This window comes from Mauremys reevesii, linkage group 6 (genome assembly GCF_016161935.1).
Source record: "Mauremys reevesii isolate NIE-2019 linkage group 6, ASM1616193v1, whole genome shotgun sequence".
NCBI classification, from domain to species: Eukaryota; Metazoa; Chordata; order Testudines; family Geoemydidae; genus Mauremys; species Mauremys reevesii.
Genome location: NC_052628.1, coordinates 60,319,106 through 60,391,194, shown reverse-complemented (window position 1 = coordinate 60,391,194; position 72,089 = coordinate 60,319,106). Strand labels below are relative to the sequence as shown.

The 72,089-nt window shown below is 41.3% G+C and overlaps 1 long non-coding RNA gene across 1 annotated transcript; it reads right to left on the bottom strand.

Moving 5' to 3' along the window:
• Nucleotides 1-14,293: 14,293 nt before the first annotated feature.
• Nucleotides 14,294-60,662, bottom strand: LOC120407251. The gene is made up of 3 exons (XR_005599861.1): nucleotides 60,538-60,662; nucleotides 60,197-60,274; nucleotides 14,294-14,424 (listed from the first exon to the last, which is right to left on the bottom strand). It is a non-coding gene; the product is annotated as an uncharacterized LOC120407251 (long non-coding RNA).
• Nucleotides 60,663-72,089: the final 11,427 nt, after the last annotated feature.

Below are 72,089 nucleotides of genomic sequence, written 5' to 3'. Positions count from 1 at the left end.
ATCACCACATCATATACACATAACAACATAAATGTATACATGTTATATACAGAATAATATCCCAAATATATCACTAATACACATTACCATTAAAATTCTCTAATATAGGTAATAGAGTCTATAGATTTTTCACAATTTCATTCAAAGCAGGAAGATGATGAGAATTTAAGTAGATTAGGCAGTCAGCTAGTAAAAGAAAGTAGGGCTGTGTGCTAAATACCTCTTCTCACCTCCCTGCCCATTACTATATATTATTACAGTATATTCAGACATTTTTTTTTTTTTTTTTTTAATTTTCATGTTTTTTTTTTTTTTTTTTTTTTTGTTTTTTTTTTTTTGTAAAATGTAACCATCCATCATCCATCCTTCATTCATCATTCAGAAGATCCCATTGCTCTGCTAAGTCCTTTGTAGAGTAAATGTTTCATTGTATGCCACTGCTTCTGGAATTGTCCCTTCAATGCAGCTAAAAGGAAGCAAATTAACATCGAAGGCAGGACAGAAGAGGTCTTTAAAAAACAGCTCTTATCAGCTCCAGATATTTCCCTATAGTGTTATGATCTCTTTTCACAAAGAGACAGAGACTGTTTTCTCAATGTACATAGTATGCCAAAACCTGCAATTCAACTAAAGGATCTCTGAAGACATAATATGGAAGGGCTAAGCCTTCCTAATATGAACTCTACTTCTGGGCAACTCAAGTGGAATATATAACAGGATGGACAAAATGAGACTTAAAACATCATTGGACATAAGTTGAACCGCCTCCAGCTGGCACAGTTAACCTAGCTATCCTACTACATGACAGAACAAACATCCACCTCCCGCCACCAAGGAGCAGATACTATAAACCTATCATGAAAGGTAACATCCAATTGTTGACTAAAAAAAAAATTTGAATGGTAAAATATCCTGAACAATATCTTGGACAACTGTCATTCTGCATGTACAGGCCAATTTCAATTAATGGGCTGAGAAGATAATCTTTTATTGTAATGACCTCCTAAAAGATGACTAAACTGTTGTCCTATGAAAAACTTAACAGAATTAAGACTGTCCTATGAAAACAAATATTTTATTATCTTCAGGTCCAGGATTATGTATTGCAAATTCAGCCTACACATAAAATCCTGACCACATGCAAATCTTGTTGATTCACTAGAAGTTGCAGATAAGTAGCATCTCCCAGAATTTGATTGTATGTAAATAATAAGATAAGCTTCTGGAACGTCCTTAGAATCACTACCAGCTTGGCTTGTCTCTCATAAGAGTTATATAGCTAGGCACCAAAATACATTGAAGGACTACTCATTACTGAAATTTTAGCATTGACAAGTCTACCATAAGGAGAGATGAGAAAAAAGAACAAGCAGCACCTGGACTATACACACATTCATAGCTAAAAAGAACTTATGACAACACATCATTATGGAATAAAGATCCATCTTACTTCATCTTTACAACTCAGTACATAAAATCATGCCTTAATGCATGTCACAAATGTTCCCAGATGTCTTCCTCCTTATTTCAGTATCTTAGCCTTAGCAAGACTGTGCTTCTCAGTTCAGAAGTTAACATGCAGCACAGTAAGCAATAGATTTAATATTGTTAGTATCCAGCCATACAGAGATATGGGTCAACATTTTCAAAACTGCCTCTGTATCTAGGTTTTCTGTTAGTCATCCAGGATTAAGTGTGGTTCCTTGCTTAGAGATTTTTAAATACGTTTTTAAGCACAACTCTAAGAAAATCTGATCCACATATACAGAAAAGATTTGAGCATCTGGCTACCTAGAGGTATTATGCAGAACCAGGATTTTTCAAAGAGCTTGTGGGTTGTATACAGCTACCTATAACTTCCCTTATGTGCAAATACTAGAGCCAAGCTTTGACTTTGCAATAAAAGAAGGTGGAGCTTGCACAGATGTTGGACACAGCTTAGTTTAACTTAACTTGTATTTTGTAGCTGAAATATTGCAAAGTTGGAATGATGTGCTTAGGGACGATTTTGCTGGCATGGCATTTGGTGCCAAAAATATCATTTTTCTTCCCAAATTACTATAGTTGAAAAATAAAATGATACTTTCCTGAAAAAAACAAAAACACAACATTTTTATTTAGAAGTGGTTGAAATGGACTGCTTAATTTTTATAAAGAAATATTATCTCACCCCCACAAAAAAAACCCTGTTTCTGATAATTAACAAAGAATGAATAAGTAAAGCATTTTTCTTTGTGAAAGTTTTGTTTTTTAAAAAAGCCATTTCTAATGTTAATATTTTTAGTTTGAAATGCTTCAACTGGCTCTACAAAATACATTCACCTTTCTGTGCAGGGCCAGCAAAAGACGTTAAGTGCCATTTAAGTCCCACAAAATCCTTCAAAATACAGAAGGGTAAGGTTCACTCAGGGGCAAAAAGACTGAGATGGTGCCCAGTTACTGTGTAGGGGTTTTATGGGTGAGGTTTTCATAGGTGTTCCTTTGTTCGTCTCTATTCCTTGTACATTTTCATGACAGCTGAGTAGAATGCCCCTTAATGTTTAGCCCGAACTTTCACTCTTTATGTAGCTTTATTTATATCAGTTTATATAATAACTAGAGTATGTTATACCCTAACTAAATATCACATTTATTGTTCAGTATCAGAAACAGGCCATGTGATAGTGTCCATAATTGAACTTAAATAAATTGCTTTTAATATGAGCTTCCATTAAGTAGGTTTAATTGACTTTATTAGTGAAGTCAATTTTCAGCATTAGCAATAAGTGATTTAACCTTAAAATATTCACCATGAAAACTTAATGTGCTAATTGAATATTTAAATTCAACTACAATAAATGCACTGTAAATGTATAATTATCTGCTCAGACTATGCAGATCTACTGAATTAAGGTAATAGGTTAAGTTAAATACATTTTCTTTGAATAATATGTCACTAAGTGGCACAGTAAGGGGGACATGCATTTTAAATATCTTCTTAATTAATTAGAAACAAGGGGAAATGACTGAAGGGCAAATCAAGAGGATGTGACAAGAGGAGAACCTGCAACTCCTTGAAAAATCACTAGAAATAATTAATATTCTGAGATGTGTCATTTCATGACATTTTTAAGATGTGCTGGCTCAAATTACAAGTCAGAAGAAAACATGCATTCAATATTTTCTAGATACAATTATATGAACTCTGCAGTATATACATATAGTACCTGGGAGAGGTGAGAGGAGCTTAATTAATGGGATGAAAATAAAATATGCATGAACATTCTGAACCATCTGTATTTCCTGTGAGATTACCAGGGCCCAGGATGGTGTGTGTGTGAGAGAGATACAGATTTGAATACAAAGGGCAAGTTTAATTAGAATGTTGAAAAATGAATGTGAGAGATCCTTTGGCTATGTTACAATCTTACAAAATGTTTAATACGTAATGAAGAATAAATCTAAATTGGAGGTAAAATTTTAGTCCCATTAAAATCAATGGGAGTTTTGCCATTGACTTCAGAGAGGCCAGGATTTCACTTAGGAAAAACAGAATATGAAAAAAAATGCAGAGATAATGTGAAAAGTCTAATTCTAATTTTAATAAAAATGGATGCAATTCACCCATATGTAGATAATAGAGCTGATTTTTTCATCTTAATAGCCATTACAAATAGAAACAAAAAATATTTTGGGTCAAATTATACATTTCATTCAACCCAGAATGAAAATTTAAATTGTTTGAGCTTTTTTAACTTTTTAATAAAATACAAATAAAACTGAAGTACATTGTGAAATGAAAAAAGTCATTTTGAATAAAAAATGTGAACACTTTGGAAAATGTCAAAACAAAACAGATCTTTTTTGGATTCTTTTAACATTGAAACAATTTGATGAAATTGATATAAATTTATGAAGAATTCATGACATATTTAAGATGACTTGAGCCTGCATTTTTCAGTGACAATTTTCCACCCAGCTCTAGCAGAGAGTCTGTACAACACCTATGCACCACTTAAATCCACAGGTTATGCACCATAGTTGTGCATGGGTCTTGTGCTTGGCCTCTGTGCATGTGTTAATTTTATTCAGGCAGAGGAACTAGACTGAGTTAGAGGAACTCCACTGAGGAAGGTTGAACCATTCCATGGCTTCTACTGTAGCCAGAGACCTGGGGTATATTCCTCAGCTTCTGTTCTACAGAGGAGGATAAGAAAGTGGCTGGTGGCTTTATCTACTCATAGGTTTTCTGGCCCTGCCCAGCCTTTCTCACTTCATGCTGGCCATGGCACTCAGACACTCTGCTCAGCATCCTCATTTTCCACAAACTCTGGTATAGAACTGCACAGCTTCTGCTGTGGTCAGGACCTTTTGCAGATGCAGTAAAGGGGCAGAAATTTATGCCATTACAGTAGTGTATAAATCCAAATTTTATGTTTGTTCAAATATGATTACTTATAGGGTAATGAAATTGAAAAATTCATGATGATTTTATCACCTTATTATCTTCAAGGTGTTTGCAAATTGATTGCTTGATTATTTACTCCATTATCTTTCTGGGTACTGGAGTTAAGATGACTGGTCTCTAATTTCCCAGGTTGCCCTTATTTCCCTTTTTATAGATTGGCACTATTTTTTGCCCTCTTCCAGTCCTATGGAATCTCTCCCATCTTCCATGAGTTTACGAAGATGATCTCTAATGGCTCAGATATCTCCTCATTCAGCGACTTGAGTATTCTAGGATGCATTTCATCAGGTTCTGGTGACTTGAAGACATCTAATTTGTCTAAGTAATTTTTAACTTATTCTTTCTCTATTTTAGCCTCAGATCCTATCTCATTTTCACTCGTGTTCATGTTAGACATTTGATCACTCCTAATCTTTTTGATTAAACTGATTTTTTTTAAGGTACAGAAACTTCTTGGCCAAGATACTCTATTTTATAAGTTATCCCAGTGTAAGTTATCAATAAAGAAGAAGCTGGCTAAAAACTGATCATCATACCATTAAGCTTAGAATAAAAAACATTGTAAGTCATCTAAAGGAGAAAGACAGGAAGCCCTGGAAGCACTGAAAAACTAGAGGGCTAAATAGTAATTGGTGTTTGAAATTGAGCTTTAGTGCTCACAAAATCAGCCTCATTGTTTTAAAACCTTTACTAGATTTTTTCCCTCCAACAAGAAGCAGTTTCTGTCATCAACATGATTAATAATTTTTCCATGGGCAGAGATGCTGATTTCCAGCCTCATACAATTGCTACCTATCAATATATAAGTTCTTTCCCCTTGGTAACGTCAAACAGTATTTCAGATTTTGTGTCTCAAAGCAAATATAGTCACCCTCCCCAAAATATTCCCAACATTGTATCTATGAATGCATAGTATATCTGGGAACAATAGGAAAAAATGAACGTGAAAAGAAAGGGGAAGAGGATTTGGAAACAGGCAGGTAGTCTAATGACAGGTTTAAATATTCACTCTTTCATCAATCAATTAAGAGTAAGCTAAAGAAGACATGGCTCAGGATGGGAATGCCGTACTGAGATAAATATCCTAATAGCAACATTTTAAGCAATCTGAATGTGATATAAGGCCTTATCAGAAAACGCAACTAGTAACAACTTAGAATAATCAAATTGTAAAAGCATGTACCATCATACATACATCATGGCCCATAATCAGTTCCATAAACAAGCAAAACTTGTAGATAATTAAATGCAAGCAGAATGACTTCATTAACACTATAAAAGTGAGCACATTAACACCATGAAATACCTTGGGAGGAACAATCTGATTTCAGAAATAAGTGTAAGGTTTTTAGTAAGCTATGAGAGACTATCCTGCACATTGTGATTTTGTTAGCAAAATGTCTTTAGTAAGAAGTAAGAAGTTCTGTGTAGCTTGAAAGCTTGTCTCCTTCACCACCAGAAGTTGGCCCAGTAATGAATATTACCTCGCCCACCTTGTCTTGCTCATATCCTGGGACCAACATAGCTGCAACGCAGCAAACAACAATGCAAGATATCAAATTTTGCCATTTGAAATGTAAACTCCACAACATATAGAATGAAGCCAAACTTAGCAGGGACATTTACTTCCTGACCAAATGCAAAAAACAAAACATTATCCCCAGTAGACTCACCATCTATAACCCTCTGATTACTATATACGACTCTAAATATGCTGAACAGCTCTGCAAAAGGACTTCAAGAAAAACTGAGGAACCAGCTCCTGTACCTCACATACTCCAGAAGGGATCACCTCAAACAAGAAATCATCACATGCTACCATATACTGGAAGGAAAAAATTAGGACTCCTACCTGAAGATAACGCAAGAAATCCTGAACAAACACTGATGACATCCATCCAACACAAAAACAAAAAGTGGAACCAACTACAACAACTCCACAGACACCACCTTCCAGGAGAAACCATGACCAACCACATGGACAGTATAGGACATCCTCAACATCACTGTCTAGACTCTCCAAGGGACTGTACCTGGGACCCACCACAGAACCTTATACCATAGTAACATGTGGAGAACTAGACAGATTCTTTCACTGAATCAGCCTCAAAATTCTTTCACAACAAAGGTGACACTACCCTCAACTACCATGTCCCCATCACCAGTCATATGAAACAGAAATAATCTGACTTGACACCTCTCCCCTCAGTGGATGAAATGACACTTGATACTACATTGATTGCTTCAGGACAAAAATTGATTGTGAAATCCCTAATAAATATCACTTCCACCACAATCTCTCCACTGCCTAGAGCAGTGCTTCTGAAAGTCGGGCTGCCGCTTGTTCAGGGAAAGCTCCTGGTGGTCTGAGCTGGTTTGTTTACCTGCCGCATCCACAGGTTTGGCCGATCGCAGCTCCCACTGGCTGCAGTTCGCCACTCCAGGCCAATGGGGGCTGCGGCAAGCGGTGCGGGCTGAGGGATGTGCTGGCTACCTTTCCCGCAGCGCCCATTAGCCTGGAGCGGTGGACTGCAGCCAGTGGGAGCCACAATCAGCTGAACCTGCAGACGTGGCAGGTAAACAAATTGGCCCGGACCACCAGGGGCTTTCCCGGAACAAGCGGTGGACCATCTTTGAGAAGCACTGGCCTAGAGGACAGCCATACAGTCCCTGAAGTCCAACCACCAGATAGTGACCAAACCAACAAACAAAGGGGGTGCCATCATAGTCCTCAACTGTGATTACTATGTCAACAGGGCAAACCAACAACTCTTCAACACCATCTACTATAAAACAGCTCAGAGAAGACCCCACACTACATAGGAATTTAAGGATATCATCAAATCCTTCCCCAAACAACTCCAAGAAAAACTCTACAATATTTTCACCTCATGAACCCACCCCAGAGACCTTCTACATGTAGGACGTATTTCCACGGCTATAATGATCTATATTCCTCTAAATTTTCAAAATCCATGGGTCCTCACCAACAGAAGTTGGTCCAATAAAAGATATTGCCTCACTCACCTTGTGTCTCTCAAGAAGTTCAGTCACATCAGTATTTCTATTTTGGCTACATAGGGTATGGTTATAAAGCAAAGAAAAGCCTGCAGCTAGCCCACGCCAGCTGATTCTGACTGCAGGATTGTTTCATTGCTGGGTCAACTTCCAGGCTCAGGCTGGATCCAAAACTCTGGTATCCTCCCACCCTTCGGCATCCTAGTTCCCAGGCTCCAGCCCATACCAGGAAGTCCCCATAGCAGTGAAATAGCCCTGACACCCAACCACTGAAATTGCCTTGGCTGTCTTAAATAAACTATAATTTGTCTGGGTATGGTTAACATAAAAGTGGTCATTCCCTGTAAAGAGCCTAAAAAAATAAAAAGATTCTTAAGGAACCTTAAAATTAACTGAGCCCTGATCTACACTAGAAAATTAGGTCAGCATAACTATGTCACTCAAGGTCAATGGAAGAATTTTTCCATCAACATAGCTACTGCCTCTTGGGGAGGTGGATTACCTACACTTATGGGAGAACTCTTCCCATCGGAATAGGTAGTATCTACACTAAAAAGCTACAGTGGCACAGTTGTGCTGCTGTAGCATTTTAAGTGTGGACATATCCTAAAATTCTCTGGTAAACATTTACTGAAAACACTGGACCCAAAGTTCTATAAGCCAATATAATGAGGATGTATCAGGAAGTCTGCAGATTTCCAAAGTGGGTTAATTGAAAATTGTTAAATATTCATAAAATTCTAAGTGTGAATATTCATATTGGTGAGAATTCACAATTGGTCTCATTTGTGCAAAACTTGCCTGACATGGAACTTTCATGCTTACATGGGAGCATTTTTATCATGGTTGGTTTTCTGGTCAAAGCAATATAGATAACATCATTGTGTCGGGGGGAGTAACAAACAAACAAACAAACAAACAAAAAAAGCCAGTCCCTAAAGGGCACACACTAATACTTGCTGTAAGCTACATTCCAGATGCCACTTGTGTTCTAGTTCTGAATCATCCTTCCTGTGCTTTCCATCATCACTCAAGACAAATGAAGAATTCCCCCTCTTTTCTCATCAGAACATATTAAAACAAAGCTGGTCAAATTATTCATTTTGAAGAAAATTATCTGACATATGTAGTCCTTTTTTCTGTTTATGAATCATTTGTCATTGTAGTCATTATTCTCACATATCACAATTTATGAATGCAAAATATTTCTTTTTCCTCTCCCCATCTATTCAATTTGGCTATTGGTCGCCTAAGTCACATGGTCCTGATTCTGCTCCCTGATTGGTTTATTGAAATTTTAAGTGTGAGAGTAACACACAAATAATACTGAATAGCAAATAGTACAACAAATAACAGTGAATACTCGTTTGCATATTTTTGTGTGCAGATATGGGTATTTATATTAAAACAGGTTTCAGAGTAGCAGCCGTGTTAGTCTGTATCCGAAAAACAATAAATTTATTTGAGCTTATGCTCAAACAAATTTGTTAGTCTCTAAGGTGCCACAAGTACTCCTGTTTTTTTATATTAAAACAGTCATTCCCCAAATGTTCATTTGAAAAACACTTTTTGGCATAAATGCTCTTAAATAGCAAATAATAAGGGAAATGTACACGGTCAGATTGAATGAATATTTCATGAACATTGTTTCTACAGTATCCAAGCTGCAGTATCTATTATTATGCTGTATTATTTTTGGAGCAAGACTGGAATGGATATATTTGTACTGTGAACTGGATCAAGAAAGGAAAATGGAATGGATATCAAATATATATAAAAGTTTCATGTCAGGAAAGTTTGCAAACGTGGGACCAATTTTCAAGTCTGAACAAAATGAGCATTCACAGTTAGAAACCCATTGTCCAATAAAGTTTTAGCAGCTTTTCAGGTGTTCAGAATTATTGCGACTTTATACAATTCTTAGCTATTTATACTTGACACACCAAACAATTGCTCCCATATCTTCAGTTAATTTCACTGTGTTGGCTTGTTCAGCCCAAAATCTTTGGATCAGCTCATCTCTGCCTAAACCATATTGTAGTAGATGTACAGGATTTAACGATTACCTTGCCATTTTTTCATAGTCAAAGGCATATGAGTCAGGATATTTAAGGTGACAGCAAGAATACGGGGTGATGATGTACCTTTTTTAATGTGGTGCTGAAGCTTTCCAGGAACCTTCTATTGTTGACCTAGACTGTCCCTTGATGTGTTTCAGCAGTTCCTCATCCATTCCATACTAGCAAAATAGGTTTCCAGTGAAAGTATATTCTTTAACATTTAGCTCATAGTATAAATGAACAACTCTAATGATCAGAAATAACAACACTTGTACAAGACTAATACACAGTGCTTGTGATCACATGGTTCAAATATTTAACATGTAAATTATGTTGCTGTTATGTAAATCAGATTTTGGAAAACAAATTGGGTTATTGCTTTTTTGACCCCAAAATGCCCATAAGCAATGCAAGGTGTATTTTCATCCATAACTCACTGATTGGTCACATTACCTTTGCTATGTTGCATCTCCAGCATGCCATGATTGGTCACATTACCTTTGCTATGTTGCATCTCCAGCATGCCATTGTGAAGCAGCAAATACTGACTTGTCCAGTGGTTCAGTAACTGGAATTTAGGACAACAGCATTCAATTCTTTGCTCTGCCACAGATTTCTTCTTTGATTTTGGGCCCAGTCACTTAAGCCCAGATTTTTAAAGGCATTTAGGTGGTGAGGCGCTCTGTGTTGCAATGCTTAACTGTTTTAGGAGCCTAAATCTCATTTTCAAAAGGGATTTAGGCATTTAGGAGCCTAAATCCCACTGATAGACAATGGGATCTTGGCTCCTAAGTGCCTAAATCCATTTTGAAAGTGAGGTTAGGCACCTAAATCAGGTAGGCATTGCAAAACTGAGTGCCGAAACAGTTAAATACCTTTAAAATTCCGGATATCAATCTCTCTGTGCTTCAGTTCCTCACCTGTAAAGTGAAATATTTCCCTATATTAAAGGTGTGTTGTGAAGCTAACTACTTGAAAAGACTGTGAGGTGCTCAGATGATATACCAATGGCTATATAAAAGCTGGTAAAAAAAAAAAAGCAGCATGATTTTTGCAAAATTGTCTCAATTTTTTCCCCCTCATTTTTCAGTCAGCTGTAGTTAAGAGTTGTGCCAATTGTCTTTGGAACATGGTCAGAGACTATTTTCACAGAAATCAAATATAGAGTTTTCTTTCCCTTATTGTAGGTGAACTATCAGATGAGAGGCTTCCATATGTCCTGTACTAATGCAGACCAAATTAACCAGTTGTCTTCGCCTATGAAAGTCAGAAATACAGTCTCAGACATGACTTTTGAGCACTTTTTGCCCTGTAGTAAACTCCAGAAACTGGAGGATGCCAACTCGTGATGTTATTGTGGCTAAGACATCCCTATATAGTTTGGCTTCTCTAGCAACACACCAATTTTGTAGCTAGAATGAGCCAAAAAACAGAGGATCATGAGCTGTCAGCCTCCACCCCAAACCCTGCTTTGCCTCCAACATTTATAATGGTGTTAAATATATAAAAAAGTGTTTTTAATTTACAAGGTGGGGGTGTCGCAGAGGCTTGCTATGTGAAAGAGGTCACCAGTACAAAAGTTTGAGAACCACTGGGATAAATCATGGATTGTTTTAATTCATTGTCAGTGGTTTTCCCACCCTGGTTTTGGAGAACTTCCTAAACCACAAAGCAGCTTTAAATCTCTTTTTGTAATACTGTAAAAGTCATTCAGCTTTTCCTCTCTCTCTGTTTCCTTGTACTCCTCCTCCCACATGCTTATTGCCATTTCACACTTCAAAATTTCTGCCTTCATCTTCTTTGCCTACTTTGTACATTTGCTAACTCCCTTAAGACTTCCTGCCTTGGTTCGGAACGGTATTTTCATTCCATGTACTGTATTTAAAGTTATAACAGTACTATTTCTGTGTAATCAAACATGACAGCATCAAAGTACTGTTATAACTTTAAAGGAAAAACTCCCACTCACGAAATTCCAGTAACTTTATACAGAGAAACTTTCTTGATAAGGGCTTCATTACTTTAAATGCTCATTTTGAAGCTTCAAAATTATTAAAATAAAAATAAAAATAATTGTTGGGTTCATCACATCTTTTAGCACTTAGAAATGATTGACTAGAGGCCTTATTCAAAGCCCATTAGCGTGAGTGGGAGTTTTTCCTTCATCTCAGTGGGCTTTAGATCAGGTCCTAAAGACATTACATGTGCAATTGTGTTTGTATGAATGTATGTATAATTGCACACCTAATTACTGTGATTAGTCCAGGGACCAAGTTCTATTCCTGATAGATCTTGGTCAAGTCATTTCATGTGTCCATTTCCCTTTCTATTCTGTCTTATCAATTTAGATGTAAAACTCTTGGATGGAAGGACCCTCTATTACTATGTGTTTTATACAGTGCCTATTACAATGTTACCCCAATGTTGGTTGGAGTCTTTACATGCCACTGGAATACAAATAATAAATAGGAGTGACACTAAATCTGGTCATTTTGCTGTGACTGGTCCCTTTGAATGTGTTAACTATTTATGCTCCACAATTTGTTCCACCTGGCATTTAGCTGTGATGCTTCCCAAACCTGAAGAAGAGTTTTGTGGCTCAAAAGTTTGTCTCTTTCACCAACAGAAGTTGGTCCAGTAAAATATATGATCTCACCTTTCTTGTTTCTCTACATCTAGGAACAAGACAAGCTTTCCATGCAAATCTACCAATGTACTACAGTACATCTTGTAACTATTATTATTCCAGTTCTCAGCTGAAAGGCTACACACTTACTCACCATGTACTCTCTTTAAATATGTAGCCAGAAGGCAAATGGAGGGACTAAGAAAGTTTCTAGTCAGAAATTCTACAGTGAGACAGAGAAGCTTTTATCTTGTTCTAATTTTCTTGTTCAGTGTTAGAAGAAAGCAACTCTGTCACTTAGATACCACCTACTAACAGAACCTCCCTGAAATCACAGATGTACAGTCTCTCTCTGAAATGGCTTTGTGAAGTAGAAGTTCGGCTCTCAATTCTGATACTCAATGTAACAAAGGGTAACACTTTTTCACGTTAAGTCCATAAACTATTCAACATGAGGAAAGGTTGCAGATACAGGTTCTAAGGCAGTATCAAATAAATGGGGGAACCAGGCCCCAAACTGTGTTTTTTTGGCTTTTGCCACAGCTTATTCATTTGGTCTGAACTAAGCAGACCCTTCAAGTCGCTGGTTACCACACCATCAGAACCCAGCCTAGTACTAAAGAACTACCAAGGTTTGGGCACCCACATCCTCACCAATGCAATCCTAGCTTTCAACATGTAAATCAATCGCTAGCTCCACAATGAAAAAGGTTAGAAACTGCTAAAACTGAAAACTAAGATTAGCACTGACTCATAAAATGTTTTAAAGATCAACTGGTCACTGATAATGGCTTTCAGAAACCACACCTCTACAATATCACCAGCCCATGGTTCATTGTATTGCAATGTACATGTAATTTGCAGATTGGCTTCAACAGAGATTAGATGATGATATCAGGATTTTACAAAAAACTGGTGTGGGATACCTGAATCACTAAGTAAAACTATTATATCCTTGGTAAAATAAAGTTTTTGTTGTTTAGTGTAACTGGAGAAATCCTCAGGACAAGGCAAATCTGAAATGAGGTTTAGACAATTTTTGCAGTTTCAAAGAAATGAAAAAAAATCGGAGGTTATCCAGAGAACTATATGAGTCACATATTTGTCAGAGTACTAGGTTATTTATATTTCCAGACATTTCATACATCTCCAGAGAAATCACAGTGAATGTGATACAATAACATTATAACAGTCTGCCGAGATGAGATTCAGACCTCAAGTCTCAGATTCAAGTTAGAATAGGAGAACATATAAAATGATATGCAATATCCTGTGCACTAGAAACAAAACAAAAACAAAAACAGAACAAGATAAAAAAAACACCTCTCCTCCAAACAGATTTTGTGGATAATTAACAGTTTTATTTAAAAGAGATGATGGCATGATAAGCATTTAAGAGCACCAAAGATTTCACCGAGAGGTAAAAGGAAGCCATAGGCAAACGTAATTTGTATTTGCAGATTTTGCAATGGGTGGAATAGGATGCTATTCAAATGATCATCCTGCACCGTTCAAGTCAATGGGAGCTTTGCCAGAAACGCTAATGAGAATAGAATCAATGCCTAAGGCACCAAAATTATGAAAAATAAATTTCACAGTAATATTTAAAATATCCTATCTATAGAGGTATTAAAAATATTTTTTTCCTCCTGTACTTTTCTAAAATTTTAGTGTAGAAAATCCATTAACCGATTAATTCATGGTATTTATGATTACAGTAATTAGGTGATGTATATGTTTTATTGGTAATGAAATCAGTCCTCTTCCATTCCATTCTTCTATATAAAACACATTGTTGATTAGGATCTTGTATCAATTAGATTCATTCCTACTTTCAAAACAAAAAGTTTCAATAAATGAAGTCACAACACCGGGGAGGTGGGGGGTGGGTGAGTGAAGCTACAACAGCATCAAAGATAAAAAACAGAAGCCACATGGATTCAGGAGTTGGGCTGTATTAGTGAGCATAAAGAAGGATTTTCTCCCTTGGCCAAACAGGGACTTTAATTAATAATAAAGAGAAAGCCCGTTTTGTCAAGGGAGAAGCTTTAACAGGATTTCACAAAAGTCCTAGCTTACCAACAGGACTGATGATTTGTTCATTTGCAAATCAGAATCCAGCACAGGTAAATTACCTTTCAGCCACTGACAAATTAATTTTGACGTTTGGTTTTGTAATTTAGTTGTTTTTTCCAGCTTTCCTCTTCTTTTTATTCCAGTCTGATATGGCTTGCACAAACACCGCTAGGAAAATGTCTTCTCTACAGGGATCCCTAAAAAATGTAAATCAAGAAGAGCTGTGTGATGAGGACAATCATAGGGAAAGGTGCTTCTGGGACAAAATAAGAAACTGATTTAAAAATAAGACCGTATAAATAGAAATTTGCATCTAAAACAAAAAACAGGACAGATTCGAAGACAAGGATAATGGAAGTAGCTCCAGCTGTTCTGGCCAGACAGCAATATAGCAAGTCCTGGTATGAATCTGTTATTTTGGAGATTTTCACAATTGTCAGAGGAAGGTAAATTTCTAGAATGGGGGGAAAAAACCTCGAACATTTAAAAGTTATGCAGAGTGTACATTACAAATGAGCTACCACACACATTCAATGCATGTACTGAGAAAGTAGATTATAAATGTAGGAAAACCCCAAATATGGGACAGAAGCAGAAACAAATTCTGAAAATGACAAACCTAAAATAAGTAATACAAGAAGTCGAAAAGTATATGGGATTTCTTCCTTCTACAAGCTTTTCTCTCACCTCTGTTCCACTATTTAGAATTGTTGACATTAAAATCAACAATAACACTGATATAAATCCAAGTTTCTGACTGGAAGTGTTTGCTGGAGATGCCTTTGAAATGGAGTATTCAGAGGACTAAGTTAAAGTACTTTAGAAATAACTATGTTTGAATTTTAAGGCCACTCAAATGTTTTGAGTTTAGAAGTTCCTTGATAGAACCAAACCTTATTGCATTCAAATTCTATCCATTGCTGTGGGCTAATTAGGGCAATTTGAAATTAAAAACACAATACTATTTTAATTAAAATATTACTTTGCTTACTGAGAAAATAATACACAGAGAAAATTTCTCCTCTCCTTACCACCACAAATTCAGAAAACAGTCTGATTGTCCAGAGCATGTATAGATGATCCCCAAGAATCCTCAACCTAGTCATGAGGCTAGAGAATAGAGAGTGGAGGAGGAAAGGTCTAGCAACAAAATTAGAATGGCTGAGGTCCTATTGTGATAATTAGTGTAAATTTGTAGGCCCAATTATGAGCTCAACTATAAAAAGAGTAAGTTCATAAGATGTCACAATAACCTGTAACAAATGTTGATGGAAAAAGGTGCCAAAATGAGACAGAAAGACTGAGTTAGTCTACACAAAAAGCTTATGAATGTGACTCAAACACTGTATTAAGATCATGCTTGGTAAACAAGAAAAGTGTGGAATCAGAAATCATTAAACTAAAATTAGTGTGTCAGAATTGTATTGTGAACAAAATGATGAGAGGATGAGGTCTGTAAAGAAAGAGACTTTGGGAGAAAAATTGGCTTAACCATCATGGCTGCCACTCCCACTCTCTCCTGGGACCCCAAAACTGCATATTTTGCAACCCTGCTGTAAACCTGTGACCAGCAAGAGGCAGCTAAATTTGATACCCTACCCGGCCCAATGCTAGTTCAAATTGGCCAGGTCTTGGAGTGGCTGATAAGACCATGTGCTGGTGCCTGTGTTCCTCCATCAGCAAGGTTGTAAATGAGAATCAACACTAGAGACAGAAGCTGCATTTTCTAGCTTTGCTGTTCTTTTCTCTTCTCCTTTTGAGTGTGTTTGTCTTGTTTTGTCTTCTAGGAAACAGGAGCAGATTTTAAACAGTTGCAATGACCGCTCCAGGCCATCTTAACTATCATCTTCTTTCTTTCCCCCAAAAGGAGGGTTGCTTTTTCCCTCTAAAGACTCTTTCCAGCTAAAAGGAAAGAGCACGTTCTCAAGGGGAGTTCCACGGGGATCTGTTCTGGGTCCAGTATTTTTTTTAATATCTTTATTAATGTAGGTAGAGAGAGCATACTGATCAAATTTGCAGATGACACAAAGCTAGTAGAGGGGGTGTTACCAATACTTCAGAAGATCAAGCTAAAATTCAGAATGATCTTGATAAATTGGAGAACTGGGCTATAAGCAGGTTGAGATTCAACAAACACAAATGCTACACTTAGGAAAGAAAAAACAAAACATGCACAAATACAGAACAGTGGAAAACTGTCTTGGCAGCATCACTACTGAGAAGGAACTGGAAGTTGTGGTGGATCACAGACTCAACATGAGTCAGCAATGCAATGCTGTTGCAAAAAAAAAAAAGCAAATGCAATTTAAGGTTGCGTTAACAGAGGTGATAGTACTGCCCCACCTGGTGCTGGTTAGGCATAATCAGGAATACTGTGTCCAATTTTCGTCACTGCTGTATAGAAAGAATGTAGAGAAACTGGAAAGGATACAGAGGTGAGCAACAAACATGGTCAAAGGGATGGAATAGAAGCCATACGAGTAAAGGCTGAAAGAACTGGATATGTTTAGTTTGGAAAAGAGGAGATTAAGGGGAAGATGGGATTGCAATCTTCGGATACTTGAAAGGCTGCCACAAAATAGATGGAGAAAAGTTGTTCTTTTTTGCCACAGAGGGCAGGACAAGAGGCAATTGATTCAAACTACAGCATAGCAGATTTAATCTCAGGAAAAACTTCCTAATTGTAAGAACAGTAGGATAATGGAACAGACTGCCTAGCGGGGACTGTTGAAACTTCTTCACTGGAGTTTTCAAAAGGAGACTGGATAGCCATCTGTCTTGGATGGTTTAGACCAGTGTTCCCTCTAAGCTGTGCGGCCGTGCAAGAGTTAATCAAGTGTCATAGGCTTGTTAGTAGAGCCGGGCACATCTGGCAACTTATATTCAGTTGCCCCTCCCCCCGCTGCTCTGCCTCTCTAAGTTGCTCCTGCCCCCTGCCTTGTAGCCCCTGGCCAGCTGCTTCTGGGATCCTCCTTCTTGCTGTTCAGTGTGTGTGGGGGGGTGGGGGGTAGGGGTAGGGGGCTGATGTCAGGGTTTCTGCCTCCCCCCGCCTCTCCCCTGCCCACGTACCCCATCAGCAGGGGAGTGGGGGACAGGCCTTGGGAGTTAGATGCAGCTGCTGCAGTCTCAATGAGCCTTCAGACTGGTGAGTGCCTCTCTGTTTAAAGCAGCCAGCACACACACATTCTGTCTCTGTCCCACACACTATCATCAAGGGAAATTAAGCCCAATGAAATGCTGTGTTCTGGACTCAGGCATAGTATCTCTATCACCTGGGTCATAGGTAATTAATACCAACTCAATGTTAAGGTACAAACCAAAAAAGGGTTTATTGGGCAAACAAGGCAAACAAATTTAAGAGACAAGGCAAATTTAACAGTATGACAGGAAAATAGTAAAACAGCTCGTAGGTTTGTTCTCACAGGCAGTGAAGACAAGGCTCCATTATAAACCCTTAAACTGTGGGCTACTAACAGAACTTTACTTGTAGGTAGATGATTTCTGGTGCACAGATGGAGATGAACAGACAGTTGGACGGGTCTCAGATCTGTCATGGCCACCAGTTGAATCCGGACCTTCAGCTGTGCTCTGGTGGGACACAGGAGGAAGATGGATCTGGATACAGGAGATGGTCTTCCAGGTAAGTAACAGCGATGGATCTCGAGTCACGACATGCACACAAATAAACAGGATATGGGCTGCCTCTGTGACAGACAGCACCCTGTGCTGGGTGCACTTGCTATTTATGCAGATTAGTCACGTGCCCCTTTCCCATCCTTTCTTCCCACTGTTTGAGGAAAAAGGCACCAACGTTCTAACAAGGACATTCAAAATGGAGTCAAAACAACAACTTGTATGAATCCAAGATGGCAATTCAACAAAATGGTGAATATAAACAAATAATCCTTACATAAATATAAATCCTGCATAGACAATAAACCTTGCAAAACACACACAGTCTCACACATGCACACACAGTCTCTCTCTCGCGCACACAGTCTCTTTCACACTGACCTACCAACACATACTTGTGTTATTGTTGTTACTTCTTGGTACTTCCTGCAATGCACATATATTCTCTGTAATTTTATTTTTTACAAAGTATTGATATTTCAATTTTTTCACTGGTCTGTGCATTTCATAATTTTATTTCTCTCTTATGCTTAAATTTAATTATTTGAATAGTGAGTTCTAAAATGCCTGAAGTAATTATCGCTATAGCAACTTTTTAATTATATATATAATATATCTAGGTTTTTTGTTTCTACTGGTGGTGCACATCCACACATTACCTCGATATTGGTGCACACAAAATTCTTTCCACACATAAAGGCAACAATCATTTAGACAACAAATCCTGCATCTTGGCAGGGGTTTAGATTAGATGACCCTTGTGGTTCCTCCTAATCCTATGAAAACAAGGGATGCTGTTAAAATAAAAGCCTTATTTAATACTTCACATTTCAAATGCCTTACCCATTTTTACTTCTTTTCTGTACTTTTAATAAAATATTTAAAAGGATATTGAATGGAGTGTTTGCTACGGTACTAAGCAGGCTGATGGCTCTGTTTACCAAACTGTTTAATGTTGGACAGTGACTGGGTCATCTTACCTCCTTTGGCTCTTTGGGACCCCATATTCCATTTAAATTAACACAACAATCCACCGGTAGTACATTGTAGTGATGATGGAAAAAATGTCTGGATTAGAAGTGAGACTGAAAGACAAGGAGAAAGCTGGCACTGGGGAAGAGGGGTAGGGAAATTAGCTAACACAAGACAGAGAAAGGAATAGAGCTAGAAATAAAGGATGTGTAGAAGATCTATCAGCTATCTTGCACACGTCCACACCAGGAAGCCATTTAATTCGACATAGAGGGCTCTTTAGTTCGAATTCTGTACTCCTCCCCGACGAGGGGAGTAGCGCTAAATTCGACATGGCTATGTCGAATTAGGCTAGGTGTGGATGCAAATCGAACTTAGTAGCTCTGGGAGCTATCCCACAGTGCACCACTCTGTTGACGCTCTGGACAGCAGTCCGAGCTTCGATGTTCTGACCAGCCACACAGGAAACGACCCGGGAAAATTTGAATTCCTTTTCCTGTCTGGACAGTTTGAATCTCATTTTGTGGTTGGACATCGGGGCGAGCTCAGCAGCACCGGCAGCAATGCAGAGCTCTCCAGCAGAGGAGTTCATGTAATCTCTGAATAGAAAGAGGGACCCAGCATAGACTGACCGGGAAGTCTTGGATCTGATCGGTGTGTGGGGCGAGGAGTATGTGCTTTCGGAGCTGCGCTCCAAAAAACGGAATGCAAAGACCTACGAGAAGGTCTCCAAAGCCATGAGAGACAGAGGATACAGGCGGGATGCAACGCAGCGCCGCGTGAAAATCAAGGACCCCAGACAAGGCTACCAAAAAATCAAAGCGGCAAACGGACGCTATGGAGCCTGCCACCACTGCCCCACCAGTGACCATGGACTCTGACGATAGGACAGTGTCGACGGCCAGTTCCTCGGCGATGTTCGCGGATGGGGAAGATGAGGAAGGGTTTGTGGAGGACGAGGCAGGCGACAGCGCTTACAACGCTGGTTTCCCTGACAGCTAGGATCTCTTCATCACCCTCACGGAGAGCACCTACCAGCCCTCCTCGGCTGTTAACCCGGACCCTGAATCAGGGTAAGGATCACTCGGTAAGTGCTTTAAACATGTAAACTTTTATTCTTAATATAACAGGAATCTGAAGTATGTGAAAAGGAGGTCTCTATATATATGGGGATAAATCAGAAATCCTCCTGGGAGATCTCCACGAAGCTCTCCTGGAGGTAATTGAAAAGCCTCTGCAGGAGGTTCCTGGGGAGAGCTGCCTTATTGGGTGCTCCGTGGTAGCACACTTTTCCGCGCCAGGCTTTCATGAGGTACTCAGGGAGCATTGCCTCCCCGAGCACGGCTGCATAGGCCCCTGGTTTGTGCTGGCTTTCACGCAACATGCGCTCTCTATCTCCTTCAGTGACCCTCCTCAGGGCGATCTCACTTGGCGACTCCTGCATCTAATTAGGAAAATTACCATAATGTTACGCCTGGTCCAAAGTATTTTAAAAAAATCTCCGGACAGACGGCATAGCAGAGAGTCAGCACACTGCTGCGTGACAAGCATAACGGGAAGCCAAAGAATCAAATGGACGCTCATGGAGGGAAGGAGGGGGGGGGCTGAGGACGCAAGCTATCCCACAGTTCCCGCTGCGTCCGAAAATCATTTGCATTCTTGGCTGAGCTCCAAATGCTTCTAGGGTCAAACATAGGGTCCGCGGTGGTTCAGGGCATAGCTCGTCAATGTACAGCCACTCCCCACCCCCAGAAGGAAAAGGGAAAGAAATCGTCTCTTGACTCTTGTAAATGTCACCCTATGTGTACTGAATGCTGCTGGTAGACGCGATGCTGCGGCACGCTACGGTAGCATCCTCGCCCCCTCTCTCCCACCTCATGGGTGACTGATAGTGCAAAACGACTGGTACCCGTCCTCATCATCAGCCTTGCGGTAGATGATGTAGTGCAATAGGACTGCTACCTGTCCTCATCATCAGCCCATAAGTAGACGGCCTGCTAACCATCTTCATCATAGCAAGAGGGGGCTGAGCTCCATCAGCCCCCGCCCTTCATGTGTAAAGAAAAGATTCTGTAATGCCTGGACTATCATAGCAGCTGGAGGCTCCCTTACCCTCATTTCATTTCCCTAACAAGTCACTGTTTCTTATTCCTGCATTCCTTATTACTTCAGCATACAAATTGGGGGACACTACAACGGTAGCCCAGGAAGGCTGGAGGAGGAGGGAAGCAACAGGTAGGGTTGTTGCAGGGGCACCCCCTGTGAATGGCACGCAGCTCGTCATTCCTGTGGGATCTGACACAGAGCAGCTGTGCTCTGTAGTTCTCTGATACACTAAAACCCTAGTACAGTTGCCCCATATTCTAGGCAGGACTGTTTCTATTTTTAGATACCATAAAGGAGGGATTGACTCGGGGAGTCATTCCCAGTTTTGTCTTTTGCGCCCCCGGCCGATCTCGGCCAGAGGCAAATATGACAGCAGCAGAAGGTGTAGTGCAATAGGACAGCTACCCGTCATCACCTTGCCAATTTACATTGGCGTGGTTGATGGTGCAATATGGCTGATAACCATATCTGCTGTCATGCAAAAGCAAATGAATGCTGCTGTGTAGTGCTGCTGAATCGCCTCTGTCCGCGGCATCTAGTACACATACAGCGACAGTGACAAAAGGCAAAACAGGCTCCATGGTTGCCACGCTATGGCGTATGCCAGGGCAATCCAGGGAAAACGGGCTCGAAATGATTGTCTGGCATTGCTTTCCCGGAGGAAGGAATGACTGACTACATTTACCCAGAACCACCCGCGACAATGAAATTTGCACCATCACGCACTGGGTTCTCAACCCAGAAGTGCAAGGGTCGGGGGACACTGCGATGGGGTAGAACACGGGCAGATTTTATGCTTTCCGGATTGCCTGCTGCAGGAGTGTGGATGAGATAGGTGCTGTGCATGGTGTTGTTCACAGACACAGACTAGACTGTGTTCAGTGTTCACAGAAATGTATCTTTGCAAGGAATTCACTCCCTCTTTCCCATCACACAGCTTCGACTGTCTCCAGACCTGCCACAGCATCCCCCTCACAGAGGCTGGCAAAGATTAGGCGGCGAAAGAGAAAGACACGGGACGAGATGATCGCTGAAGTTATGGGGTGCTCCCGAGCCGAGGCGGACCAGCAGAGCCAGTGGAGGGAGACCCTCTCTCAGCAGCAGCGCTCACACAGCGAACGGGAGGAGAGGTGGCGTGAGGAAGACAAGCAGGAGACTCAAACGCTGCTTGGACTAATGAGGGAGCAAATGGACACGCTCCGGCGCCTTGTGGATGTTCTGCAGGACCGCAGCCAGGAGGACAGAGCCCCCCCGCAGTGTATCTGCAACTGCCCTCCCCCGCCACAAAGTCCCATACCTCCCGTCACCCAAAGTAACCAGAAGGAGTGGCGCCAGGGGCCGTGAAAACTGTCACTGCACCCCAGCAGAGTGCTCAAGTACCCAAAAGCTCTCATACCGTAATTTTTGAGAATTCCTTCCCTTCCTGACTCACCCTAGCCCCAATCCCAGTTTCATCCCGACTGTCTGGTTAATTATTAAAAATACTTTGCTGTTAATTACTGTTTCCGTCATGCTTTTTTTACACAACGCTGCGTTTGAAGGGCTGGGTGGGGAAGAGGGTAGGGTATTGCATAGAACAGTCACCTTTAGCAGGGTACAGAGACGGGGACAGGATCAGCAGCAGGTCACACACACAGTGCAGTCAGTAGGCACCCTGGTCAGTATGGGAGGTGGTTTGCAGGTTCTGTGTGGGTGGGGGGGTATGTGACTTTGTAGCGGGGGAGGGGGGTTACAGATCTCATGCAACGGTCCCTGTCCTGGACCACAGAGCCACGCAGCAGAGGAATCTGTATCCGTCCTCCCCCACCACAAGGCCACATAGCCCCCGCACACAGAGTCCCAAAAAGGAGGGATGGCAGGCTCCGTTGAAACAACCAGTCTGGCACTGCAGACCGCTCTGGGAGCAGGAGCCTGTCATTCCTCGAGTTTAGAGGTGGTCTTTACATCACCGCACACCCTACCCAGCACAGTCTGCATCCCAGTTTCAACCCTTTAATGCAAAGTCATCAATAAAGAAACCTTTGTAAAGTTACAGTGGAACATGTATTTTATTTTTAAACGTGTGTTGGAAGTGGGGGAAGCGGGGTGGACGGGGTATGTAACTGCAGATGCTAGTCAACAGTAACTTGGTAAAGAAACAGGGGCAGGTTCAGCTTCTCTGTAAAGAAACTGAACAGTCACAGGTCACGCTGCTCGCTGGTACTTGAAGAGTTCCTTGTCGCTGTGCAAAGTGCCTGCATAGGGCTTCACGAGGCAGGGCATTAGCGAGTAGGCTGGGTCCCCGAGGATCACTATAGGCATCTGCACATCCCCAAGAGTTATTTTGTGGTCCGGGAAGAAACTACCTTCCTGCAGGCGTCTAAACAGACCAGAGTTCCTGAAAACACGCGCGTCATGAACCTTGCCCGGCCACCCGACGTTGATGTTGGTAAAACGTCCCCCATGGTCCACCAGTGCTCGCAGCACCATTGAAAAGTAGCCCGATTTCTCAGCAGCTGACTGTGGAAGAGGTGGACGATAAAGTGCGAGGAGTTGACAACGGCCATAACTGCCGCGGGCTCCGTGCTCGCAGTGCTGTGGTGCCCGTGCTGTCACTGAGCAGAAAAGTGCACGAACAGATTGCCCGCAGGCGCTTTCGGGGAGGGAGGGAGGGCGTGATTGATGGTTCAATGATGACAGTTACCCCAAACCACCCTCGACACATTTTTTCCCCCAGCAGGCATTGGGGGGCAATCCCAGAATTCCAATGGGCAGCGGGGAGTGCGGGAACTGTGGGATAGCTTCCCACAGTGCACCGCTTCCAAATTCGACGCTGGCCCCGTTACTGTGGACTCACACAGTCGAATTAGTGTTTTTAGTGTGGATACACAAATTCGACTTCATAAGGTCGATTCCACAAATTCGACTTAAGTTGATTTGAAATAGTCTTGTAGTGTAGACATACCCTATAACTATATTGGTATAACTGGTAAAACTTCCCAATGTAGACAAGTCCTTAGATAAAGAAAGACTGTGAATGAGAGAGATCCAGACAGACAGAACCATGCAGAGAGAAGGAAGTTCAAAGACCATTATTAAGAAAATTCTTAAAATGCCTGGAGGGGGCTTCAGAATAAGATCTTTAAATTACTACATGACAAGAGATAGCATCAAGATTAATCTGTTTAATTAAAAAAAACAAAAAAACAAGCTCTTACTTTGTTCAGAGTAAATTTCCTTTTAAAAGATTTTATATCCGAAAGGCATAAAAACTAAAGATACAAAATATCCAGAACTTTTATCAAAAAGTTCAAAACACTTTGAAAACCCCCAACCCATTGCTATTTGTTATCAGTGTCTGATATTTCTGTCCATCCATCATGGTCTTGGGAAGCACTGATACTGTATATGTCTAACTCTATGAATAGCACAGGAGGAGTCAGTCACTTTAATAGCCAGAAACTTGTACATTAGTAATATTAGTAGTTGAACTTATTGATGGCAGCCACAGCAATAGCCCAGAACTAGGACTGGCTTTAGATAGACATATCTAGTTACATCTTGGCATGTAGTAGTGGCTTCAATGACCTATTTGGTGCCTGTTCGGTAAGCACAGTTTGAACAAGTCTAATTTAACTTCCATTTAAAATCATACTCCTAATTAAGGAATGAAACACTGCTTGTTTCAGCATTTGCAGCACTTTTATGGACCTCCCTCTGTGTTCTCTGAAGAGAAATGTCAGAACTGCTATCTTTGGTGTGTAACTTACTATAGATTTCAGCTGTGTCTTGGTAATGATGGGGCATTCTGCCTGCTTGACATTAAGTAATTTTATAATATGAAGTTATAATATGCATTGCAGCTGAAAGATTATTTTATTATACATCTCAGAAGATCTCTAATGCAAGGTGTAGGTGTTGCAGATGTTCTGATTACTTTTAAGCATGACCTTAATAGATGCAGGACTGATTATCAGTGCAGAAATGAGCTGAATAATTAAAAAATGTGTTAAAAAAGATCAGAAAGCTTCTCATGGACAATTTGTGAATAGTTTAAATTCATCAGATAAGTTATGAGATTCTAAGATTCCTAGACCTCAAGGGACCATTGTGATACACTAGTCTGACCTCCTGTTATAACATAGACCATAGAACTTCCTCAAAGTAATTCCTACAGCAGATCTTTCAGAAAAAACATCCAATCTTGATTTAAAAATTGTCGAAGATGGAGAATCCACCACAACCCTTGTTAAGTTCCAATTGTTAATTACTCTCACTGAAAAATGTATGCCTTATTACTCGCTCTTCAGCATCCAGCCATTAGATTGTGTTATAACTTTCCCTGCTAGATTGAAGAGCACATTATTAAATATTTGTTCCTCATGTAGAAACTTACAGACTGTTAACAAGTCACCCCTTAACCTTCTCTTTGTTAAGCTAAATAGATTGAGCTCTTTAGTCTCTCTCTATAAAACATGTTTTCTATTCCTTTAATCATTCTTGGGGTTCTTCTCTGAACCCTTTCTGATTTATCAACCTCCTCCTTGAATTGTGGGCACCAGAACTGGACACAATATTCCATCAGCGGTGGCACCAGTGCCAAATATAGAAGCAAAATAACCTCTCTACTCCTACTTGAGATTCCCTTTTTATGCATCCCAGAATCTCATTAGCTCTTTTGGCCTCAATATCATACTGGGAGCTCATGTTCAGCTGATTATGCATCATCCACAAATCTTTTTCAGAGTTCCTGCTTCCCAAGAATCCCCTATCCCATAAGTATGGCCTACATTCTTGGTTCCTAAATGTATATATTTACATTTAGCTGTATTAAAATGTACATTGCTTGCACTCTGCTTACTAAGTGACCCAGATCTCCCTGAATTATTTACCACGCCCCCTATTTTGTGTCCTCTGTGAACTTTATCAATGATAATTTTTGTTTTCTTTCAGATCATTAATATAAATGTTAAATAGAATAGGGCCTAGAATTAGTCCCTGCAAAACCCCATTGGAAACATCTGCTTGCTGACAATTCCCCATTTAAAGTTACTTTTGAAACATATCCATTAGCTACTTTTTAATCCATATAATGTGTGTCATGTTAATTTTATATCTTGCTAGTTTGTTTTTTTAAATCAAAACATTGTGCAGTATCAAGGCAAATGCCTTACAGAAGTCTAAGTATATTACACCAATGCTATTACTGGTATCAACCAAACTTGTGATCTCATCCAAAAAAAGACGTCAAGTTAGTTTGACAGGATCTGTTTCCCATAAAATCTTGTTGATTTGCATTAAATTACATTACCCTCCTTTAATTCTTTATCAATCAAGTCCCAGATCAGCTGTTCTGTTTTCTTGCCCAGGATTGATGTTAGGCTGAACATTTATAATTACCAGGCCATCCTGTTTACATTTTTAAAAATTGGAACAACATTGGGAATTTCCAGAAGACTAGAAGAAACCTAATGTTCCAAGACTTCTTAAAATCAACATTAACAGTCCAGTGAGCTCCTCAGCCAGTTCTTTAAAAAAAATCTTGGATCAAAGTTATTTGGACCTGCTGATTTAAAAATACCTAACTTTAGTAGCTTCTGTTTAACATCCTTCAGAGACATTAGTGGAATGAAAAGAGTCATGCTCCCCCTTCCCTTTTGTCCTCTCAATCCTGCTTAGATTATAACCATTTATTTTTACATTCCAGACATATGAATCATCCCACCGGTTTCAGTAATACCAACTAGGTCAGATTTATGCTCATAAATGAACAATTCCAGTTTCTCTTGTTTGTTACCCAGGCTCCTAACATTGGTTTATAATCAATTTAGTACTTTGTTCTCTTCATGTCCTTTGGATCCTTGGTTAATTTTGCTCTCAACATTTAGATTTTATGCAGTGTGCTCAGATCATCCCTATTATTACCTACTCCTTTTGGTATTACTTTAATGCTCTCCTGCCTATTCTAGGAAGCCTGTTCAGAGGAGCTGGGTTCCCCTTCTAGTGAGGTGAAGGCCATCCAAACTATATAGCCTCCTTTCCGCATAGAAAGTGAACCAATTTCCACAAAACCAAAACCCTCCTCACTACACCATTAATGTAGCCAGCAGTTCACACCCAGAATGGTCTTCCTTTGCTCACAGGACAGGAAGAATTTCAGAGAAAACAACTCAGACCTTCTTCTTCTTCTTCTGAGTTACCTGAAGTCACCTATTATCTGTGAGATCCCACAACACAGTGTCATTAGTGCCAATATGAACCATCACCAATGGATCTTTGCCCATCAACTTCAGAAACCTAGCAAAGAGTTCTGTGGCACCTTATAGACTAACAGACATATTGGAGCATGAGCTTTCGTGGGTGAATACCTAGCCAGTCTTAAAGCATCTTGTCTCTAGGAGGCAGCATGCTGTTTTGTTGTCTGCTTGTCTCTTGCAAAATGTTCTTTCAATTCTTCTGAGAACTGAATCTCTAATAAGGATCATCTGTTTTCCCTGGATGGTTGGAGAACACTGCTGTAAAGCTTATTTATTTATTTTTTTTACTGGTTGGCGTGAGCTGTTATCCATATGATTCTCTAGGAATTATTTGCTCTGCTCTAGTGTTTACAGTGATTAGACACTTTTTCAAATCTCTTCATTGTTTGACATTTCAGTTTAAAAAAAAATGGTTCAATAGATACTGAACAATGAAATATAGTTGGAATCCACAGTATTTTATTAAAACAGTATTAATTTTCTTAAGAACTTCAGACAATTCACTGGTGGTGTTACTCTGGATTTACATTAGTGCCCCTGAGCTCAAAATCTGGCTTCATTGCTTTAAATTGTCGAGTAAGCCTCAAACAGGCATTAGGAAGAACATGCAAACTTTGAAGAGAAACAAATGAAGGTTTTTGTTGTTGTTGTTGTTTTTGCCTCAGTACTGAATATTATCTAAAACAAACTTTCTTTTTCATTGCTTTTCTCAACTGTCTGACTTCATTGGTTTCCTTCTATTGAAATGTCAATTGTCATGATAGAGCAGAGGGGAAAGTAAATTTGGCACAGCAGTGATTCAAATGAACTGATGGATGTAGTGGAGGATAGGGAAATTGATTAGTTATTGATTTTGAACATGGAACTAATCAGCTGAAGGTGAAAAACAAATCTTATAAAGAAGGCAAATAATTCTTAGAAAAAAATGAAGATGCAAATAATAAGAGCATGCTGGGACTGCTATAGATATTATGAAATATTTAATTTAAACTGAAATGATAGGCCATTTAGTTTCAAACATTAAGGGAAACCCAATAGTAACAATCCAGGCAAGCATTCTTTTCCTTTTTTTGTGGCACCTGGTAAAATCACTCAGATGATTAATCAAGAGGGGTCCTTTTTGTAATGAGTGCAAATAAATTTGAACCAACAAACAATAGTCAGGTGTAGGTTGAACAGTTCAAATATTTTGAATTAACTCCATATAGTTCAAATTCATACAATAATGAACTTGGGCATTCACTAGTTCTCAGACACATGAAAGAAAAGCATTTTTATTCTTTTGGTATTTGAGTTGTGAAGTTATGCTGAATTGCACTGCATTTCATGTTATTCTTCCAAATTGCATTGCATTATCAATTTACATCTTGTCAACGTTAATGGCAATCTGCAATCTAAGAAGAAAGTGTATAATCCTCAGATTTGCTTTAAGCCCTTCCCTTCAGAGAGTGAGCATTCCTCCCTTTTAGAAGCAAGGTTCTAAAAAACTCTAGAGAGTTCATGCATGTCCCATGTCACATGACAGAGTGAGGCCCTATATTTGGAGAAAAATGGAGATGTGTTTTCTTCTCATATTAGGAAATAGAAAGCTACATTTAAAATTTTTTTATGACACTAAATTGAATTTATGCATTGACAATGATGGGCATAAGCTGTATTTTTGCTTATTGAGTTTTGTGACACATGCACAAATGATTTTCTAGCTCATCAACTTGGCTCAAGCGACACTGGAGATCCGACTTTTACCATGAATAAGTTCCCCCAAAGGGGCTATGGGTATTGGACACTGCTGAGATCAACCTGAAGTGTGTGATATCAGTTTTTGGAGGACGAAAGCCAAAGTTTGAGTCCCAACTGTGTGAAAGAAAATTCCACACACCACGTTATAAACCACCACACAACATTTTAATGCCATAGGAATTAATTTTAGCGGAGTCTAACCACTACTCAAACAAACTTCAAAGGTTGGCCTTTAATTGTGCCTTGTGCCACTTCAGACATGGTGGTTTTCAAAACAATCTGAGTAAGAATGTAGAGTTTGGCCCATTTCGAAAAATGAGCTATTAAACAGTAAGCTAGTCTCCACCTTAACTATAGTGGTACAACTGCCCCTCCAAATTACTTTTTGTTTTTAATGTTTATTTTGAGGGGCTGTAATAGCAAAATATTATTGTTAAAGTTTGTTTTCCTTGACTGTGGACTGCAATGGTTTTCCAGCAACGTGTTTATTTATAAATCTTGATACCACTTTAAGTTAGAATTAAGTTGCTGCTTTACACTCACTGCCATTTTCCAGATAGAATTAACTCGTCCTGCTTCGTATTTTCCAGAGATGGGAAAGGTGCTTGTTAATATCAGTAGTCTTTGCTAGATTATATACCAGATGTAAAAAAAAAAAAAAGAAGATTGTTCCTAACGGGATTTGGCTTGATTAATCCTACATTTAAAAAGATGAATAAAGAACTTGGCTGGTTTTCAGCAGTTCTTAGAAAAATATGTTAAATTTATCCTTCAAAAGCTTTGCACATTTTTTACCTTATTTTATATGCTAAATCTCAGATTTATTTAATAAAACAAGACCTGTAGCTTTTGATTATAGAAACCTTTCTGCTTCCTCCCCCATGCCCCCCAGCTGTATTGTACTTTGCCAAAGGAAAAAGAGTTACATGGTAAATGTTAAGGGGCAGATACTCATTCCTTGAATATCTGCACTCTGACTGAAAAAAAGGAATGCAGACTCAAGATCTATAGTAACATTTAATTATTTATTGCAGTCAATTAGATTTGCAATCCATTCTAAAAAAATATTTTAGTTAAGGCTGCCACATCAGAAAAATATCTGACCTTTTTTGTGATAAGACTTGATCACAGATTTAGACTAAATAAATTATTGTTCTAAATTTATGTAACACTTTTCTTTTAGGAATCATAATATGTAATGCTAAGAAGTGGTTACAGTAAAAATTCATTAAAAAGCAAAATGTTGGCTACCTGTAAACACACACTTAACATAGTTGCTTCCTATATTAGAATTTAGGCAATGGTGGAGGAGCCATGGAGCAATGGAATAGGCAAGGGCAATTAATTTAACACTCCAATATATATATAGAAAACACCTGGAGTTAACAATGTGTGCATGTCATCCTCCTGAATACTCTGGCTATACACTATATCCCTTCCCCTGCCCCCCCATCTTCAGGGCTTGCCAAAATTGATATTTACTGGTATAACTACGTCGGTATGATACCGCTATAGTTAAGCAGGTATCACTTCCCATGTGGACATTCTTATTACAAAATAAAAATAATTACACTGGTATTATTATACCATTAAGTTTCTCCAGGTAAACAAACCCCTAGTGTGTTTATGGGGTTTTTTTTTTTTTTGGTTTTAAGTCTGAACTGTTCAGGGTAGGGACTAGGTCTCACTTTGTATTTAGACAAGGTGTAACAATAGAGAATACTGCAAAACAAATAGATAACTATGATATAGTCAAGTCAGTGGGAAAAATCATGGTAATTATAGATATTAACATTTTGATGTCAACTACTATATGTTAAAATCGTACCTTCTTACTCAATGACTTGGCTAAGGACTACAGGTCTGGATGTTTTGGGAATACACAGTCTGCTCCTTGTATGTATTCCAAATGCTACCTGCCTATGTTGCTGGCAAAAGTTAGTTTTTACTATTTTTTACTCTTGCTAAACCTTTTGAGCAGTTATGGATGTGGGAATATGGGAATGAGAGATGAATTCTCATCTCATTTCTGCATTATCAACAAATTGTCAACTAAATTCTAACTACATTTGTACAAAGGCTTTATATGAACTTTAACTATAATTAATACACTGCAGATAATTCAGGGTTTCTGGTGATAGAGAAAGCAAAGAAATCAGCTTGACTTTCAGATCTTAGACTTAGCAAGCAACACTGGAATGTCAGGAAACCCATCTTTCTAAGTATTCAGATAGCACAGTGAAGAGCATACATTAAAAACCCAGAGGGAGTAGAATAAAACTGAGGAAAATTACATATTTGAAGCATTTTGGTACAATCAAAAATAAAACCCTTACAAAGCAATTTGATAGTCACTTTATTATAGGAATTGTCAGCCATATTTTTAAGTGAAAAAATGGCAAAAGTTCTTTTTCCTCCAACATTAGAACATTTTTTAAAATTTAAAATTAAACGCTAAAGCTTTATTTTGCTATGCTTCTGAATTGTTCACTTATATTTAGTTCTTATACTCATCCAACTTTAATATATGGGTTAATGAAGGTTCAAAGAATAAACTGATTTTTTGACTGTCACACACCATGGCTTCAATTCAGGAAAACACCCCTACTAAGTAGTGCACTTAATCATGGGCTGAACTTAAAGCATATTCATGCATGCTGTCCTGAATTGGAACCCAAATTACTTGATGTACCAGAAGAGAACTCCTGAGTCCTCCTGACACCTAATTCCTTGTTCCAATTGTAAATATTATTCCCCCACGCAAAAAATAAAATATCATTATCTGAAATGGGAGATGAAGAGTATAACTGTTTCAGACAGTTTTATTCAGCTAAGATAATAGCATAAATCTGGCTTAGTTATCTTACACTGAAAGGTCAGGTCAACATCAGTAATTGTTTGTAACTGTAATGATGATGATAATAGTTATATAGTAATTTTCAGAGCTGATGTTAATGATGAAATAGAAGCAAAACAAAATTTAAAATCAGCACCTTCAAACATTAACTTGCCCACATAAAAGTGTGTGTTTCAGGCAAACAAATTATGAGCAGAGACCATAATCAGTTTGCATTTGGCTAACATCTTACCTTGAATTCTAAACAGTATGCATATAGAATACAAAATCAAATACAATTATTTTCAGTGCCACATTTTCTTGTTTATCTTCCTCTACTCCACAGGGTGGATTAAGTTAATCTGGTGGCAGTATTCTTATTTATCACGTTGAAAGATAAAGGAATGTAATGCCCCATCATTTGACATGTCTTTTATATTATTTTTCAATACCTGTTCCATTGTATCAGCTATTATACATCTCAATTGCCCTCCTAATATCGTCATAAACAGTCATAAATGCTCTTCCTGTACAACTGGATATTAAATGCACTCTGGTGAAAATAAAGATAATAACTGAATTTAATATTTAGGACTGTGTTTTACTGTACATTATAAGATATGTAGGGATGGTTATTATTAGGCTGTTATTTCTAAACTTTTAATAGGGTTTGGATCTTTTCACATTTTCCCTATTTGGGCTGGAGAACCAGCTCTAAAGTAAGAACCACACATCTTCTCCAGTCCCTTTACACCAAGTAAAAGGTCCAGGCAGCATAAAGGTTCCTAAAAGCCCTGTATTCAGCCAGGGGAAGATTCCCCTGGTACAGGCATTGAAGAAGACAGATGTAAGGCTCTCATCTGAAGCATCATTTAAAAACCTTGGTATAGGAAATATGATGTGGAAGGGGGGAAAGCATTGTGGGGAAGCCGGACAGTGCTGAGCCCTATAGAGCAAACCCAGGGAGCACACTTTAATTTAAACAGGTTGCAAGGGTTGTCTTGATTACATTGCTGGTCAGTCCATCCCCCAGAGTAGCCCAGGGCTGGGCAATTGTAAAGGGGGTGTGATGGGGCACCTGCCCCGCACTGGCCCTGTGTGACGTTATTGATATAAATGGGGACCATATAGAACATGGGTTGCAACCAAGGTCCTGTAGTGGCACCAAATCTTAGGTAGAGGGGGGTCATATAAGGTGTCTAAGACCAGGTTATGGGTTGCTGGTTATGATTATGCTGTCTGTATGTCTGTGTATCATTTTGTAGTGGAAGTTGTAAGTATTGGCTTTGTACTGTCTGTATTTTGTAGCGTGTTCTGCTGCTGGGTAACACTGCAGACAAGTTGGTGTTAGCCCTGCCTAGCCAGCTTGATGGCCCACTAAGGACCATCAGCTACACAATTGACCCATGGAGAGAAGGCAGAGACACCTTGTGACTCAGCAAGGTATGCAGAGACTTGTCCATGTGACTGCAGACTCCATTTTGTTGTGATTTTCCACAGTAAGAACAAAGAGGTTCTTACACCTGGAAAAGCCTATATAAGGCTGATGCATCATCTCCATCTTGTCTTCAATCCTGCTTCTTACCTCTGGAGGGACTTTGCTACAACCTGAAGCTCTGCACAAAGGACTGAGGACCCATCCCAGCGGGGGATGTTCTAGAGACTTGATTTGAACCTGCAGGTTATGCCATCACTGCTGCAAGCCTGAACTAAGAACTTTGCCATTACTGTATGTAATTGATTCCCTTTAACCAATTCTAGCTCTCATCTCTACCTTTTTCCCTTTACGAATAAACCTTTAGATTTCAGAGTCTAAAGGATTGGCAACGGCGTGATTTGTGGGTAAGATCTAATGTGTATATTGACCTGGGTCTGGGGCTTGGTCCTTTGGGATCGAGAGAACCGTTTTCTTTTATTGGGGTGTTGGTTTTCATAACCATTCATCTCCAGGACGAGTGCACTGGTGGTGATACTGGGAGACTGGAGTGTCTAAGGAAATTGCTTGTGTGACTTGTGGTTAGCCAGTGGGGTGAGACCGAAGTCCTTTTGTCTGGCTGTTTGCCTTAGAGGTGGAAAAACCCCAGCCTAGGGCTGTAACTGCCCTGTTTGAGCAATTGGTCCTGATTTGGCACTCTCAGTTGGGTCCTGCCAGAACCTGAGAGGGTTAAAACCAGCCTAGGGAGGCTGAGCGCAGACAGCCAAAGGAGTAGCTGCAGGGGAAACAGCCAATTAGGGCAGTGACTGGACCAGCCAATCAGAGCCCAGCAGGCCCATATAAAAGGAAGCTACAGACCAGAGTGGAGGAGCCTGCTGCTGGGAGCCTTAGGGAGAAGACTGGCTTCCTTGAGGGCTACAGAGAGACTGACATCTGGGGAAGGACAGGTGCTAGCAGGGACTGGGGGAGCTGATGGGCTGCCAGAACTTACAGGCTCAAGGCCCGGATAAGAAGGCAAAGCAGCCGGAACCAGAGGAAGGAGCAGAAGAAACTGAGGCTGAGAGGAAGTGGCCCAGGGAATAGAGACAGTCATCTGGAAGGAAGAGGAAGCTGCTGTTTGCAGGGTCCCTGGGCCAGGGCCTGGAGTAGTGGGTGGGCCTACCCTCTCCCACTAGCCACTGAAGGAACAGCCCAGCTGTAGACTGCTAAGCCACTATGAGGAGTGACTGGACTTTTGTTGGAGGAGTTTCCCGGAAGGTGGGGGTGGGGAGAACCAGATGATGACACGGCTGGAGGGCTATGCCACGAAGCAGACACCAAGCAGAAAGATGATATAATGCCTCTGCAGGTAAAGGTGAGGATGGGAGAGCCACCATCACCCAAGGGCACATCCGCTGGGACTGAGCTAATTTCCGGAACATCCAGCAAGAGGCACCAGTGTGCTGAGTGACCCCAAGACAGGTGGCTTGAAGACAATCCCTTGCTCTAACTCACCTTTCCTTTAGGAGTCTGTCTATTTCAGATAGGCAGGACCTCCCCTCATCTTGAGCTAGTGAAATTGGGCAAAGACTCAGGGTACGTCCATACTACCCGCCGGATCGGCGGGTAGCAATCGACTTCTCGGAGTTCGATATATCGCGTCTCATCTAGACGCGATATATCGAACTCCAAACGTGCTCCCGTCGACTCCGGATCTCCACCACCACGAACGGCGGTGGCGGAGTCGACGGGGGAGCCGCGGACTTCGATCCCGCGCCGTGAGGACGGGTAAGTACTTCGAACTAAGGTACTTCGAGTTCAGCTATGCTATTCGCGTAGCTGAACTTGCATACCTTTGTTCGAACCCCCTCCCCAGTGTAGACCAGGCCTCAGAGTAGAGCAACTATTATCCTTTTATGACCTTCCAGTCTCCTCTGTCATGTTGCCTCTTGATCCATCTCAACAGGTGAGAACAGGTCCATACCAGGTGACTAACAGTGTTGTAAGCAACACACGAAGTAATTTTCTGCTCTAATCTGTGCTGATTAGGCCTCAGTTGGAGTATTATGTCCAGTTCTGGGCACCACATTACAGGAAAGATGTGGACAGATTGGAGAAAGTCCAGAGAAGAGCAACAAAAATGATTAAAGGTCGAGAAAACATGACCTATGAGGGAAGATTGACAAAATTTGTTTAGTCTGGAAAAGAGAAGACAGAGGGGACATGATAACAGTTTTCAAGTATATAAAAGATAATTACAAGGAGGAGGGAGGAAAAATGTTCTTCTTAACCTCTAAGGATAGGACAAGAAGCAATGGGCTTAAATTGCAGCAAAGGAGGTTTAGGTTGGATATTAGGAAAAACTTCCTAACTGTCAGGGTGATTAAGAATTGGAATAAATTGCCTAGGGAGGTTGTGGAATCTCCATCATTGGGGATTTTTAAGAGTATATTAGACAAACATCTGTCAGGGATGGTCTAGATAATACTTAGTCCTGCCATGAGTGCAGGTAACTGGACTAGATGACTTCTCGAGGTCCCTTCTGGTTCTATGATTCATTGTCAAGTGACCTTTTCCCTGATATACCAGTTCTCTTAGGTAGGAGCCAGCCTTTTGTCTAGGGTGCTTTTATTTGAATAGAGGACCATAAAATTTTAACCACATTCTATGGTTAGCCCTGAGCCACTACTGCTTGAAATTTGAGTCCTACATGGAGGTAAAGGGACAACAGAGAAAGCAAACAAAGCCTATATTTGAAATGGAGTGATCTGCAGTCTGACACAGATACACCTAAAGAGCCCCCAACACCAAACAGAATTCATAAACTGTACAAAGACAGAGTCCCCAAATTGTCATGCTTACACACAGCTTTAATGAATATATTTTGAGATTTTTCCGTAAGTGTGATATGAATAATGTGAAATATAATGGGGCCCAGGTGAGTAAGTCATGCTTACTCCAAAATGTGGTTTGAATCCAAAAAGTAACTACAAATCAGCACTGTGATGTAGTACCTTGTTGTTTTGCAGTGATTTCCTTAAAGTGTGCTGAATTTGAGGGTTTTTTTGTTTGTTTTTAATGTTAGCCATGCAAACTCAGTCTGGGATCTGGATGTCAAGCTGGGCTCTTCCCCTGTAAACACTGCCACTGGTAACAAAAGTTATGTAGCCCAAATGATGCTCTCGGTGATATCCATACAATCCAACTGTCTTCAGACTATATTCTCATTGACACCTGTGCAACCCGATCTCAGTGAGCTTGCACAATTGTAACTGACTGAGTAAATAGAACATGGTAAACAATTCTGTTGATACACAAGAAGAAATAGGATTCATCCTGTACCTTTTGGGGGCTCTGCAGTTCTATCAGAAATAAGTAGTAGTAAAACTTATTTGGTCCAGTTCAATGGGAATTGCTGAGTGTTCAGTAATTTTGAAAATCAGGACACTTATATAGGTACCTAAATAAGGACTTGAATGACTAAGACACCTATTTGTGTTGGTTTTGTTTAAATCTTGGCCTTAGTTCTTGTAAAAAAGCAGATATAAAGCTGAATACATGCAGGGAGTAGTGCTGCTCAGGAAAAAGGTGCAATTTTTACAAAGTCACTTTTCAATTTATTTGATGGCCACATTATGAGCTTTCAAAGGAGTTACATGCAGAAAAATAACCCCAGGCAAATATGCAACCACTGAAACTCTAATATGAATATTTGACATATGGATCTAATGTTTAATTTAATTACTAAAATTCTTATTTCTAGCAGCTTCCAGCATATAAGCAGGATCTTGATGAAATTTTAATTTGCAATGTACTTTAAGGGCTAATAATGGTTTAGACTAATTAAATTTTATTAGCAGAAGGATATGAAGTTAATTTAAAATGAAGGTTTCTATTTTGTTAGTAAGTGTCTAATGTTTATTAAATGTTTTTAAAGTTATTTGAATTGCCTTAGCAGGACATAAATGGTAATGGATTGTCCGCACTTGTCTTCCAATATCATTGCTTCTGATGTTTTTGTGCAAGAGATCACGAAACAGAAGAATACATTTGCAGTGGTGCAGCTACAGTGGTAATCTCAATGTATAGTCTTCCATAACTTTTAAAGTTCATAAAGAAAGTAGAAGTAGATGTGCATGAACTAAAAAAATTATCATGTCTATCAGACAACTTTTGCAGAACTCTGTTGAATAAATTATTCCATCTTGTTTCTTCAGCCTCTCCTGTTTAGGGCGTTAAGAAAACAAAAATTCCATTTAACAAAAAAATTGGTTTTTGTTCAGATGTGGAATGAAAACAAATATGGAACCTCAGACATTGTGACATTTAAAAAACACCACATGAGCACCATTCTTCCAAGAATACCAATGACCAATGGCTGGGAAACTCACTATGAGGTGGGAAAAATAGGTTCAAGTCCCCACTCTGCCTGATTTGATATTGTATTGTTGACCTGTGAAAACTTTCTGACAAAATTTTCATCAAAACTAACATTCGCACAAAAGATTTTGGTTTAAGTGAATTGACATTTTTGGATAAAAAAAGTTTAGTAGAAATATTCCACAACTAACTCTACTGGTATCTCAGTCAACACATGCAGAAGGCCCTTGTAATGTAAGATTTCAATGGAATGGTAGTCTTATCCCATTGCAGATAGGTGGGGGGGGGGGAAGAGGAGGAGAAGAGCACCTGCTAAATGTATCCTTTCATAATGCAAAGGGAACCCAGAAAAAGAGAAGTAGCTATTATTCTTGGGAGGAAGATATTATAAGAGATGGGTTGAATCAAGACCCTGAAATGTGTCTTCATTTGCTAGGTGAACCATTCCTACTACACACACCTCTTAAGGCTAATTCTTTGTGCCTTTTTATATTAATAATGAAGATTACAGTGTTGCATAATTTAGTGATAGAGTTGATGGAAGCAATCACATTTTCTCATCTATCATCAAAACCTACAGTTAAAGTTAAGTGGCGTCCTACTTTTAAAGATAATGTTAATGTTCTTGATTATACTTGAAGAAATGTTACAATCACTCAGCTACATGACAATCTTAAAGTAAGTCCCAGTAGGAAGGTTTGTTGAACCCTATATTTTGTCTTTCACTTGTCATATCATTCTTTTGATTGTAACATGGAGTAATAAGCTGACAAAACATACTTAGTTTTAGCCACTGAAGATGACTGGATAGATATTATTTAAAACAAACAAACAAAATAAACACTTTCACTATAAAATATAGGCTGGGCAAGATTTTATATGAAAAAAAAGAGGCACTGCATCCCAGGACAAAGTGGAAAACTTTTACAGGATAAAATGCTAAAACAAATCTAATGCCATTCTAATTGGAGTTTATGAGGATTTTTTCCCCCCCAAATCAGAAAATTCCAATTAGTCAAAACTGAAACTATTCATGGAAAAGGGTTGATTTTGACAAATTTCCAATTTAAAAAAAATTGAAAAGTTCCAAATTATTGAAGACTTCTGGGAAATGAAAGCTCTATTTTTCAAGTCAAAATTACTTTTACTTTAGAAACTTTAACATATAGTAAAGAATATAAATAAAATAGAAACAAAATGTTTCACTTGACCCAGTTGGAAATTTTTTTTGAATTTTCAGATCATGAAAATTTGAGATTTTGACTTTGTCCTGATTTGGGACAAGTAACTTGATGGCATTTGGAGCTATGGAATTTGGAGGCTAGCCAGAAAGCAAAGTGATTTTAATAATTTTTTTGTCAAACTCCCTGGGACTGGTCAGAATTCACAGGTTCACACACTTATGCTTCTGCTACTCTGAGAGCACACACACACACTGCACACACTTTTGATGCACTAACCTTTGCATCACCCTATACCAAAAACCTCCTGACCGCTATGCCTACCTTCATGCCTCCAGCTTCCATCCCGGACACACCACAAGATCCATTGTCTACAGCCAAGCACTGAGGTACAACCGTATCTGCTCTAACCCCGCAGACAGAGACCAACACCTAGAAAATTTCCACCAAGCATTCTCAAAACTACAGTACCCGCATGAGGAAATAAGGAAACAGATCAACAGAGCCAGACGTGTACCCAGAAGCCTCCTACTGCAAGACAAACCCAAGAAAGAAACCAACAGGACTCCACTGGCCATCACATACAGTCCCCAGCTAAAGCCCCTCCAACGCATCATCAGGGATCTACAATCCATCCTGGACAATGATCCCACACTTTCACAGGCCTTGGGTGGCAGGCCAGTCCTCGCCCACAGACAACCTGCCAGCCTGAAGCATATTCTCACCAGTAACTGCACACCGCACCATAGTAACTCTAGCTCAGGAACGAATCCATGCAACAAACCTCGATGCCAACTCTGCCCACATATCTACACCAGCAACACCATCACAGGATCTAATCAGATCAGCCACACCATCACCGGTTCATTCACCTGCACATCCAATGTAATATATGCCATCATATGCCAGCAATGCCCTCCTGCTATGTACATTGGCCAAACTGGACAGTCTCTAAGGGTATGTCTACACTACAAGACTATTTCGAATCAACTTAAGTTGAATTTGTGGAATCGACCTTACAAAGTCGAATTTGTGTATCCACACTAAGGACACTAATTTGAATTTGTGAGTCCACATTAACGGGGCAAGCGTCGACTTTGGAAGCGGTGCACTGTGGGAAGTTATCCCACAGTCCCCGCACTCCCCGCTGCCCATTGGAATTCTGGGTATAGCCCCCAATGCCTGCTGGGGGGAAAACTGTGTCGAGGGTGGTCCTTGGTAACTGTCAGCATTCAACCGTCACTCCCGCCGGCGGGAAATCAGTTCGCGCACTTTTCCTGTTATAAGTGACAGCGCGGACACCACAGCACTCCACTGCGATCATGGAGCCCACTGCGATCATCGCTGCACTTATGGCCGTTGTCAACTCCTCGTACCTTATTGTACACCTCTTCAACAGTCAGATGCTGAGAAATCAGGCGAGGAGGCTCCGGCAGCGCGGTGAGGACATGAAGTCTCAGACTGGCACAGACCTCTCAGAAAGCATGGGACGCCGCGCTGTGGAGATCATGGTGGCAATGGGTCATGTTCATGCTATGGGATTGCGATTCTGGGCCCGGGAAACAAGCACGGACTGGTAGGACCGCATAGTGCTGCAGGTCTGGGATGAATCACAGTGGCTGCGAAACTTCAGGATGCGTAAGGGCACTTTCCTTGAACTGTGTGACTTGCTGTCCCCTGCCCTGAAGCACAAGGACACCCGCATGCGAGCAGCCCTGAGAGTGCAGAAGCAAGTGGCCATAGCCCTCTGGAAACTTGCCACACCAGACAGCTACCGGTCAGTAGCTAACCACTTTGGTGTGGGCAAATCTACCGTGGGGGTTGCTGTGATGCAAGTAGCCAACGCAATCGTTGACCTACTGCTCTCAAAGGTAGTGACCCTGGGAAACGTCCAGGTCGTCATAGCTGGCTTCGCCGCGATGGGATTCCCAAACTGCAGTGGGGCTATAGATGGGACTCACATCCCTATTCTGGGACCGGACCACCAGGCCAGCCAGTACATTAACCGAAAGGGCTACTTTTCAATGGTGCTGCAAGCACTGGTGGACCATAGGGGACGCTTTACCAACATCAACGTCGGGTGGCCAGGCAAGGTTCATGACGCGCGTGTGTTCAGGAACTCTGGTCTTTTTAAACGCCTCCAGGCAGGTAGTTTCTTCCCGGACCACAAAATAACTGTTGGGGATGTGCAGATGCCTACAGTGATCCTCGGGGACCCAGCCTACCCGCTAATGCCCTGGCTCATGAAGCCCTATACAGGCGCCCTGGACAGTCAGAAGGAACTCTTCAACTACCGGCTGAGCAAGTGCAGAATGGTGGTGGAGTGTGCTTTCGGACGTCTCAAGGGGAGATGGCGGCGCTTACTGACTCGCTCGGATCTCAGCGAAAACAATATCCCCATTGTTATTGCAGCTTGCTGTGTGCTCCACAATCTCTGTGAGAGCAAGGGGGAGACCTTTATGGCGGGATGGGAGGTTGAGGCACATCGCCTGGCTGCTGATTACGCTCAGCCAGACACCCGTGCCATTAGAAGATCCCAGCGGGAAGCACTGTGCATCCGGGACACTTTGAAAGCTAGGTTCCTCAGAGAGCAGGGTAACCGATGACTGTCCAGTTGCTTTAAAGAGAAGCTGAACCTGGCCATGTTTCTTTACCCATTTACTGTTTACTCTCCTCTGCAGTTTCATACCCTGTTCACCCCGTTTGCCCCCTTCCAACACACGTGTAAAAATAAAGTTAATGGAGCATTGTTATTTAAAAACCTTTTCTTTAATAATGATTTTGCGTTAAAGGGTTGAAACAGGGACGCGGACTGTGGTGGGTAGGGTGTGCAGTGATGTAGAGACCACTTCTAGACTCTAGGAATGACAGGCTCCTGCTCCTACAGCGGTCTCTGGGGGGAGGACGGTTACAGGTGGGTGTGCAGGAAGGGGTGAGGGGTGTAGGCTTTGGGACGGAGTTTGGGTGCAGCCTCTGGGCTGGGGGTGGGGGCGTAGGAAGGGGTGAGGGGTGTGTGGGAAGGGGGAGGAGGCGTAGGGGGTTGCTGGCTGTGGCTGGGGCTGAGGGTTTGGGGCATTGTAGAGGCTCAGGGCTACGGTAGAAGGGCAGGGTGAGGGCAACCTGCCTTGCCATTTGTGGATGGCAGGCGCTAGTACCCTGGGGCAGCAGACAGCATTTGTGCCGGTAGCCGCTCTACTGTCAGGTAGGGACGCAGCGCGGGGATGGGAGGGGGAGACGACACGCCGGGGGAGGGGTGGCAGGTGGGTGCTGGGACCTGCTCCAGGCAGGGAATTGACGGGGCGGGGGGAGACCCGCGTGGGCCAGGGCCCGATCCAGGCAAGGCCAGGGGAGAGACCCACCTCCAAGTATACCTGGAGCAGGGCACCTGCCGCCTATGAACAGAACATTAAAAACACCTCACAGACTGACCAGGGTGCCTAGTGACTGTACTCAGTGAGTAACCTGCTGTTGATCCTGCCCCCATGTCTGTACCCTGTTCATGGTGAATGTCCTATGCAATTACCAAACCCCTCTCCCCCCTTCACAGAATGTCTTCAGCAAACAAACATGACAGAAACAGTAATTAACAGCAAACTACTTTTAATACTCGACAACACAGTAAAGGTAAGAACTTTTCAAAATCTAGGGACTGTGAACTTTTGGGTAATATAGCAGTCTGCTGTGGTTCAGAGACAGTTTTCATGGCCCTTGGTGCCCCTCCTTCTTGTTATTCTGGGTGAGGTGGATATTGGAGTGTGTGGCGGGGGAGGGCAGTTGCAGACACAGTGCAGGGGGGCTCTGTCCTCCTGCCTGCGATCCTGCAGAACATCGACAAGGCGTCTGAGCGTGTCCATTTGCTCCCTCAGTAGTCCAAGCAGCGTTTGAGTCGCCTGCTGGTCCTCCTGACGCCATCTGTCCTCCCGTTCGCTGTGTGAGCGCTGCTGCTGTGTGAGGTTCTCCCTCCACTGGTTCTGCTGGTCCGCTTCTGCTCTGGAGCAGCCCATAAGTTCACCAAACATCTCGTCCCATGTCCTTTTCTTACGCCGCCTAATCTGCGCCAGCCTCTGTGAGGGGCATGGTGGAGCAGGTCGGGATACTGTTGCAGCTGTGTGATGGGGAAAAGGGAGTGAATTGCTTACAAAAATACATTTTCTCAAAAATGAAACAGTCTACTCATTGTCTGTGAACCAGACCATGGACGAGACCTATCTCATGCGCACTCACTCAGGGAAAGTTCTATTTCTCTGCATTCGCTTTCATTGCCTGGGGTATTGCACTGCAGACCAGACAAGTGGGGCAGGAAAGCTGAATCCGTGGAGCAGCCAGGCATGGTAAGCTAAAGGCTTTTGGCTGCTTAAAAGTGAATGTCCAGCTCTGTCCTCTTGCTGCAGGCAATCCTGAAAGCTAAAACTCTGCCCCTGTTCCACCCCCTCGCGGTTTTCCCTTGGAAAAGATCCCTGTATGCTGCCACTCTGTAGCCTCCAGCACGTGGCTCTAAAGTGACGCTTCTTGTTGTTCTAAGGAACAGTGAAGCACTACCAATAGTAATAGTACACAAATTACTCTACCTACATGCAGGAGTCTGCGCGTGAGATCACCCTGAGGAGGGTGTCACAGAGAGAGAAAGAGCGCATGCTGAATGAAAGCCAGCAGAAGCCAGGGCCCTATGCTGCGATGCTCGTCAAGGCACTGATCCCGGAGTACCAGCTGAGAGCGTGGCACGGAAAAGTGTGCTACCTCGGAGCACCCAATAAGCCAGCTCTCCCCAGGAACCTCCTCCATAGGCTTTTCGACTACCTCCAGGACAGCTTCCTGGAGATCTCCACGGAAGATGCCTGTTCTATTCCCCTGTATATAGACCTTCTGTTCACCTAGTCTATTTTCCTGTTCTTTTAAGAAATAAATGTTAACATGTTTAAAGCACTTACCCACTGATCCTTCTCCTGATTCAGGGTCCGTGGTAACGGCTGTGGAGGGTTGGTAGGGGATCTCAGTGAGGGTGATGAAGAGATCCTGGCTGTCGGGGAAATCAGCATTGTAAGCGCTGTCGACTGCCTCCCCCTCCTCATCTCCTTCCTCATCTTCCCCATCTGCGAACATCGACGAGGAACTGGCCGTCGACACTATCCCTTCATCAGAGTCCACGCACACTGGTGGGGCAGTGGTGGCAGACCCACCGAGAATGGCATGCAGTGCCTCGTAGAAGCGGCATGTCTGGGGCTGGGCTCTGGAGCGTCCGTTTGCCGCTTTGATTTTATGGTAGCCTTGTCTCAGCTCCTTGACTTTCACGCGGCACTGCATTGCATCCCGGCTGTATCCTCTGTCTGTCATGGCTTTGGAGACCTTCTCATAGGTCTTTGCATTCCGTTTGTTGGAGCGCAGCTCCGAAAGCACAGACTCATCGCCCCACACACCGATCAGATCCAAGACTTCCCGGTCAGTCCATGCTGGGGACCTCTTTCTATTCTGGGATTGCCTGGACTCCTCTGCTGGAGAGCTCTGCATCGTTGCCGGTGCTGCTGAGCTCGCCCCGATGTCCAACCAGGACATGAGATTCAAACTGGCCAGACAGGAAAAGGAATTCAAATTTTCCTGTGTGGCTGGTCAAAGCATCCAAGCTTGGACTGCTGTGGTGCACTGTGGGACAGCTCCCGGAGCTACTAAGTTCGATTTGCATCCACACCTAGCCTAATTTGACATAGCCATGTCGAATTTAGCGCTACTCCCCTCGTCGGGGAGGAGTAGAGAATTCGAACTAAGGATCCCTCTATGTCGAATTAAATGGCTTCGTGGTGTGGACGGGTGCGCGGTTAATTCGAATTAACGCTGCTAAATTCGAATTAAAGTCCTAGTGTAGACCAGGCCTTAGGAAAAGGATAAATGGACACAAATCAGATATTAGGAATGGCAATATACAAAAACCTGTAGGAGAACACTTCAACCTCCCTGGCCACACAATAGCAGATCTTAAGGTGGCCATCCTCCATCAAAAAAACTTTAGGACCAGACTTCTAAGAGAAACTGCTGAGCTTCAGTTCATTTGCAAATTTGACACCATCAGTTTAGGATTAAACAAAGACTGTGAATGGCTTGCCAACTACAGAACCAGTTTCTCCTCCCTTGGTTTTCACACCTCAACTACTAGAACAGGGCCTCATCCTCCCTGATTGATCTAACCCTGTTATCTCTAGCTTGCTTCTTGCTTGCTTATATTTACCTGCCCCTGGAAATTTCCACTCTTGCATCCGACGAAGTGGGCATTCACCCACGAAAGCTCATGCTGCAAAACGTCTGTTAGTTTATAAGGTGCCACAGGATTCTTTGCTGCTTTTAACCTTTGCATGTTCAGGTGATAGAATTTTCCTGTGTAAACCCATCACTTGTCCAGGCATGTGTCATAACTGTTCAAATGCATGGGCAGGTGTTAATTCAGCAAACTGTCTGTTCAGCTGGGTGTACTCCAATTTATGCATGCTCAAGCTGAAAGTGAATAATCAGCTCCATGATCACTTGACTCTCAACCAGTAAGAGCAATACTGCCTGAACAATAGAAACATCTACTGAACAATGATTTATAGTACCTTTCAAAGACTAAACAACCTGGCTCAAATACTGCCTTGCCCAAACCACCTTGGCTTACTGTTCCCAGATTCCATCAAGCCTTTTGTCCAACCCCTCCAAGCAATTTTTTTTTTTGGCCAAGAAATATGAATTCTGGGAAGATCACCAGGATACTATTTGGCTCTTTTTTGTTACTGAAACTTATTTGTTTTAAGATAATAAGCTTCCTGGTAGCAATTCTGAATAGAGAAAAACAAATGAAAAAGCCTCACCCTTAAATTTTGAAGTTGATGCATGCGGTATTATCCATGAATGGCTGTGATAGGGTGTTCTCCTCCCCCCCGCAGCCCAAAAAGACTAAATGAAGCTGAGAAAGAGCCAATTAAGTGGATAAGCTACCCCAGATTGATGACCAGCCCAACTGAAAAAGAGCAGGTGGGGCTACTATAAATCAAGGAAATTGGCAGCAGATAAGAACTATAGGGAGGGGGTCTGTGGGGATGCACACATGGCCCAGAGGGAAGCAAGTAAGCAAGAGTAGAAACCCTAGTAGATCCAGGCCCTGAAAGAAGGGGTTATCCAGAAGGGTGGAGGAGGAAAAGACTCAGGGAAACACCAGCAAGGGAGGACATTGCAGACTTTGGCTGCTGATTAGAAGTCCCTGAGTTGGAACCCAGAGGAGAAGGTGGGCCCAGGTTCCCCTACCAGCCACTATGGAAGTGGCAAAATCTGAGAAGTGAATGGGAATACTGCTGAAGACACTGGAGAGGGCAGGGTGTATGAGCAAGCAACAGAAGGGGGTGTTGGCCCTGGCAGAAGCTAATTCTCAGAGCATCCAGGAAGAGGTGCTCTAGCAATGAGTGGATCCCATTACAATGGCCTATTAAATTCAGTGGGAAACACTGATATTATAGGGATAATTCTTTAATTGCACATCTAATTGGCTCAAGGTCACCTCTTGAGATGGGCAAGTTGCCATTAGCAGATAATGCCTCTTCTCAAATCATTATAATAGTTTGTTGTTTGCTGCTGGGTACAGTTCTAGGTGTCAAAGTCCCGAGTGGTCTTGACTTCTTGAAAATAAGACGTTATTTCTTTGTGGCAGTTGATATTTTCCTGTTGTTGGCTTTTAGGTGTAACCTTTCTGGGGCCAGTAGCAGAGCTTTCCTTTGGGGCATACCTCAAGCCTTAACTAGCATAATTAAAATCATGATAACTATCTGCTTCTTAACTCTTTCTGGATCTGTCAGGAAGGATATGAGAGATCAAGCTTGACTGTTTTCTTATAATTTACTCTGAATGATTTCTCTCCTTGATGCTGTGTAATCACAGGAACAGTGAAGTGCAAAAGAATTATGTACTGAATCATGAACATATGGTTATTTTTTTCAATTACTGGATCTCATAAGACTTAGTTTACTATCTGGTCCTCAATAAGGCCCAACCATCTGACTAGCTAAGCACTAACTCCCATTTTCTTCTGTATTGTTTCAATCCCAGCTACTCCCATCCCTTTCTCCAAGAGGCAAACTAAGCCAAGACATTTGGGATGTCAGTTACATTCCACCTGTCTCTTTAAACCTGTTTAAAGCTGTGCTGCTTGTTACTAAAACATAACAGGTACATGGGCAGGAGGCAACTTTTTAGAGAGGAGCAGATTACTGAGTATTATAATCATAACTTTATAGAGGGTTCAGCAGGAAATTTCTGAGATCTGAAAGACTCAGAAATAGAACTTCTGGCAGATGAAAACAAAGCTAGCTCATTAGCAAATTGGAGTCTGCTAGCAAAGTTTTGCTTCCACTTGGAGTCTAAAAACATCCAGCTCACTGAATATCTTGCAGATGTGATTAGTGAAGTTAGGAGGGATGGGCTTCCTTTCTACAGACCCAGGCTTCACGTGGTCCAAATTCAAGGCTGTAATCACCTGTGATACACTTTGTGATAGGCCATGTTCTGTGGCCACAAGTTCTGAATGGTCATATTGGGCAAAATAAATAAATAATAAATAAAATAAAATCAGCTGCCTATGAGGGTCTTGGGGTAGGGACTGTAGAAAGAATCAAAAGAGAGGAAAAAACAAAGCCCAAGAAAAATGAAAGGATCAATCCAGAGTCAAGGAGAAGAGGAAGGATGAGACTAAATTCAAAGGGAAAAAGAGAGAAAAAAGAGCAGTTTAGCATCAAACTGAACAAGAAAAAAAATCATAGAAGATTAGGGTTGGAAGAGATCTCAGGAGGTCATCTATCCAACCCCCTGCTCAAAGCAGGGCCAACACCAACTAAATCATCCCATCCAGGGCCTTGTCAAGCTGGGCCTTAAAAACCTCTAAGGATGGAGTTCCCATCACTTTCCTACTTAACCCATTCCAGTGCTTCACCACCCTCCTAGTGAAATAGTGTTTCCTAATATCCAACCTAAACCTCCCCCACTGCAACTTGAGACCATTTCTGACTTGTTCTGTCATCTGCCACCACTGAGAACAGCCGAGCTCCATCCTCTTTGGAACCCCCCCTTCAGGTAGTTGAAGGCTGCTCTCAAATCCCCCCTCACTCTTCTCTTCTGTAGACTAAACAAGCCCAGTTCCCTCAGCCTCTCCTCGTAAGTCATGTGCCCCAGCCCCCTGATCATTTTTGTTGCCCTCTGTTGGACTCTCTCCAATTTTTCCACATCTTTTCTTTAGTTGGGGACCCCAAACTGGACGCAATACTCCAGATGAGGCCTCACCAGTACCCAATAGAGGGGAATAAGCTCTGCCCTTGATCTGCTGGCAATGCTCCTACTAATGCAGCCCAAAATGCTGTTAGCCTTCTTGGGAACAAGGGCACACTGCTGACTCATATCTCATCCACTGTAATCTCCAGGTCCTTTTCTGCAGAACTTCTGCTTAGCCAGTCGGTCCCCAGCCTGTAGTGGTACATGGGATTCCTCCTTCCTAAGTGCAGGATTCTGCACTTGTCCTTGTTGAACCTCATCAGATTTCTTTCGACCCAATCCTCCATTTTATCTAGGTCACTCTGGACCCTATTCCTACCCTCCAGCATATCTACCTCTCCCCCCAGCTTAGTGTCATCTGCAAACTTGCTAAGGGTGCAATCTATCCCATCATCCATATCATTAATAAAAAAATGGTCAATTCTAACATGAAGGAAAAGCCCAAACCTAATGAGAGAGGAAGTATTTTAAGAGCTAATTGAATCCTCTTGTCAGTCTTGTAGATTCAGATAATCTACCCTGTCCTACAGTGAAAGTTACATGTGAGACCTCATTGGCTTTTCAATAGAAGTGATTCTGAACAGAGGGGAGATATGCTGACAGGCACTTAAAAGTTAACATAATGGGTCTTCCTCCACCAGTGATAGTGCTGCTGCCTTTATCACTTCTGGATTATTCCTAATAAAGCTCTTGCTACTATTGTAACCATAAATGCTTCTCCGTGCTTGCTGCTCTTGCCTGCACCACAATGTGACAGTAATTTTTGTTTATTATTGTGGTACCCTTACAGCAATTCAGATAAAGTAACCAGAAGTTTTTTTTTGTAGCTGAGGCATATATATTCTCATCTGATGGAGCTCAACCCAGCACATTTATCACCATTAAGGAACAGACTGCCCCAGTACTTCCCTCTGGAGTGGTTTTGGTTTGTTCTGTTGATTGAAAGGTTTTTTTAAATGTTTACATTGCTTTTCAATATATATATTATACCTAAAAAGCCAAGTTCAATGGGCAACTTACTTTTCTATTCTAGCAACAGTTGTAATGCCAGCAGGATAATTACAATCTCTTTTTTTATGGAAGATTAGTGAAGATATGTGCAAGAGGAATAGACAGATTATCTATGTAACAACATCTCAAGATGTCTTCCACCTAGATGAACATTGAGATATGGTAGGACTGGAGATACAGTGTGTGCCTTTCAACCCCAGACATGGTAAAATATAAGACTGAAAACTTAGCTTGAGGTATAGAATAGATGGGATAGGCTTTCAGAGCTGTGAGGAATTAGAAAGCACTTCAGACTAGATGGGGTCTACATAGATAATTAGTAAGTGTCCCTGCAGAAAGGGTAGCTGGCACTGGTAAGGAGTTTAAAGTACTGAGGGACTGCCAGGAGAAATAAGTACATAGAGAATGACAATTAGGCTGGGAAGAACAGGAGTATTATGAGAAGATGTACAATGAAATTGCATGTTATGTGCTTGCAGTTGAAAGGAATTAGCCTAATTCTTGGATTGTTGGTTAGTAATATGAAGGGAAATAAATTCAAAGAAATTAAAGCATATGTATACAAAAGGAAGAAACGTAATAGCAATGGGAGATCAGGAGTTGTATGTACTTGGGGGCAAATATATTGTTATGGCCTAACGGAAATTTGCATGGTAAATAAGTGGGAAGGTCAATGCAGAAGCATAAATCCTCATCTGAAGAAACTAGAAGCACAGACAAAGACAACTAAGGAAAATACAACTAAATTTTGTTTGTATTATTTATAGATAAGGATGTCTACTGCACAAACAAATTTAATATCTGGCCTCCCACATTATTTTCTTACTAGAACAAAACTGCATGTTGAAACAATTATTGGTTGAACAGGAGATTGCTGTAGTTTGAATTAAACTCAGGAGCTTTGTGATGGGTTAAGACACAGATATACTGTTCACATGCAAACAAAACAGGACAAAAGTGATTTAAAATACATTTTTTAGATTAGCAGGTTAAATTGATCTTCTTTGATGATACCTAGATCTTCTAGAGCGATTTGAAAGACTCAGTGCCTTCATTTTTTTCCCACTGCATAAAAGCAGCACAAAAAGAGTCAAAATAGTTATAACAAGGCCGTCATGGAAGATTTTCATGTTACAAGTACTCAAGTTACTGGATTCTTCATGAGTTGAGGCAGATGAGAGTGTGAGGGTTAGAATGCCTAGTGGGTCTATTAAAATATTATATATTTATCTTTTTCATGTCAGTGGTATTAGACCCTTTGAGCCTATACCAGAATTCTTAGCAGAATACATCAGATAGTTTCTGATATCCATTATACTAGTGCAAATCATAGTAATGCCATTAAAAAAAAATCAGTGGATTATTGCAGATTTATACCGGTTTAACTGAGATCAGCATCTGGGAAGACTAACAATGGACAAAGATTCAATGGCAGTACAGTGGAGATATGGAGACATGGTCACCACTCAGGAAACTGGTGATAGTTAGTGGCCTTGTATGTAAGAACAGGTATATTTAAGATTGGGTTCAGCTCAGCAGACCAAGAATTATCTGATTGTGTTGGCTTCACAGATGTCTTGGAAGTTTTCCTTCTCTCCTCTTGTGTAGCCTACATAGCAAGAGCTTAGAAGTTGAGCGAATTGAGAAGTATTGATTTATTGAAGATTTAACAAAAGTGGTCTGGAAAGTTTTATATATTACTTTATCATATCCTTGTTGCAAGGTGGTACAATTTTTTCCTAAAATCAGTAGCAGGCCTGACAGAATTCTTAATGCATGCCTTAAAGCTGCTTTTTTCTAAATAAAGAGAGAGACTGCATTCTGTTTAATAGACTGACATGTATAGTCTTATTATTAGAGAGAGAACTTTACTGAATCTTGTCTTCTAAAATCAAGTTTAATGCAACTGTTAAGTAAGTCACTGGGAATAAAGTTTGTCCACCAAAAGGAGAGAACAGCAGCTCTGTGTATCCAGTACAGTATATACTGCAAATTAAAAAACATTAAATTAAAAAAATCACTTTCAGCCAAGAGTAATCAAGTCTGACTAACCTTTGTAATTCAATAGGGTTTTCTCTGCTCTCACATTTAATACTGGGCACATCAGCTATACTTTCTCCAAGTATATCTTGTGATAGTGTCTAAGCCCTGGTCTACACTACAGAATTAGGTCGAATTTAGCCGCTTTAGGTCAATTTTATAATGAACGCTTCTGCACAAGCAACCCCGTTCTGTCGGCCTAAAGGGCTCTTAAAATCAACTTCTGTAATCCTTCCTGGCAACGGGATTAGCTAAAATTGGCCTTGCTGGGTTGAATTTGGGGTAGTGCGGACACAAATCGACATTATTGGCCTCCGGAAGCTATCCCAGAGTGCTCCTTTGTGACCACTCTGGACAGCACTTTCAACTCCCATGCACTAGCCAGGTACACAGGAAAAGCGCTGTGAACTTTTGAATTTTATTTCCTGTTTGGTCAGTGTGGTGAGCTCAGCAGCACAGGTAACCATGCAGTTCCCCCAGAATCACAAACAAGCTCCAGCCTGGAACTAATGGGAGACACTGGAGCTGATTGCTGTATGGGGAGAAGAATCTGTGCAGGCAGAACTCTGATCAAAAAGAAGAAATGCTGATATATCTGCCAAAATCGCACAGGGCATGATGGACAGAGGCTACACCAGGGACACCCAGCAGTGCTGCGTGAAAGTCAAGGAGCTCAGGGAAGCCTACCAAAAGACAAAGGAGGCAAATGGTCACTCTGGGTCAGAGCACCAGACATGCTGCTTCTATGATCAGCTGCATGGCATTCTAGGAGGGGACCCTACCACTACCCCACCACTGTTCGTAGACACCGGCAAGGTGGGAGTCTCACGCAACACTGAGGAGGATTTTGTGGATGAGGAAGAGGAGGAGGAGAATGTGCAGCAGGCAAGCGGTGAATTTGTTCTCCTCAGCAGCCAGGACCTTTTCATCACTCTGGAGCCAATACCCTCCCAAGGCAGGATCCTTGACCCTGAAGCTGGAGAAGGCACCTCTGGTGAGTGCACATTTGTAACTACAGTATAGGGTTTAAAAGCAATAGTGTTTAATGTTTGATTTGCCCTAAAAACTTGGGATTCATTCATGGCCAGTACAGCTACTGGAAAAGTCTGTTAACATGTCTGGGAATGGAGTGGGAATCCTCCAGGGACATCTCCATGAAGCTCTCTGAAAGTCTTTGCAGAAGGTTTCTGGGGAGGGTTCCCTTATTTCGTCCTCCATGGTAGGACACTTTACCATGCCGAGCCAGTAGCAAGTAGTCTGGAATCATTGCAGCACAAAGCATGGCAGTGAATGGTCCTGGGTTTTGGTTGCATTCAACCAACATTCGGTCTATATCTTTCTGTGTTAGTCTCACAAGAGTGATATCATTCATGATCACCTGGTTGAAATAAGGGAATTTTTGTAAGGTAACAGTAAAAGCATGCTGGGCTGTTTGTGCTTAGCTAAAAGGGATCATCCCAGAGAATAGCCATGCGGCGGGGGGAGGGGTGAAGGGATCATCCCAAATGGCCAAGGAAGGGTGTGGGGGGAGGTGTGCTCTGCACATCCACCCAAAAACTGGAGCCCCTCCTTTTAAATGGCAAACCCAACTGGCATTGCTTGCTCTGGGAAAGGAAGGTGCTGCAGTTTGAAAACATCCCCACGTCTTATCAAGGCATTAGAAGCCAAACCCACATACCCTCTGGCTTACCATGGTTGCCTGGAAACAAAATTATGTTGCCCAGTAATGTGTGATGTGTCACCATACTGGCAGGCACTCAATATAAAAGGCAAAATGTGACCTTGTACCTAAAGCACATGTGCTGTCTGCTGTGAATTGCTAGAGTCACTGTGAAAGAGTCTCCCTTTTATCAGAAGGGGAGCCGTGTTAGTCTGGTTCTGTAGAAGCAGCAAAGAATCCTGTGGCACCTTGTAGCTTGCATCCGAAGAAGTGGGTATTCACCCACGAAAGCTCATGCTGCAAAACGTCTGTTAGTCTATAAGGTGCCACAGGATTCTTTGCTGCTTCTACAGAACCAGACTAACACGGCTACCCCTCTGATACTTGTAGACTAACAGACGTTTTGCAGCATGAGCTTTTGTGGGTGAATACCCACTTCTTCGGATGCAAATACCCACTTCTTCTTGCATCCGAAGAAGTGGGTATTCACCCATGAAAGCTCATGCTGCAAAACGTCTGTTAGTCTATAAGGTGCCACAGGATTCTTTGCTGAGTCTCCCTTTTGTTCTCAGAAATGTAACATCTTAAATTTTACTCTCTCTTTTTATCCCCCTGCAGGTGCAAATGTTTCTATGCTCCCCCATCATCTCCGTCCCTGAGGTTATCACAGATTAGAAGGCAAAAATAATTGCACTTGCAATCATATGTTTTCCGAGTTCATGCTGATTGCCTCCATGCATTCAGCTGTGCCCTTTCAGTGGGAAAGTCCAGGAAAGCATTAAGTGAGCACGATGAGAAGAGGCAGGATGCAATGCTGAGGCTAATGGAGGAGTAAACGGACATGCTCAGGCATCTGGTGGAGCTGCAGGAAAGCCAACAAAAGCACAGACTGCCGCTGCATCCACTGTACAACCACCTGCCCTCCTCCCCAAGTTCCATATCCTTCTCACCCAGATGCCCAAGAATGCGGGGGGCAGGGAAGGCTCTGGGCACTCAGCCACTACACTCCAGAGGATGGCCCAAGCAAGAGAAGGCTGTCATTCAAAACAGTTTGCTTATTGTAGCCAGGTGATTTGCCTCAACCTTCTACCCTGCGATAAACATCTCCCCCTTACTCTCACAGATATTATGGAGAACACAGCAAGCAGTAATAACAATGGGAATATTGGTTATGATGAGGTCTAACCTAGTCATCAAACAGCACCAGCAAGCTTTTAAATATTCAAAGGCACATTCTACCACCATTCTGCACTTGCTCAGCCTATAGTTGAACTGCTCCTTACTACTGTCCAGGCTTCATGAGCCATGGGAGCAAGGGGTAGGCTGGGTCTCCAAGGATAACTGTTGGCACAACATCCCCAACAGTAATTTTCTGGTCTGGGAAGTAAGTTCCGTCCTGCAGCTGCTCAAACAGCCCGGAGTTCCTAAAGATGTGAGCTTCATGCACCTTTCCCGGCCATCCCACGTTGATGTCAGTGAAACATCCCTTGTGATCCACAAGTGCTTGCAGCACCATTGAGAAGTACCCCTTGCAGTTTATGTACTGGTTGGCAAGATGGTCCAGTGCCAAGACAGACGGAACGCATATCCCCACCACATTTAGGGAAATCCATTACAGCAAAGCCATTCTCTATGACCTGCACATTTCCCAGAGTCAGTACCCTTGGTAGCAGAACGTCAGTGACTGCATTGGCTACTTGAATCACTGCAGTCCCCCACTTTGATTTGCCCACTCCAAATTGACCGATAGCAGTCAGGCGTTGCAAGCTTCCACAGGGCTATTGCCACTTGCTTCTCAACTGTCAGGGCAGCTCTCATCTTGGTATTCCTGCGCTTCAGGGTGGGGGCAGCAACTCAGAGTTCCAAGAAAGTGGCCTTATGCATGCAAAAGTTTCACAGCCACTGGGAATCATCCTATACCTGCAACAGTATCTGGTCCCACCAGTCTGTGCTTGTTTGCTGGGCCCAGAATCAGTGTTCCACTGTATCATCCAGCCCCACTGCCGCCATGATGTCCCAATTGCCACATCCCATGCTTTCAGGAATGTCTGTGACCATGTCCTCCTCACAATCATCCTCGTGCTGCCGTCTCTTAGCCAGGTCCTGCACATACTGCAGTATAATGTGTGAGGTGTTTACAATGCTCACAACAGCAGCGTGAGCTGAGCAGGCTCCATGCTTGCCATGATATGGCGTCTGCACGGGTAATCCAGGAAAAAAAGGTGCAAAATGATTGTCTGCAGTTGCTTTCACGGAAGGAAGGAGGGAGGGAGGGGAGACTGACGACATGTACCCACAACCACCCACAACGATGTTTTTGCCCCATCAGGCACTGGGAGCTTAACCCAGAATTCCAATGAGCAGCAGAGACTGCAGGAACTGTGGGATTACTCCATGAGTCAATGCGAGCCACGGTAGTGAGGACGCACTCCGCCGACTTAATGTGCTTAGTGGGAATGTACACAATTGACTATATAAAAATAGATTTTATAGAAGTTGATTTTTAGAAACCAACCTAATTTCGTAGTGTAGACATACCCTGAGTTTAGTACATTCAGACATTCCAGGGAGGCTGGTAATTAATTTCACCGATTACATTCAAATTGTTTCAGGTTAGATACAATGAAATTGATAAACGCAGGTTGTAAGAAAAAAACCCACCACCACCTGGGATATGACATTGTCTGTCTTGTTCAAACTGCAAAAATATAATTTGACATCCAAAGCACTACAATAAACTCATTAAACAATATGACACAACCAACCCTCTTGTAATAACTGAGTAAATATTCAAAAGGAGGCATAGGCAACTCCTTTTATGCTCTTTGCTTAGACTCAAGAAGGGCACAACATACTTCTAGCTGTAGCAGTTATCATAACTCACCACCTATCTAGCTATTGTTGGATGGCACTTCACTATATGCATTGTGGAAGAAGTGAGTTTTGAGGAGGGACATGGAGGAGGATATGGTGGTAACTGTATTGATTCTGGATTTAAAATAATCCCACTTGTAAAGGGCAACACAGAAGTAATTCTGCTGCATTAACTGTATTATGTGAGAATAAAACCGTTATAAGGGAGATCAGAGTTACCTCCCTCCCCTACACACCTCAAAATCAACTAATGGTTCCTTGGCAGCTCAGCTCACTTCCTCAGAAGCCTCTCTCCCCTCTTCTTTAAGTGTATTTTTTGGGTGGGTGGGTGGAGTGGGGGTGGAGGATGGGAAGCAGAGGAGAAGGACTGGGAGAGACGAATAAGAAGCCCATCTTCTGGAGGAAGGTCTTCCTCTCTAGAACTCCACTACTGTTTGTTTTAGCTCTAACACACAAAACACACACCCCACTCCACTCCACAGAGAATCATAGAAATGTAGGACTGGAAGGGACCTCGAGAGGTCATCTAGTCCAGTCTCCTGCACACCTCAAGACTAAATATTATCTAGACCATCCCTGATAGGTCTTAGTCTGTTCTCAAAAACCTTCAATGAGGGAGATTCCACAACCTTTCTGGGTAAGTTGTTCCAGTGCTTAACTATCCTGACAGTTAGGAAGCTTTTCCTAACGTCTAACTTTAATCTCTCTAGGTGCAATTTAAACTATTACTATTGTCCTTTCCTCACCTTATTCACTGAACATTTATTGCCTTCCTTTTTATAACAGCCTTTTACAGATGTGAAAACTTATTGTGACCCAACTCAGTTTTCTCTTCCCCAGATTAACAAACCCAATTTTTTCAGTCTTTCCTGGTAGGTCATATTTTCTAGACTTTTAAATCATTTTTGTTACTCTCCTCTGGGCTTTCTCCAATTTGTCCACATCTTTTCTGAAGTGTTGTGCCCAGAACTGGACACGCTACTCCAGTTGAAGCCTTATTAGTGCTGACTAGAGTGGAAAAATTACTTCTCATGTCCTATTTACAACACTCCAGCTAATATATCCAGAATGATGTGGTGATGGTGTTTGCAACAGTATTACATTGGTAACTCAGGTGTAGTTTATGATCCACTATAATCCAAAGATCCTTTTCTGGAGAATTCCTTCCTAGGCAGTCATTTCCCATTTTGAGTTTTGCAGTTGATTGTTCCTTGCTAAATTTAGTACTTTGTATTTGTCCTTATAATCATCTTATTTATTTCAGACAATTTCTCCAGTTTGTCAATCATTTTGAACTTTAATCCTGTCCTTCAAAGCACTTGCAGCCCCATCCAGGCTGATATCATCCACAAACTTTATACATGTGTGCTTATGCCATTATCCAAATCATTTAGGAAGATATTGAATAGAATTGTACCTAGGACAGATTCCTACAGGACCCCACTTAATATAGTCTATAAGTTTGACTGTGCATCACTGGGAAAGCATACTCAGTAGTTGTCAACTAATTGTGCACCCACTGTATAGTAGGTTTGTCTAGGCTATAGTTCCCTAGTTTGCTTCTGAGAAGGTCATATGAGACAGCATCAAATGCCTTACTAAAGTTGCGCTATCACATCAACTGCTTCCCTCATATCCACAAGATTTGTTACACTATAAAGAAGGATATTAGGGTAGTTTGACATGACTTATTCTTTGACAAATTCATGTTGACTGTTACTTATCACCTTATCTTCTGCATTCCATTTCCAGCTGCTTCATATTCAAGTTCCAAACAAGCTCATGCCCTACTTTCATCTGCCTTAGCTTATCCATTTCTCATCTGTTTGCATTCTAGAACCCAGTCCAAACTATGGCAAATCTGTAGCCTTGGAATAACCTTGATAGTCCCTCAGTGCCATCATTCAGACTTTCCAAGAGTTGTGGGTTTCAAAAATAGCACACTGTTACACCCACCAGTAGCTATCTGTTAATACACGTGAGAAGATTTTATATATACACTGCACCTACAAAAGTGCAGGAAGCCAAATTTGGCATGGACTTAATCCAATTAAATCAGTAGATTTCATGGAGAGTGGACTAATGCAAACTTTGATCTGGAAGTCCATGGTAAAATGAAGAGGAGTTTGCCAAGTGAGCAGGAGGCTCTCACCCAGTGACTGAGTAACTATTATGGTGCTTATGGAGTAAACTTTCGCTATACCTGTACTTTGTGGCAATTTATATGACAGCATTTATGAGCTACTTCTCTATCTAAAAGCAACATCTCAGCAATGTTCTGAACTGTTGATATGTTGATTTTGTTCTCTTACCTATAGTTTGGAAATACAGGAGGGTAGGATTTGTATGTGTTTTTACTTTATTTCCCCTCAATATGAGGAGACCTCTATGCTGCTTCACTTCATGGCCATTCTGTTACCAAGAGGTTGCCAATTTAAACTCCTCTACCCTAGTAGCTGTACTGATACTATCAAGTCATTTCAGGCTGACCCCTGAACAGTACTCAGATGGTTTCATGTTTTACTCATTGATCACTATCAGCCTCAGTCAGGTTTGAACAACTAAGCCTAAAGTGAAAGCCTTTGTATCCCATTACTAATGTCATAAACCATTCAATTTCCTACACCTTTCACTTTGTAAAACTCCTTGTCAGATTATGTCTTCTCAGTTTACTCAGAAAGGGGGCTTTATTCTTTAATACTGACGTACAAATTGATCCAAAATGCTTTCACCTATTTTAGGAAAGCATTAACTTCCTATCCTATAGACTACATCTTTTTGCCCTTTGTTATTATAGAACTATTGAATACATAGTGCAGATAGAGTCTTTTAAAATAACTTCAAGGCCATCACATCTCCTTTTCTCTTCATTTTCTTTATTGACTGCCATTGGTACATCTGAAAGGAGCTTTGGATTCCAGATGGCAGAGTACCTATGAGACTGGCTGTATCACACATAATCTCAATTCTTGTTGATAGGACCCTATTTTTTAAAGGAGATTTGAGGGGTCACAGTGTTTACCCAACAATAATTTAGAAAGACAAGGTGGGTGAGGTAACATTTTATTAGACCAAATTTTGTCACGGAAAGAGACAATCTGCAACATGTGAGTATTACTTTTAAATTTTATGATGTGGATGATCTAGTGGTTAGATCTGATTAATGAAAAGCCAGAAGGAATCTTACTTCTGATCTCAGCTAAACACTGAAAATCACTTGACATTGATTGTGATTTTACCCAATTTTGGAGCTGGGATGGCTGACACACAAGTCAAATCAAATATCAATCTTTTTTCCCCCCTCCTTCTCCTCCTCAAATGAAGACCAGGTGCTGTTTCTATAGTAGGTTGAGCTTTCATGAATAAGTACATTCCCCTAAAGTTAATGTGTGTACACACTGGTTGGAGAATGGCAAATGAAAACCAAGAAATGTGGGTATTGCTTTTCATATTTATTTAAATAAACCTTTTTAACTTGTGAAAATTATACAATTAACAGTGACTCTGGCTACTAATTTATCTTAGAGTGCTCTATAATAATTTCCTTATCTCTCTTTAATTGCACAGTCAGATCTGATCAAACGAAACCTTTATTTGCATTGTGAAATTATGAGCAACAAATATTTTATCTTTGTGTGAATAGCTAGTTAACCTTAAAAAAAAATCTTTTTTTATTAAATCAAAACAAAATCAGCAGGGTATCTTCAATCCAACTCATCTAATTTTTAAAGCACATTTATTTTTTATATTAAGCAACAAAATTTATTACAATCTGCTCATGTTGTGAAACCACCACCAAGCACAGAATGAATTGAAACAAAAAAGCATTATATGCTGAATGCATGTTATCATGTACTGTGCACACTGTCATTGAACTGCTTGCTACTCATCTTAAGTCTTTCCTGGCATTTCAGATAAATACTCTAAATCTGGAAGTGTATTTCCTTCAAGGTTCTTATTTTAAAACTGTTCAGGCAAACATAATTAACCACTCTGAATTCTAAGTTCAGAATGTAATTAGCCTTAAAAGCTGCAAGTCCAGAAGAACTACAAGTTCCAACCTAATTGTACATGTCCACAAGAGTATTATAGCAGTTGCTGGTCATTAGAACTATAGTTAAAGGTTGAAAAATAGCTTCCAACAGAAGCCTATGAAAGCTTTTCAAGACATGTTTTCTAAATATGCATTTTTGTGTTTAGTCTCTGCCTCAATAATTTATTTACTTATTTATTTTATTTTTTGAGGTGAGGCATCAAAATCCTTTCAGCCATTGAGTTGTGGAAGCACTTAGACACAGGAACCCTTTTCTTAGATTTTTACATGTTTGAAAACAGTGTGTCATTCCAGTTCAGAACAAAACCAAATTTCAAAATCCTTTAAAACAGAATAGTTTCTCCTCCACCATTCTTAAAACACACACCCTTTACTGATTTACACTTTAATAAGGAACCATTCCTACAGAACCATTCTGGTCTTGCTAGTAAACCAAATGCAGCATTTTCCCCCCTGCCCTCAGTACATATTCACCCAATAACTAAATTTAGTCCAGCAACCTATATAAATGTGTTTTATAACTAGATGTCACACTTATTTTAAGCATGCCACTTACCAGCTGGTGCTAGTGATGAGATGTGGTGGTGTAGAGTCTCTCCTCTGTTAGCGCTCCTCGTTGATAACTGTTCTGGCCCTGTGAATGTTTACTGCTTTACATATAGGCTCACCCTTTCCAGCATAAGCCTGTTGTACAATAACTTCTGGTGTACCAAAGAGTTTCTCCCCCCATCGTGGACCATCTTCCCATTGACTGACTCATAGTGCCACTCCCTCAATATCTGGCAAGGGAATTCCAGCCTACCTTCCACACTAGGTTCCAGCTCAAGGTCCCTTTAACCAGCAGTCAAGCTCTTTCCCTCCTGGACTTGACTCAGGGAAAGGCAGTACTTTATTTACCATTTGGCATTCCCTCCTCTCTGGGTTAGCTAGCCTCCTTACTCCCCCATCTGGGGGCGGGGAACTATGGGCTATCTGTCTCCATAGCCTTCAAAAATCCCTTCTCTCAGGTAGGTTCTGCAGACTTCTCCAGCAGTGCCCTCAGCTGCCCATTTCCTGTCTTTAAAGTCCAGTCCAGCTTGTTCCTGCCCAGCTGGGCTCCCACCCTTGGTCAGGGGCTTGCCTAGCCACCTGATTCCTCTCAGCTGTGGCCTGTTGGGTTAATTATCCCCCTTTTCAATCTGCTTTAACCCTTTCAGGACAAGTGTGGGATGGGCACCCATTACACTTACTACTTTTTTGGATTGGTAGGGGAACCCAGGCCCTCTCTCACTGGGTTTTGATCCAGGGACCCTTGACTACCCAGCCCTGACTGCCTCGCTAGACCATTACCTACCTTGCCCCCATCTTGGCCCAACTTCTTCCTGGGTTTCCAGTGTATTGGCTCTACTCTTTCAACCTCCTCCACTGACTCAGTGTAGAGCTTCTTCGCACTTTCTGCTGATCAGCTGGAGAGGAGTCTTTTACCTGACTCTGCTCCCTGTAGACCCCTCCACCTGTGTGCAGTATCCTGGGCAAACTCACTTCCTGCTGTGCCTTCCCAAGTGCTGTGGGCTCCCTGTTGCAGGTCTACCTTCCTTCAGGGAGGCTCTCTGCCAGTAGTCCCAACCAGCCTTGACTTCTGAGGTAGAGCCAGAGATCTGCTTTCCTTTCTGGTCAAGCCCTAACTGAGCCAGATTCAGCCCTTTTAACTACTCCCTCCAGGATTGACACCCAGCAAGGCTGGTTGTACTGACAGGCTCTCACTAAACCCTTCTGGCCCACTGTAAATTATACACTGGTCCATTGTAAATTATAATAGTAAGTGATGTTGCTTGGTACTCTGAAATCAATTGCCCTTTTTTGTGTTTGCATGGTTCCTTCTGTGTTCTCTTTTGGAGCAAGAACTGCAACCCTCTCAATAACATGTGAACCGCTTATGGGCATTACCACCTCTGTTATCTGCCTTTGTGTAAAACACCCATGAGTGCTTTCTTCTCAAAAGTACCAGAACTTTTCCTCAAATAAAACTGTCACATTCTATTCTGTTTTAGAAAACAAAAGTAGGTATTTAGTGAAAGTTATTACAGAGAAACTGTACATGAAAGGTGTTTTCTTAAAATGAAAACTGCAACAAAATGTTTGTCTACACCTGTGCCTTTTTCTTCTCCTTCAGTGTGAAGATTATTTCGTTTTTCCCACCCCACCGAGAAAGTTTTATATAAAACATTACCTACACTTTCAAAAGTGACTACAGCTACTGGGTGTAAAACATGAGATACCTTAGAGGCCTGAATTTAAGTGGACTTTATATGTAAGTTGAACACTTCTGAAAGTCAACAATTTTTAAATGTTTCAAAATTGGAAATTCATCAAAATCAACCTTGTCCTCTGAAAAGTTTCAGTTTTGATGAATTGGCATTTTGACAAACAATTTGTTGAAAAACTCCTGACCATCTCTAATGTTGATTCTTCCCAAAAGAAGTATCTTTCTATTTATCAGGGGTTGAGTTAAGCCAGCCTTTAGCAAAACCAAACCCGTAAATTACCTCCCCCACAAAAAAACCAAAACCCACACCATGTCATACAACATCCTACTTTCCCTTAAATGAGTAAAAACTGGGAAGCTGCAGTTCAGTCCCTTGTGTCATTTTTTCTAAGTTCTCCAGTCTTTTGAAGGAAAAAGAAATTAAAACATGAGGTCGCTAATAAAAAATAAAAAGGAAGGAAACATTTAGGAATTTTCATGAGTATATAGAATAATTTCAGAACCTATTTATTAAGCAGTTCACTTTTAAATACCTGGCAGGGAGTTCAGAACAGTTCTTGGAAGCTATTAAACTTTTGTTTAAGAACAGCGTGGGTGTGGGTGGGTTTTTTTAATGTAGTTTAAACTACCTGAATCTCTGCTAGTTAAATCTCTGACTTAGCCCTTAACATGTCACATCCTCCTTGGTTCAGGTCTAAAATGGAAAAGTGTCACCAGGCTGATACTCCTTCCTGCAGTTGCACTCCATCACTCTCCTTGTCTGGCTCACTTGGGACTCAACTGCTTTCTGGCGTGGTCCTCTGGCCATGTCATTGTAGCCATCCCCTTCCAGGGTATCAAAGTCTCTTAGGACCCAGTGTCCAAAACAGTCTTTCTATTCGCTGACCCTTAGTAGTGCTACTTCCACAATAGGTAGTAGGGGAATCCAGGCTCATCCCCTATGATGGCTTCCAACCCAGGAACCCTACAATGAGCAGTCAAGATTTATACAGTCCTGAACCTTACTGCTGTGTCCCTGGCCTATTTCCTACCTTACCTTCTCTCATCTTAAGAGTAATTGCAGATTTTCTCTCTACAGCTGCCTCCTACTTTCAGCGAATGGGCTTTATACAGGCTGCTCCTGTCCTGTCTAGCTGACCTCCATCACTAATTAACACTCATCACTTCCTGGCTCCTTCTAGGCAGTTAATTGGACACCCCTTCACAGGAAGTTTACACAAATCTACTGCTGGTACCACCACTAGTGTAAATAAGGCTCTGATGGCTTTCAGTGTTTTCATCACCATGTAAAAATGGGTCCAGCACTGGAGCCTTATCTCCACTAAGATTCCCAGTGGCTCTAAAATTGGATCAAATCAGAGAATCCAGGAGAAAAGTTTGGAAATTCTGTAGACAAGGCTTTAGAGAGACTGTCATGTTTGCAACAAAACTCCTCTTTTAATCAGAAGGTGACACAATGAATAAAAGGTTGTACTTGCTTTGTTGCATCAGTAACTTAGTTGTGATACAGAATACTAATTTAAGATTCTCTTGCTTTTGAAATTAAGCAAAAATTACACATTGCATCTTGTACCACATTAAAGTAGTTTAATGGCTAGTCAATATGTATCTTTGAGTTCATTCCCCAGTCATACTGACACTTATATCCATTTCAAATGCCTCTTTAATCTAGGGTAGTAATGGTATAATTGGTATAATAGAATAGTACGTGCTTCCACATTATCTAGTCTTCCTAGCATTAAAAAGAATATCTTTGAACTTCAAACCCTTAAAGTAAATCTTTGCAGACATGTCTGTCTTCCAGTTTCCAAGACTCTGCATAATTTTTAATTAACCCTATCTTTATGACTAAATGCATCCTATTAATACCTTCCTGCACAGAGCTTCATTAAAACATAAGCAGCACATTCATACCAATAATTCATTTCTTCAATGGAGAGCATAATTCATTTGTGCAACAAATAGCACAGTTCTCAGCTGAAACAATACAAGCTTGCATATCATAAATACAGACACCAAAATGATTAAGACTGGACAGTTTTGTTATACTTGTCCAAACTGCCAAACATGATCAAGTTGAAGTGTGGAATCAGAGTGGTTAACCACTGGAATAAATTGCCTAGGGAGGTGGTAGAATCTCCATCACTGGGGATTTTTAAGAGCAGGTTGGACAAACATCTGTCAGGGATGGTCTAGATAATACTTAGTCCTGCTTTGAGTGCAGGGGACTGGACTAGATGACCTGTCGAGGTCCCTTCCAGTTCTATGATTCTATGATTCTATTAATTTCTTTTTTATTGTTAGCAGTGTAGCCTTTGATTACTTTAAGGTGCAAAAAGGCACAACTCACTAACTCAGGCGGCTACTTGAGATTTGTTACAGGAAATGACATTGAGTCGTACACAGAGACATTAAAATTTAATTTAGTACCCAAATACATACAAGTATAATAGCAACTTTAGAAAAGATAAGAATTATAGCAAAATGACCATGTGTATTGAGCATACTCACAACTTTATGGAGACCATCAGAGGTAGGGTGACCAGATGTCTCATTTTTAAAGGGACAATCCCATTTTTGGGACTTTCTTATATAAGCACCTATTACCCCCCACCACCCCATTCCATTTTTTCACAGTTGCTATCTGGTAACCCTAATCAGAAGTGAAGATGAAAAGAACAGGAAGTAGAGAAGCACCATAAGTGCATCCAATCATCCGACGAAGTGGGTATTCACCCACGAAAGCTCATGCTCCAATACGTCTGTTAGTCTATAAGGTGCCATAGGACTCTTTGCTGCTTTTACAGATCCAGACTAACACGGCTACCCCTCTGATACATTCCAATCATACCCCAAAGTAAGGGTTGGTCTGGTAATCGTTCATAACCCTTCTTTCCTTACATTCCCACACATCTGAGACAATATTTGATTAAATCTCAGCCTTCTGACCATGTGTGTTGTTCTGGAGGACCATATTTAGTGTTCCAACTGCCAATGTATGCTATTTGCATCAATATATTTCCCAAAGGTTAATATGTAAATATGGTTGCTTCATGGTTATAGTCCAAAAAAAAAATCCTTAAAAAATCTGCTATTTTAAATTCAGTTTTTTTGCTGTTTGTGTGTTAGTCCCAGGATACATATTGCAAAGTCTTATAACCCTAGGTCAAACATTTAGCATAAGGTTTGAATAGTTAGTCTAACTGCTAGGCCCCAAGCTTAGTACAAAGCCTATTTCAAATACTTTTACATCTTATTTTCTTCTACTTGCATTATAGCTTTGATAATAAAAACAATTACTTCCTTAAGTGTCTTAGCTTTTTCCTAACATATAGATTATAGTTTGATCCTAAGAATGGAACTCCCAAGATAGGTCGGGATCAAAGGCCAACCACAGTTAGGCATTGTATTGCACACCTCCCATGGAACTGTGGTATAGTAAAATATGAAGTCTCCTTGTCATGGAAAAGGTTTCACTCCAAATACATACACAAGAGAAGTGCCAAAATGAGAATAGATTTTTAGAAATTTGCTTACCCTTTCTAGAATACTCAGAAGGTGGAGGGATCCCCAGCCAGCAAACCAGATTCTTTAGCCAGTTTCTTTAAATATTAACCTGATCCCGAATAAGTAATGCAAAATGTATGTTAACATTACTTTGCCTTACCAAGAAGTTTCCACAAACGAACACATACCACAAGTTGCCCTCAGCAGTTTAAATTTCCTTCTTAAAAATATTTATTTCTCAGTTTTGAGCAAAATATTTTCATCATGCTGATTGTCTGTTTTGAAAAAGAATGATAATTATGCAGGTGTGTCATGGGGTAGGTACACCCTGTCATGGAGTGTTGGGTCATGTAGGTTAGATGAAATGGTGGAGGCAATTCTGTAGCCAGTCAGGTCCTATGCTGAGGACCCTTACTGTAACATGGAATAGTATTACTTAATAACTAGATGCCATAAGCAGCCTTTCCCATCAGGGCAGCGAGGCCCCATGGCCAGAGTCAGTGAAGCAGCCCACCTCTGAGACTGCGCAGCTGGTTGGCCTGTTGGGGAAGTGGGGTGCCACTCAGGGGTGTGTGGCACCCTGGGTAAGGGGACTTGGGCCCTCTCTGCTACTCTAAGGCCACGTCTATACTTACCCGCCGGGTCGACGCGGCGAGTTCGACTTCTCGGAGTTCGAACTATCGCGTCTGATCTAGACGCGATAGTTCGAACTCCGGAAGCGATAGTTCGAACTCCGGTACTCCACCGCGGCAGGAGGAGTTGCCGGAGTCGACCTTGGAGCCGCGGAGTTCGCTTCCGCGGCGTCTGGACGGTAAGTCATTCGAACTAGGGTAGTTCGAATTCAGCTACGTTATTCACGTAGCTGAATTCGCGTACCCTAGTTCGAACCAGGGGCTGTGTGTAGACCAAGGCTAAGTCCCAGATAAGGGCTCTGGTGGTGGTGGGGATGCTCACCACTGAGTCAGCGGAAATCTTCCCAAAACACGCTGACCAGTCCCCTGCTTCACTCACCGGTGAAGAGTTTGAGTCCCCTGGGCTGCTTCTTACCCTTTCCCCCTTGTCAAAACTCCCTGGGTCCCCCAGGGTCTCTGAGATCCTCAAATGGCTGGGCTCCCACGGGTGCCATCCTTCCTCTGGGCTCGCCAGGCAGCCTGGAGTCTCCAGTCAGGAACTCTGAGAGCCATAGTCAGGGTTTGTAGCAGCTCCCTGCAGGGGGCTTGCAGCCTGTGTGTCCTTCCCCCATCAACAGCCTCCCCAGACTAAGCTGGGCTGCTTCCTTTTTATATGCTGCCTCCAGGCTGAGCATGCCCAGCAGGGTTAGAGGGATGGGGCTTCCTCAGCCTTCAAAGCAGAGTCAACCCATTTGGAGCTGGTACGGGGTAAGTACATGCCATCACAAGGTGCTTCATGAGATATTTTATATATTACTCACTAGAAGAAGTATGTGTATTTTGCCTTTTACACAAACCATCAATGTGTCATCAATAGAATGAGATTGGAAAATTGCTGCAAGTTCTTTAATTACAAGTGTTTGCACCTAATATTTGTTCCTTCATAATAAACAGTGTTTTTAAAAACTATTCATATAAGCCAGCCCTGACTTTGTTTTTATGTAATGCACAAATGCTTCCCTGAAAGCAAAGCAAATCCTTGGCTGTTAAGAAGATCAGAATCGGCCTTTGTGTCACCTTTTGAAATGGAGCTGCCCATTTAATCCTGTTTTTATAGTTTAATTTTAACAGAACAGTTAACAATAAGAGCTAATATGCAGTCTGATTCTTTGTAGTGGAAGTCTGACTTCAGTGGAATCAGGTCCATAATTCATAAGCAGAATGTGTCTGAACATATAACTGTGTGTATATCTTAAGTTCATTAAATTTTAATGTAATGCCTCATCAATAACTCATGTACTATACATTATAACTGAATTATTGAGGGAGTGGGATTTTCCCTTCAAATCAGGTTTTATAAAGTACCTGAGGGTAGTGAATTTGCTGGAGAAGCTGTGTGGCAAGGTCACTCAGTGACTTTCATTACTCCACACTCCTTTTTTGTCTTCTGCTTCTGATAAAGCGAAAATTAGGAGGACACCAGCTAAAGACAGGCAATTTGTTCATGAGCCATGTTTTGCACACTGCACTAATTTGGTCTCCATGCTTTCTTAACCAAGACAAGTCTATAGATAAGTCTGTCACAGCTAAGTAACATCCAGAGATCTTTAGTGCCTCTAACTTATTTTGCTTCACTTAACTGCCATTTGCAGCTCAGATTTTTGTACAGGAGTCACAAATTTTACTTCATCTTGAATGCAATTACTGCCTTCCTTTTTGCTTTATACTGGCATAAACCTCCACCCAGGAGATATTAACTTAAGAAATTAACAGAGACCAGTGGTAGCATAGACCAGGTCACCAATAAGGGAGTTAGGTGAAGGAAGAGTGGAAATTTGAGAATAGATGATGCCAAGTCCACTCTGTCAGTGGAAACTTGGGACCAGTTTTCAAAAATCCTCAACTCCCATTTAGGCACCTAGATGAAGTAGCCAGATTTTCTGGAAGCTGCTGGGTGCTGAGCACTTTGCTAGTTTTCATTAGGGATCAGAATTTCAGATATAACAAAACAGTTGGGCCTTGTTTATATTGACAGTTGCTACCTGTTTATTGACATCTGTGTTAGTCTAAACTGAAGATGTTTCTACCAACACATGCACCAAACATTTGTGCCTGGTTGACATTAGAACATAGACCATATATAGCACTGTTGTAGATGCATTATTGCTGAAAAACTAGCTGTAAAATTCCAGTACAGATGACTGCTTTGGTTCTTATTAGGAACAAAGGTAACAACCCCAAGATAAAGTTCCCAAGGGGATGAAATAAAGGTACTAGGAAATAAACACTGTTAAAAACATTTATGGTATCTAAATAAAAGAATCTTGAAAACACTCAGTTTGGTTTGCTCTATTTTAGTTATGCAAGACCAATTTTCTAATTGGATGGCATAATTATCCACAAGAGATCTCACCCAAATTTTCCAAGATAGCTGTTATTAACAAAAGTCGTTGGTTGAGATACATCAAGAAATATATATGCAATCCCATCCTAGAGCATCCCTGGTCCTCAAAATATGGTGAAGTACTTTATCCTCCCTCCTACATGTTTCACCTTACGGCCAATGGGCTCTGGTTTTTGTGTTTTGTGGGCTGAGGGCAGGTCTCAGCACTTTATTAGGGTAAAAGACAGAGTTAAATTAAAGGAGAGATAAAGACAGGAATTAAGAGGAGAAAAAAGCTGGGAGGCAAAATGAAGTTTTCTGCCCTACTCTGCAGAGAGTAACTCAGGATCTGCACCCCCTTCTGCTGTTGGAAGCTAAGTCTTGCCCTCTCCCCCATCACCGTTTTTGTCCATCATCAGTATTTTGGGGTGGTTTCAACCAGACTCAGGCTCTACATAAGAACTGTCACCTCTAAAACATTCTCTATTTAAAACCATAACAAGATTTACAAGAAATGCAAACCTTTTATTTGATCTGATGAATTATGTTGATTTCATTTGATTATTGTATAGAAAATCTGACCCATTGCAAATGATATCAGAAAATGTTGAAAAATATGAAAGTTTAAAACTGAATGTAGCAAAGTCTTAGATCATTCTCTTTTCAGCTCAGTGCTTTCCTTCTTCCCCCTCCCACAGACTCCTCACTGTCACTGCAGGACCCCTGGAAAGAACCACTGACATCTCTTATTTTTTACTCAGCTTTCAGGTGCTTGGGGCTGGTATCTTGCATCCAGCAGGGGCAGAACATGCTGCTGAATCTTGTCTCTTCTCTGGAGCAAACTTTCCTTTCTATCTCACAGCCAGAGATTACAGTCCCAGTTTCCTCAAAATCTCAGCCACTTCTAATTTCCCAAGATAAATACCTTCCAATGGCATAACTGCAGGGACCCTTGCCAAAGTAACCCAGCTGGACTCCATCAAGCACTTCACACCAGTTGAAATATGCAGGAATGGTCAGTAACCCCCTTAAACACGGCTCTGCAAAACAAAAAATAGTGCTTAGCCAACACCTGAATTGTATGAAAAGTTGTGACATCTTTAAGTGGGGATAAGAACAGCAGCTGTAAAAAAACCACCCCATGCAGGTATAGTGAATTTTTACTATTCCATTTCCCAAGAGCTATCTATCTGCCTGAGCACATAAAACCATGGCACTCATAAGATTTAGAGCAGGAACACTTCCCATGTTTGACTTTTAAACTTTCCTCCTTTTCCTCTGAACATCCAAAATCAATGCTGCGCACCCAAGAGTGATACCCAGCTGGGTATAAAGCAGAACTAATCACAGATCAATTAGATATTTATCATATGAATATGAGTTTTAAATTTTCAAAATCCTTTGTTCCTGTACTCAAAACGTATGTGGAAAGGTTTAGTCCAAAGTCCCTTTTAACATCTACCTTATAAATTCTTGAAAGAGGGAGTTTATAATGTACTACAAGACTCAACTCTGATGGTCCCTTCTGATCTTGAATTCTATGATTCTATGAACTAAAGTCACATGAATTGCACTATTTCTACCAGCTCTAACCAAAACAGAGACAGCATTTTAAAGATAGGACACTAAATATGACATAGCATCAGGGCTTTTAGCTTCCACATTTGCAAACAGTAATACAAGTGTCATTTTCGGATCAGTCACCCAGCTGCAAACATAGGATATGACTCTTGATCTAATGATGATCCCGATAGCCATCTGGGAGAAATTTCAACTTTTTGAATTTGGGTTTATTCTGCATCAGAACAAGAACAAAATTTTCCAAAATATTTTAGTGAATCAAAACATATCAGAAACACGGTGTTTCCAAAACTAGATGTGAACAGCAGAGGTGAAACTGACAATAGTATCATTTTCACTGAGCTGCTGCTGGGGCACGCAGGGTCTATGGCTCCAGGGCAGCCATGCCACATGAACTGCCCCTGGACTAGGGCCTCCATGCTTCCAGACTCCCAGGCCAGCTAGCTCTCTATGCTTCCTGACTCAGAGAGTGGCATGGTGGGGCTGCCAGGAGCCTTCAGCTCGGGAAGCCAATCCCAGGACTTCCAGGTTCTCAGCTGGTCTGAGGACACTGGTTCCAGCCAGGCCTCTAGGGGCTTTCAGGCTGCCTGCCACAGTTTGCAAGGAGCATAAGAGACCCAGCTCCAGCCAGGGCTCCCAGGCTCTTTGCTGTTGAACTGTCTACCCTGGAACAGTAGCAAAAGTTTCATTAAATCCTGCAATAGACTCCACTAAACATTTAGTCCCAGCAAATCAGCATTTTCCAACTAAACTAATTTTCAGCCAGAAAATTTCCAACATCTAATGTATTGTCAAAGGAGTAATGTCCATTATGTTGCTTGTTTCCATAGCAACAGCTGGATCTGCTGTTTGTGAAATATTCTGTTACTGAAATCCTCCAGCTTATTTACAGCCAGAGATGTGTACTTTCAGCTGTGGTTGGCAATCCCTGCTTTACAGGATGGGAACAGTCTTATTTAAGTTTGGAAGGATTAGATTTTGTGTCGGTAAATCTCAGTAAATGTCAATTTCGCTATACACTCACAAACTGGCACAAAATTTTTTTTTCCATCAATGATCATTAAAATTTACAGATAGGCAAAGAAAGAAAAATGCCGCCTGAAAACTTTAAAGTTTGATTTAAAAATATTTACTTTGTATAGTTTGAGATGTGATGTTGACAATTTGTATTTTAAGGTAATAAAACTTTAACTTTTTGAATCTCAGCATCTACTGTCATTAAATAGTTATTGTCTGACCCCTGTAGAGGGGCATTTTGTAGCCAGGTGCTTAAGTCACTGCCAATTAATGGGATGGACTATCAATTATTCTGCTTATTGCATTTAGCAGGACTTTGCAGATACTTAGCATAATTAAGGCAAAGATGGGAGGAAAGAGGAAGTGATCACATGAAGTGGATCTGACTCTATGTCCTCTCTGATATGATGGGGTAAGCGTTTGTGAAAAACAGGAAGTCTGGATATATTTTATGACTGTTGTTATGGGGAAATATAACTGCCATACTAATGGTTTGAAACTGCTTGCTTAACAATTTTTTTTCTTTTTAGTGACATGTTTTTGTAGCACCTGCTTTCACTCAACGGTGGATTTTGTTTGGTCAGCTATGTAACACTTTTGACTGACATGTCTATGTAACTTTTTGAGTAGAAGAGGGGAATTGGGGATCTGGGTCAAGCAGATCACTTTGTGGACACACTGGAAAGATCTCCAGCTGCAGACGGAAGGCCAGCCTGTGGAAATCTGCTGCTGAATCACCCGACGACTGCTCCAGATGGGTGGGGTAACTATTAGTTTGGGGTGCTCTATAACCTATTGTGTTTGTATGTTTTTGAGACTAAATAAAGTGGAGACTGAGTAAAGGTATTCTGGTGAGAGTGCTGGAGACTAATTAAGTGAAGGCACTTGATTTTGATTTCTTTGTGACAGCCATATAGCAGCTGGAGGTGCTGCATCTCCCTTGGTTTCCTTCCTGATACTGCCTGGCAGAAAGTAAAGCTACCGAGAGATTTGGGTTTGGGGAACCCCGGATAACACCACCACATAATTTCCTGCAACTAAAATTATAAAATTGAAAAAAAAATGCTTAAAATCCATAATTTCCTGCAATTGTGAAAACTGAAAT